Below are 72,089 nucleotides of genomic sequence, written 5' to 3' on the forward strand. Positions count from 1 at the left end.
TGAGGTTCAAAGGACAAAACATTGAAAGGAACAAGTAGACAAAAAAAAAACAAAAGTGTATAAGACTAGTCAAAATAAATACTTAAATATGTGATAAATGAAGTGAGTAAACAGAAAAATAAAAATTACATTATGAAGTTGTAGGTAAACGTAAGTAAAAGACAAACAAAGAAATAAAAATTAAACAAAAATAGAACAAAATGTAAACCTGTATTATTCTAGTGGGAAGATGAAAGTGAGGTGATGAATGAAAGGCTTACAAATGAATACTTATGAAAGGAATGAAAGAATTTGTGAAGAATAGAAGATGAATTAATAAATAACGTAGTGAAGGAAAAATATAAGAAAGGAAATAAAATGACGAAGAAAAACATCCTCCTCGCATAAATCAATTAATTATTATAATTATTTATTATTATAATTATTTATTTATTTGTTGGAAAATCTATATAAGCTAGCATATACCTTATTTTAGAAGTTGTATATGTCTCGAGTGCACATTGACTTGTAAGCTATTAAGTATATTGGATTGATGATGTCTTAATAAGTATAATTATGACAACAAAATGCGACAAACAGCGCCATATAGTGCAATACAACAAAGTGTTAGGCTTTAATTTTTTAAATCAAAAGTAAACACCGTAGTGATAGTTTATAATATTTGGCAGAAGAAGTCCAGTAAAAACACTTTCAGTTTTACTCTCGACTACTAAGATATTATAGCATGATTTACTAAACGCCATAGTAAAAGCATGTCACGTATACATCGTTTATACAAGCATGTCAGACTTTACCAAAGCCGCAAAAGTTCGCACAAGGAAAGGCCTAAGAGAATTCATTGGAAACATTACTTAGAATAAATAATGTAGTATCGTTGAAAAACATTCGATCTTGTTATTAAATATTCAAGAGAAAATCATTAATTTATACATACATATTTTTTGTATTGTTGTATATAGCATTTATATTATAGTCAAGTATAGTTAGTACCTCTGAGTTGTGATAGCCTAGCGCCAAATATTGAAACTGGCGATCGCAGGCCTCGGGTTCGATCCCCGGTAAACTGTCTTATATATTTCACACATTTGTACATTAATCATACATGGTTGCCACTGCTTACAAAAAAATTCCAGATGATGAACAGCAGCGTTCTCTGTGTACCATAACATCACACTGTGTTGGCTAACTCGTCTGCCAAGGGTGGCAATAGTGTTATATATCCCCATAGATATTTTGGAGGAAGGCCTATTTCTTCTAGTGGGCATTTAAGATTTGAAATAACACTGATATTCAGTACAACTCGTAAGTATATTAATGAAGAATGTCAGATAGTGTAAAGTATAAAAGTAATGAAAAAAATATAACAAGAAGGAGAAAGAGAAAGTGGAATAAAAATTCAAAAAGTAATTTTACCCGATTTTGTAACGCCTCACAAAAGGCGGGGGGAACGAAAGGCCCCCACAGACGGGGGTCATATTAAAAAATATTGGTGAAAGTTTTATTTATCTCAATTATTTTAATTTTATTATTTATGTAAGGTAATACAAAACACTTCCGAGCTATATTTAATAATTATAATGTAATAAAATTAAGAGATTTTATTTAACAAAAACTAAAAAAAAAACGTTAACATTTTGAAGGATTATAAGTGATAATAATGCTAAGTAATGAATTGCTCTACTACCAGTATCATGGATACTGCGTAATTGACACAAAAACACTTGGAAGCTTTAACTTGACGATTACTATTGTAGTGGAGCTTTATCTGATACTTGTTTCTATCAAAGGAAGTGCTTTTGCTATTATTCTCAAGACGTACAGAACTAGACTGTGTGAACTTTAATGGGTTTCGCGTATTTTTGGGTTGGCTATATAACGCGTAGAATAGATATATGTTGGGGTCTAAAGATTCTAAAGTGGAAACCACAGACCGGAAAACACAGCGTAGGATTCACTTATAATGTGCATAGAGGAAATTGTTAAGATAGTCGGAAGATGCTGACGCTCGGTCCTTCTGGAAACCTATGGAGGAGGCCTATGTCGAGCAATGGATGTACTATGGTTGAAAATATTACGATGAATTATGTCTATTTTACTGTAACCATTAATAATAATAAAGCTTTATTTAATTCCATACACATGACTTAAAATTAGTTATTTTAAATTTTGGATAATAGTTTTATTATTTTGTATGGACCAAAGTAAAAGCCTCCTCCAAAGCATTCTGTTGTTCCCTATCTTTGTCAACCCAGCCCATCTGGCATTAGCTCTGCCTCTCGATCTGGTACCTCGTGGTCCCGTCCATTTTATAACCCTTTGTGTCCACCTGTTATCAGCGAACCTCGCTACATGACCTGCCCAGCTCCACTGTCTTTGGAGAGAATACCTATTCCACCACTTACCTAAGTGCATTTGTTATACACCTTTTCTTGGAGCCATTATTACAAAGTAATAGTAAGAAGTTATCGATAACAATTTGGACTGTTCGAATAATGTGGCACCGATAATGTCGAAGTCATTACCGCAAGTTAGAAACCGTTGGCATAGTTTAATATTATACGGAAGTATGCCATTTGCGTAAATCTGCCTAGTAATGGTGCTCGATCATTAACAGTGAATGCTGATTATTATATCAATGATCATTTATTATCGATTTAACATCACATTACTCTCTTGCCATCGATATATAATATTTACACACAGGGTGATTGTTTATAAGTAAGAAAAGGACCAATATTTAGCCACTTCCGCACATGCAGTGGTAGTGGTAGTGCCAAACACAGAGTCACTAATCGGTGTAACATAACTCTTGAAGATGCCCCGTGGAGGGGTGAAACACGTGTTGAGTAATTTGGCGGTGGCGGTTGTGTGATTCCCATTGTTTGCTGCAGACGCATTTATCAGCGGGCTGGCGGGCGGTGCATTTTATTGCACGACCACCACTGCATGTGCGGAAGTGGCTAAATTTTGGTCCTTTTTTTACTTAGGATGGGCTTCCGCGAGGTAACGCCTGATTTCATTAAATGATTGTTTATAGATACAAAACCTTTAAGAGCTGAATAAAGCATATTACTCCCTTTCAGTGGTACAAAAAATAATGAATAAAATAATGTAATATAGTAAAAAATACGTTTTCAGAATAAGGATGATTTAAAATTTAATTATTGTTTCTTTTTGGTCTTAGTACGCTTTGTACTGCTGGAAATGATACGCCTGTCGCATTTCAATATATCAAAAATGTATCATATTTCAGAGTGATGATAAAATATATGTAAAAAGCTTCAAAGCTTTTGTGGAAAAATGAGCAATACATTCACCCATTTAAATCTTGTACACCTATAACCAATCAAAAACAAACAGGACGATTGCTGTTAGTGGTTGAGTCTCTATCAGTATTAGAAGCCGTTGTTACGTTACGCAGATGATCTCACGGCCACTTCTAGGTATCAAAGGAGTTTTATTGTGAAAAAATTCCTCAATAAACTTTCTTTCAACTAGATAGCCAAACTCATTAATATTCTACAAAATTTAAAAGGATGAATCTTTCAGAAGGCATCGTCAATGTATATAAGAGTTTTCAACCTATATACTTATCACGATGTTTCTAGAATTCTAAGGCTTAGAAAATTGACGTTTAGTAGAAATATATTTTTGCCGAGAAAAGGTCAGGTCGGTTAAAAGTCATTTTGGAATTTCACCTTCATGGTGGTTTAGGTGGAGTTCATAAAGTTCGCAAAGCGGGCTGGGTGCAGTTTGTAACTAATATTTATAATATGAAAGATTAAAAACTTTTATGTTTTTAAATTTTTTAATTAATTAGTAATGCAAAAAATATATTTTATCACTAAAAAAATTAAGTCATAAACTTGATAATTTAGTTATTTAATGCTGTATAAAGTATTTTTGAAGAAGCTACCGAAATTTCGAAATGAAATTCTTTCAGCACAGTGTATATTCAGGGCATGAAAAGAAGGCTAAAATGGTTTCTCTTTGTATCGACACTGAAAAATATTTTTCCGAAATATTTCGAAATAAAAACGCAATAACCCATTTCTAAACAACGTTGGAGTGAATCGATTAAAACACCTATCACAGTAGCATTTGTATATTTAAAGTTATTTTAACACTATTTCGACTTCAGGGTATTTTTTGAAAATGTACAAAAAAAATATATGTTCATGTACGCACACTTGTCTGATTTTGATCCTGGGGATGCATGTGGTTAGACATAGAATGTCTATGGTTACTTTTGCAATTGGTTCTGCTTCGCTCTCCACCACGCTCACGCGTAAGCTTTGAACAGCCACGTTCCTCTTTATCATGGTGGTTCTAGCCCATGTCTTAGTTTGGTGTAAGAGAAATACCCAATCGTACCAATTTGGTAGAAATTAGAAAAAAAAAATTCTCTATATTATCGTTCAACTTCAAACTACGTTTTTGTTCATCTTAAATTTATTAAAATATTTCAGGAATTATCCAGCAAATAAAAAACGAATTCTTACGTATTTATTTTTACATTTCAAATTTTTGTTATTGCATAATTTTTTTTGCAAGCGTTGTTTAAATTTGTCTTTTTAGGGATCTTCTACAGTAGTAACTCACAGCTATACTGGTTTTGTATTTTTCTATTTAATCTCAAATTTTGAATCGGGAATAGAAAATTATTTATTCATTTTTTTTTTGGCATAAGGTGTCCACAGCTGGACGTAGACCTTCGATTTCGTTCAAAAAGCCGGTTGGAAGTGGCTTGCGTCCAGTGCCTTCCGACGATCATAACATAGTCCTTAATTAGGGATTAGCTTTCAATTATTTTTTTAAAGTTTTGTGTTAATATTTTGATACATACCCTCTGTGAAAATATGAACATTTCATAGGAAGAGTAGAAGATACATAGCACTTTAAATGGATACTCAGATAGAGGAATTGCCATGCTATTGATGTTTAGTCCTATAACTTCGCAAATTCCTTAGGAAGTTTTTATTTAACAATTGATAATACCAGTAGTGTGACATATAAAAATTAAAAGCCTTTAACCACTAAACTGAGTTAAATTTATAATTTATAACAAAATTAACCTATAAACTTACGCTTGTTTTTAAAGGAAACTGTTTATAGAATGCAAAACAAGCAACGTATAGGATCGTACATGAATTCCACTGGAATATTCTATAGGTATCCGTCTTATGCTAATGGAAGTCGAGTGCAGAGTGCGCCTCAATATTTGCATGAACGCTCACTTTATGATAATGCACATTGCACAAGTGACAATAGCTGTTGGCAATCTAAGACTAGGAGTCGGAAACGGGTAATATATCTTTGTCATAGTAAAGCAAGTACTATCGTAATTAAATTATTTAAAGTTTTACACCAGTATCCCATAAACCTGTATAATTAGATTGACAAGAAGGAATACATTCAAATTATGTAACCACAATTTGGCCAAGATCATTTCGTTTTACCGAGCATACATACATATACAGATAAATAATATCCATTTTGATCGACATAATTAAAATGAAATTTATTTTATTCGCGGAAGAAAAGGTATGAAAAATAAAAGTATATTTAACTTACTTCAAGTGCTATTTCCTCGAAGAACCAAAAAGATTCGTGGTATTAAGGTTTATTAAGAAAATATTTGTCGTATCCCTGATTCAACCTCTGTGGTAAAAGTTCGAGACACATATTGTTACAGTGGCTTATCGCCACTTTGAAATACTTTTCCTGTTTTCCTCAAAATCCTCTCTACACGTTCTGTATAGTAACAAATTTAATTTTGCATTTTTGTTGAACTTTTAATTATTTCTTTTTCTGCTACAAAATGCATGGAATTCCGCGCAATATAAACTATTCGTCCGAATACATTTAAGTTTTTGAAATTCTGCAAAGCAGGATTTTTCTTTTACAATCCTTTTTATGTTTCTTTACCATGAGAATTTAAAAAAAATCTACAATAACTGTTTTTATAAAATTAAATTTAAATTCGCTGGTCTAATAGATACATTGTCGTGAAACGTACCATATTGTATTCTTATAAGTGTGTTAGACAAAAATAATGCACAAATTATGTAATAGGTTGGCCAGAATGAGGTAAAGATGCGTTCACATAATAAAATGTCAGTATGAATCTGTCTATAAAAATACAACTGGGGCTGTTACATTTTAGTAAATAATATTAATGTAATGTATTTATTAAATTATGAAACAACGTTTTGGATTGTTGAAAAATAATACAATATTTCTTACCGCAACTCTTAATGAAAGTAGTCTTGCGTATGTGGGACTAGATTATTTTGTAATTTCTGACTGAGTTTAAACTAACTCTGAAGACTACATAAAGTACAGGCAGGATAGTGTCTACCAGCACACAATATTTCGGAAGCGATTTCTTGTTTTATTTTAAGGAATCACGGGTAAAGTAAATTAAACAAATGAGATGCTTGGATTTGTAGTGCTGGTGAGAAATGTTGCGGATATCATATACCCCGTGTCTCACTGATATGTCTTCCTTGCCAAGCTTTTCCGGAATTGGAATTTCTTTGATAACATTATATAACAGAAAGGCAAAGTTATGAATGTACTTGTTGCCCAAGATGGAACAAATGGCATAAGGTATGGAGGTCGAGTCAAGTGAAACCACTCACAGAGTTACTCTTACACCCATGAAAGAAAGATGGCATTGCAATGAAAATGGCAGAATTTTGTAAAAAATGGCATGAACTAGTTCATGTACTACCAAGAGTACTAAGAAGAAGATTTGATGTTCAAAGGTGATGAGCGTATATATGGTGATAGAGTTGCCTTTTATAAAGTCTCATATTGTAAGAATAACAAAATAAATATTAATGATAATTAGTAATTATTGTTGTCTGATATTAGACATGATTTCTTAAATGAGGAGTCAATGGAACATTTGGTGGTGCAAAGCAAAGTGGAAGGCACGACGCTAAGCATCAAGCTACATAGCGATGTATAGCGAGAGCGGTCGGGTCATCAGAACCAACAGGAGCATGACCACGTCCATTCTGTTAAGAGCGCTCGACTAAGAAGAATTAGAATGAATAGACGCGCACTAATAATCGAAATTCAATATAAAATAATAAAAAAAAACTATTTGTTATATTTATTATTGTTGAATAATAACATTAACCTTATTTTTTAAGTCAACAATTTAAATGGAGTGTTTGTACTAGCGTCAGTTCGTGACACTTCACTTTCCCGTCGCTTGGCAGTTTGCCAATAAAGACTTGAGGACACACACCCATCATTCAAGTTGTCAATCCTGGAAATTGATGGGGCGGCACCTGATTGAAATGTTAAAACTGTTTCCTACAAAGGAAAGTAATTTACCGGGAGAGAAAAACGATGTTCTCTGCAGTTACTTCGTCTGAGTTTTATGAAACAAATTTTTATTTTATATATTCAGACATTAGGAATTTTTTTAGTAATTTTTGTTAATAAAAAGTCTATGTCTTTAATGTTTCGAACCCTAAACATCATGCAAAAAGATAATGCCATAAGACCCTTTCTCTGCAAAGAAACAGTACAGTGACTACAGTGATAGTATTTTTAAGCTTCCCTTACAAAAAAAAAGTACAAATTAAAATGAATTAAAGTGATATTAAATATTTTAATCCAATTCTTCAATACTAGGTTCACAGGCGTTTCTTATTTACGTATCTTTACGAGCAAATTGACGGGTAGGTAAAAATACGTAATTATTTAAAATCAATTTATTCAAACTACGTCTGTGTTAAAAATTTTAGACTTGACGTAAAAACAAAATATTAATGTCGATATTCTCTTTAAACAATATACGGGATTTTTAAATTGTTAATTCTGTTTAACTATAATTAATCAAAATGACTCTCAAAAAGCTCAATTAATAGTGATTTGCATAATTTATTTTTTCTGATTTGAAAACCGCCAAGCTCAAAGGTTTCTTAAACAGAAGCTCCAAGATGTCATTAGGTCCCAGAGCTCTTAAAAAGGTGATCAGCTTGGACTACCAATAGCATGGGTAGCCAAGCAGCAGGAATCAAATCGCGAATTTATTCTTATTAGGTTTTATATTTATTATTTATTGAAGCATCGTCTTATAAACATAGTGGAGATATGATGTAACAAAAAAGCAGAAGTACAATTGCTGGTCTTATTCTGTTCTACGATTTTTTACACATAATCGTTCAATAGTTTGAAAAGAATTCGAATTATATAGAGAAGTTCCGACTGATACGAAATAAGAAGAATTATACAGTGTATAGCAGTCATTCACAAAGTTAATATTAAATAGCCATGTATTATATATTTAATACAATAAGGAGATACATAAACAATAAAGTTAATTAAAATAAAATAAGTATAATATACATACGTATACATACATTTTTTCTCTTTTATAATATTTACTTATTTCCTGCATAATTTTTCTCTAATAACTAACTGGTAGGAACTACCTTCGGCATTTACTTCTCCATTATACTTACAAAACATAACACTTGAAGTTTAAAGGGAAAATAACTTTTTTAAATTTTAAGGAAAGTTGTATTTGATATATGCCTTATACTGTTGTATAGTTGTTTCACAAATAGCATTAAACATTTAAACACAATAAAGAAATGCGAAGTGTGCAACACTCAACTCAATGTAAAAAAAAACTAAAAGCAGACAATTGGAAAAAAACAATAAATTAAATAACACATTTATATATAAGTAGTAATCAGCCGGACATATATCAGGTTATAAAAAAGTTGATCAATTTAAAAAATTATTACTTTTCTTATTGGTGCCTTGGCTGTATAAACGTTTTGTTTTATTTCACTGTAACTGTATTGATTTTTAAGAAGAATACTCTACAATCTCATGAAAAAATGTTTACGTTAAATTATTCAAACAGATATTAAAGCCAACGTATTTCGTGTAAACATACGCTCGCTATATACGAGTCATATCTCCGAAGAGTTCAAAGTCCTTTCTTAACGACGGTCTAATGTCTTCTAAGCTAAAACGCTAAGTCGAAAATGACGACACTACGAAATACTCCGGACTGAAATATGGTTAACTTTAACAATTAATAATCGTTCAGTCAAACTTCTGTACGTAAACATTGTAATGCCATCACAGAAGTACAAGAGAACTAACAGCATTAATAAAATATTCACAATGATATAGTACTACAGTTGATAGATCAATGAGAAAATCTAAATATAAGTTACATAGCTATCCGTTTAAGCGTCAGCAAGTTTTAGTGAGCAAATAAACTGTAAATAAACATTAACAATGGCATAAACTAATACGTTGTGTTTCAATGGAGTAAAATCAGTAACTTGTCATTACATATCATAGACGCCCATTGTAAGGCATGTTCATTTCATTTTCCTTTTTACGTTTACCTTTTCTATACTATGGTTGTCTGTAAGAGATTGCCTTGTGTTATGACCGCCCATTGTACTTTTTTGTATATTGTAAAACTTATTAAATGTATCTTAACGTGTACATTAAAGAATATTAAATAAATAAAGATATTTATGACGGGTATACCATTATCACTAAGTAATATAAGTGGTCTGGCTATCGCAGTGTGGTATCATAATACGCAGAGGACATTGCTGCTTATTCTCTACAAATTTGTTTGTAAGTAATGGCAATCCCATATAATTAAAAAACAAAATGTGAATTATATAAGGTTCCATCCAGTGAATTGAACCTGGGACCTATAATTACAAGTCTCAATCTTTTACTGTTGCCCTACCACTTTTTTTATTATGTTATCAATATATAATGTATACGTAAATATACTCAGATAGCTAATAGTCTAGTCTTTGTAAAACCGCTATATCATGTTCTGGTGTTTAATTTTCTTAATTCAACCGTGACTGTCAAAATAAATTCTACTATCTGACATGGATGAACAAACTTGCTCTGTTTAGATGAAAGCTATTGATTGATAAAAGTTATTATTTAACATCTGATGAATTGCTCGTTTATTTTTATTAACAAATACCGTTTGGTTGATATGAACAGTCAAAGCAGACCTTCCATGCTTATTTGTATCTTCTTCGTTATTTCATTTTTGAAAGGTTGTTTCTGAAGGCTATAAATACCACTATCTTATATTAGTATTTTTTTTTAACTTTATCATCAGACTTTACAGCTAGTTGTCTGTTGATGTCATCTGGTTGTCCAAATGTGTCTGATTTTTCTAAGAACTCATTGTTAGCATATTATAGGTACATAGATTTATAGGTTCGTCTATGACATGAGTTTTTTTTTTGGTATTAATATATTTATCTACAGCAACCGCTTTTAAAAAAAGCATTTCTTTTTAATTTCCCAGAAAACAATGTATGTAAGCTAGATGTAATGTATAAAACATTGCATTAATATTCCAGTGCGCAAATGGCCGCAATGTGTGCTTTCGATGACAGATTAGTTATGGTCTTTTCCCTCTGGAAATCTCTTGACATTTGTGAAACGGCTAATGCATTTGCTCACAGCGCGCGGGCGTTTCATTTGTAATCATTTTGTTTCGTCGTTCCAATCATATCTGTGGGGCAAATACCATAATCGCCACGCTTGGCAGGCAGATTGGCGATCGCAGTGTGGTATATTGTGGAAACTTGTTTATGAGCAGTGGCAATCCTACAATTAATGCACAAAATGTTTATTGTGTTATATAACATTGAATCCTGGAAATCGAACCCTGTTCCTTCAATCGCAAGTCTCAGTTCTCTACAGCTACCCACTACCGCCTACAACTGACTAATGTTAGGTACACCTCCACAGTATTATACACGCCACTATTTTTCCTAAATCTATTTATATTCTTGTACACTTAGACAAGATTACATATATGAACCACTTTTTTGTCAATTAATGTATAGTACACACGAACTAAATCAATAGTTTAAGAAGTTATAAATATCGTAATCATAAATAAATTAAATGAATCGTTTAATAAAGTAGAGGTACGAATTAATCTGACTATATATCAACTGTAATCGCATGACCTACGCTAATATCCGGTCAGCTAACAGCTTCACGCTTAATTACTGAAGCCATTGATTTTGATTTCAAGTACACTTAATTTGCTAACGGAGGACAGAGAGGTATTCTAAATGCCGATAATCACCAAAATCGAAATCTGTCAACCCTAAATTCTAATTTAAAATGCGACGCTTTTACCGTCCCCGAAAAAATGCTAGTAAAGTTTCTTTATTTATCATTGTAATATACAAAACACAATAAATTATCAGTAGTATTTACCTTGTCGCGTTCCCAGCACGCGGTACAGCGGTTTCGGTACCACTACAATAAAAGTAACTGTTTATATATTAAACATGCTTCTTTTAAAAGTGTTAGTAAACAATCATGTAATATTAATTGTGTGTGTGTGTGTGTGTGTGTGCACGCTCGTGTGCGTGTGCGTGTGTGTGTGTGTGTACATGTTCAACACACAAAGAAAAATTAAAAATTACTTAACTAGAGTACCTTCGTAAGTACAAGCGAAATAAAACATTGTTTATTAATAATAGAGTGCATTATTCTAAACGACATATCTCAGCAGATTAACAAGTTAATGTGTCGGCAGGCCAGCGCACAGAACAGATGACTACTAGGGTTATGTTCTGGAGCGATAAATCGGAAGAGCAAGCACAGTGTAGAATATCTACTTACAAGGTAGACAGATGACAATATAAGGATCGTCAAATAATGCTGATTCTTACCGGTCTTAGTAGAATATATAAAGGATTCGTACGATCAACAGTGGATGTCCCACGATTGTAATGAATAATTTTTAAAACTTATTATTGTCCACCTGTTTGTGTTTTTATGCAAGGAAACTTAGCACGAATTCTTCGGCACAAATTCGATCTTATATTAATTTTGTTACAATGTAACTATAAGATGTCACAGGCATCATAAATTATTATTTAAAATTTTTTTAAAAAGTATTTAATCTCGTGTACAAAATTGTATTCATCCGTGAATATAGATAAAAAATATTTTATAGCTATCAGATGATTCTTTATTAAGTCTATTATCCGGCAACTTGAGAATTAGAAATATTGCAGATAGAATTGGCTCTCTTCCAAACTTGGCATGTAATTTGCTTGAAATTTATCGCCTTTGCTGCGACTAACTTAAAATTGATTACAGTCCAGGCATTTGTGATCGTTTCAACATGTGAGATGTAAATCTGTGCCATTATTAATAAAAACATCATCACCATTATTTTAGCCTAATGACGTTCATAGCTGGGCATAGGCCATCCCCCTTATTAAGGGTGGTCGAACACCTTGTAGATGGACGTTCTACGCTGCCTTGCCGAAGGGTGGTTTCCTTTCTAGAATGTTAATCGGCTGTCTGTTCTGTGCGCTATGTGGCCTGCTTGCGGCTACTTCATCTTGCCAATCCATAAGTTGGATAATGGATCTCGTAGATTTATTCCGCAAGTAACCCCTGCAAGAATGAGAAAGAAAAAGATGCTGAATAGGTTCGCTTACATACACATATGATCCATGCACAAACACACAAATGGGTACTTGACTGTCCCGAACAATGCACTTTATTAATAAAATACTTAAGAATGTTTGTTTGTATTCCTGCTTTATTCATATTCTGTGCAATTGTAATTAGCTCAGTATCTTTTACACGAATTTTTAAATTTTAAAACATGTTTTGTTGTTAGGATTATGTGCAATAAATATATTTATTATTAATATGAATATTATAGAGAAACAAAAATAAAAGAAAACCCGAAGGACTTTTGTTACTATAAAGGAAAGAAAATTAAAACATTATTTTTTAATCATTTTCAAGTTTTAAATTTTCGAAAAATGAATAATCGTTATCTCCGTCAAATAGAGCGTAAATTTTTTTGAACAATTGTCTTTTATTATTGAGCCTTTAAATAAGAACAAACAAAATTAATGACCCTATAATGTGAAAGTTTTTTTTCTTTTAAAGATAACATCAGAAAACATAAGTGAATGCATATATCGCTTATTAATGCTAGTGCTAATTAGTGTAGATAACATTCTCATTGCGACAAAGCATCTATCCTGCAGTTAAACTTAAAGACACTTAACTTCCGACCAGTCACAGTATCAAATATTGGGACAGTATCTTCGAAATGGGTAGGCAGTAGACGCTATACAATTTGTAATCCAAAGTTTAGAAGGAGACCACGCTTACTTCGTCACCAAGCATTCAACGTATCTGTTTAGTCATTGTACTGATCGCCATTTCAAACTTAATAAATAAATATGACATAGCTATTGATTATGTTTCATTATTTCAAGCCATTACAATAATATTTAAAAAACCTTGAAAAAACGAAGTATTTAAAATTGTTGATATTGAAATACATCGAATTAAAACTAAATAATAGCGTTGCTGCATGCACTTGTCATTATTTGACCTAGATTTAAGGAAAATTATGAAAGCGGTCACGTTCTCGGAGCGGACACGACGGTAATGTACTTACGCCCTACTCAGCCCCTACAACCTCACAAACGTGCTCTACTGTATAACAAAGGTTTCTTTAACACGTTCACTGCGGCTTGAGGCCGATTCAGCCTCATGGTAGACTTTGCACTGGTGCGGCGCGTAAAACTCGTGTTTTCTCTCTAGTGCGGCGGCTGTTTACATTCAACCGAAACATGAGGCAGAAAAGGCCTCAACCGCACTACTAGGAAGTTCAGCTTGAGGCTGATTCGACCTCAGCCGCACCAGCTGAAAGTTCTTCAAAATTGGGCCCGCAGTGAACGTGTTAATGACAAATAAATATGTAACAGACTTTATAAGTCTAATCTACACGTAGACTAAGCTTCAGTCGCTTTTAATATCGGCAGAAAAAACTAAAGTTACGCAAAAGTATATTTAAATGTGGGAACAGACCAATGAGGTATAAGATATCATTTTAGTAAACTTCGTTGATTGGTTGATCATTTGGATCAATTTCCTGGAGATGTTTGGATCCATAAATAATTGTCGAGTAGCACGGATATTAGAGTAATTACTTATTAGTGTAAAAGTCTTAAAGGTGTTTATTAATGTACGATACGCCCTATCCAAAAATTAATGTTTTAAGAAATAATAAATAACATGTTTATAATATAGTATAATGCATGGGACGAACATATCGCTCATAAAGGCGATGGCCGTTGCGTAAAACCCATGTCAATTGAAAAGAAAAATAATATAGTAAGAAATAGCGCGAAAGTAAAATAGGTTGTTCTAAATTTTCTTTGAAATTTAGAACAAACTATTTTCCAGTTTCAATTTAATGAGTGGTTTCACAGTTACCTTTCTGGAAGTTGGCAGTGTATTTGTATAAAAATTAATATTCATCTAACTGCTACAAAGCTCTGCCGCAGTTGGCATGCTTCTAGGCGGCATTCTTTCTCAGCTTCTTTTGTCAGTTTCCATCAATTCTATATCATATCAGCTCCGCACATCCTATAACCTGTAAACTGATGATCTCCAGATTTACACCCAAACACCGCTGTAGAAGCTGTCCGATGCTACGATAATAAGTTCTGATCGAAACCAATTTAAAGCAAATTTTTGTAAAACGCCAGCAATTGTTAGAACGCTGAACAAGGTATGATGATCGTAAATTCTTTTTGTGAATTATACAAATAACCCATTTAGCGATAATTTAAAAAGAAATTGGATTGTAACTAGTCAAAGGACAGTATTTTTTTTAAATATTTAATGGACTCCGTATTTGGCAATAATCGGTGTAACATAACTCCTGAAGATGCCCCGTGGAGGGGTGAAACACGTATTGAGTGATTTAACGGTGGTAGTTGTATAATTCGCATTGTTTGGCGCATGCGCATTTATCAGCGAGCTGGCGGGCGGTGCACTTTGTTGCACGACTACTACTGCATGTGCGGAAGTGGCTAAATATTGGTCCTTTTCTTACTTTGTATTTTTCTTACCTTAGCTTTAATAAGTTAGTCGTAAGGTTTTTGAGTCAGCGAAGTCCTTGCGACACAACTTCCTACTCAAGATTTCACTGTTACAATCAATTTAGCCATTATTTGTTATATTCACGCCAGCTATATCAATATTACTGAAGAAAGACTAAATAACCTTAAGCGCCTTTTTTATTAGGTTCATATTTCGTCTTCAAAAATATAACCACGATTCTGAGTTTCGTAATAAGCTGAAGCAGTTGGCGATTCAACTTTACTGGAATGCCCGCATCCTATCTCATCTCTTAAAATTGACAATAACGGTTTATTCTACTATGTTATTTACAGATAATGTTTCACTGTTGCTCCAGTCGTGTTATAGGATGAATTGTCAGAAACAATAAAATGCGCAAAATCGCTGACAGCTTTTTAAAAGATTGTAACTGGCATTTGTTAATTATTCGTATATACAAATAAACATACTTTATTCATGTGTGTATATAGTTTTTTATATATAATGTACTGTAAGATGGACAGTTTTGTTTTTCATGTCCCATCCAAAGATTGCCTGTAGAGATTGCCTCGAGTGATTGTTAGTTCTGGCTAAATTTTTTAATTTTTATTTATAACATACATTTTTTTAATTTACTTTTAGGTGTAAATATTGTTATTTTTGTGTATAATAAAGTGGGAATATATGTAAATAAAAAGTCAATTTCTTTACTGATTTTTATACCTCATACATTCTCTACAATAGGATTACATATATATAGATAATATTCGCTACAATTTCTCAACAAAGCACTCTAATACTCAAAGCTCTCGAACAAAATCCTAAAATCATTTTCTAAGAAATGGCATTATCTTGGAATATGGAATGTTCGATATTTGAAAACGTGTGCAAGCGAGACTTCCTGGCAATGTTCCAAAGGAGCTTCCAAGTCACCAAAGCTTCATTACAGGAAGGAAAATTTCGGAATTATGTCCTCTATGTATTAGACTGACCTTTGTAGAAACTAGTATTTCGATCGTAGACAAAATTACATCTCGTCTTCTTCTTGGAAAAGTTTCTACTCCAATGTTTTGAGATATACCATCTTATACTTGAGCAGACATAGGCAGGGGAATGCATGTGTATGTTTCTCTTGTTTTCTTTTGGTAAAAACACTCGTAATTTTAAGATAAATTTATATCCCACAAGATTCTGCCTATCTTTCATGTAACTTATGAATATAATGACAGAAAAACTGCCTATCGTTTGCGACAATACATTCACCGAGCTATTTCACAACTACCACGAAATAGTGTAAGTTGTGATCAGTGGGTGATGTCTCAGTGATGCGAAAAGGTGATAGTCAGATAGCCGCAGGTCTGATAAGTATGATGGGTGCAGCAAGATGCCCCACCTAAGCGATTTCAAGATAATTCATTCTTTTATTATATTTCCATCGCTTTAATTTCGCTTTCTTTGGATAGACTCTGTGCTGTCAGAATATAATGCCTTATCACATTCTAATTTGAAAAAGAAATAAACATTGATACTTATTTTAGAGTAATTATACTGTTTATTTATAAAAATGAGAAATAAATAATGAAATAAAATAACTAATATCGATAATACTGGCCGATGCTGTATTGATTGACCATATAAATTCACAGCGCGTGAATAGTTCATAAACGCGCTAAGTTTAAAACGAACTTTCGAACACGCGAAGTTCAAACCCCGTGTGGGTTTCCAGTACACGTATTCAATTGTTATTATTATTTTATTTTTCAGATTTCAGCGCATTTTTCTTTTTAGTTTAAAGCTACAACATAGTTGCGTGACAAAAAATAAGGATTCATTTTATATATCATCTTAATATAAATAAATAAAAAACAATAATAAATAACAATAACATATAATAATAAACAATAATATATAAAAAAACATCCGGTAGTTAGAAGCAACTAGCAATTAATGTTAAATTAGTTTAATAAGAATCTTATTACGAAGTTTTCTTTTGAAACTTGATTAGATTGTCGCTCAAACAACATCCCGACATTGACGTAAATTATATCCTGATAAACTATTTGAACCTTGGTTGGGTTAGATTTAGAGTGTAATCAATAAAGAGGCAATGAAGTATGCCTCATACATCAATGTACCGAATAACGAACGTTCGTGTAATAGGTGAATAGTAAATTTTCATTACAATGCGAATCAAATACGCCGCTAAGGTGGAACGGTTCAAAACACCATGCTATATTTTCCCTGTACCGAATCACGAGGATTCTATTGTAAGTCTAAATTTACATAACAATGAACGAAACTAAAAAAAACTTTATCTGTATTACAGACGATTTCTATATATTCGTGTAAAGTTGAGTTGTGGCCTATTTTATAAAATACGTTCTGATTTATAAGAGCTTTCTATTATGAAAGAAGAAGAAAGAAAGTAATTTATTCGCATTTAACCGACTGTAAAACCATGAACTAAAATTAAAAATAAAGAACTTAAAACTATGTTTTTGTTGGCAGTAACATGCTAAGAATAAAGCAATGTCTGGTCTTCCATGGGACTAGGTGATTGATCGATGTCACGGAGAACAAAAAACTTTTAATTACCATCATACGTTGCAAGCTCAGTAAAAATGACAAGTTTTGTATGAATAGTTTAACACACCAAAGGCTATATATAAAGGCTGTGACGTAAAGTATAATGAAGAAAAGGGTATAATAAAAGATTAAAAATTCAAATATTAGCTATAGTCTGCCTCAGCCAGCCCGTATTAGGACTTTGAGAAGATTGTGTAACAGCAGTGAAAATCATCATTATTATCAGCATTATACCTGCAGGACAGTTAGCTATAAGGCAATAATATATAAAAAATATATATAGGCAATATATTTCCAATAGAACCTGTTGGAAGCGGCTTTCATTCCGGGTCTTCTTTTCACCTTATGAGTGGACGTACGATCTTTAGTGTACTCCGTCTTTGTGGTCTCCACTCCAAAAGGTTAAAATCCCAGTGGCCATCAGTTCTATGCTTGAACATCATACTAACATTAGCTTAATTTCAAAGAGTACATTTGAAATTACTTATTGAAATATATTTAAAAAGCGATTAAAAATCCATTCTATTCTCACAAGTACGACGTAATAAAACTCAAAGTAAACTTAGAACGCTTTAAAGGGACCGAAGTCGACATTCAGACTACTTAACAAGACGCTGTCAAAACCAGCAAGGACCTAAATAACTTCCAGGCTCTTTTTAATCATTTCCAATACCATCTATTGTACGTATTTTACAATCGAATTTTATTTCTTGAGTTAAATTTATAAAATTCATTGCAGATATTGTTTATACCCAAAGATTATTATTAATAACTGCACTATGGAAATGTATTATGTCATAAGTAGATAAACGCAATGGCGTCTTTTCTAATAATGTATAATATTATCGTTGTTAACAACACTTTGTCTTGGCTTAAAAATAATAAAATTAATTTCTATAAATGTTTCCAGAACCTTCTTCTTGAAACGACTTAATTAAAAAAAAATGAATCACGAAGCTCTGTACTACGAATTATGCTATCTATAACACTTTTTGTATTGTCTTTTTTAAACTAGAAACTAGTAAATTGTTATTTGTATTATACGAAAGAAGTATATGACTAACTTTATTAACACTTTGCTTATGATTACTAACCTTCATCTTTTATTATAAATAAATATTTTATTGAAATCCAAGTAATTAAGAAATTTTCCGCTATGTCCTTTGTCGACCATTCGATTTTCGTACGCGTTTTTCTATTTTCTCCATTACCATGAGCCGGCAGACGCTGCATGGGTAAGCCCCCACTAGATAAACTGATGATATAGTTAAAATCACGGGAATTTGATGGACACGGGCAGCAAAGAAGAAAAAGGATTTAAAAAATTGGAATTATAAAAAATAAAAGTGTGATATTATTGCATTTCTTGCATTTTTTATTTTACAATTTACTTAAAGTTATGGATATATTTCGTAACATTTTAGATCAAATTTGATATAAGAACATCTATTTTTTTTTAATTTAAATCTATAAGACAACATTAAAACTATTATAAAATAATGCAATTACACACAAATATAAATAACAAAACATGGCCAGGAATTGTTTTTTAATGAAATCATTTTAATGAATCAAAGTGTCTTTACCAACTGCTTTATGTAAGCCAGAAATGAATAATACGGAAGGTATACTTGTACTCATCATTAATAAACTAGTAAGGAAACAGTAGTCACTTTATTATGTGCTGATATGATTATTTCACATGTTCTATATTATAGAAAAACCTACCTTCCCATCCTCTGAAAATTAATTGAGTTATTTTCTTATCTTTATTGTATTAAATAAAAACGCCCAGTAAAGTAAGCCCAGCGGTAGAGGATTGAAACTTGTGATCATAGGTTGAGAGTTCGATTCCCTGGATATAGTTTTATATAATTCACACTTTGTGCAATAATTATGTAAGATAGCAACTGCGTATAAACAAGTTTCCTGAGTGTGTTCAGCAGCGTCCTGAACGTACCGTAACATCACACTGCGATCTCCAACCCGCCTACAAAGCGTGACGATTATGGTATATCTACATATACTATATGGGAAAGGTCTACCTACATATACCTACGTAATATTAGTTAATACATAGGCTACTTGATATTTTAATTAATAAAAATCCCGTTTTATATATCTTGTCAACTGTATTATCGATGGAGATGTAATAATATATTTTAGATATGATACTTCAATTAAGTGAAGGTATCCCCAATCCCTAAGGGTTCTCGATAGTCCACTATGACCCGTTAGACGTGGCGAGGGTAAGCCCCTACTAACTTGACCAACGACTTATTCAATGTCGCGGGGATTCCCTAGATGCAAGCAGCAAAAGACCGGTTATTGTGGAGAAATTTAGAGGAGGAAATAGGCCCGCGTGCGTCGGCTGATATGAATGAATTAATCTCTCAATATTTTATTAAAGCAAATAAATATGATGACATAATCATTTTTATAAAATTTATCATTTGTTTCTGTTCCTCGAATAATAATGAATAATGTGCAAATAGTAAATAAATAGATGAAGTGAACAAGTAAAAAAAAATGAATAAAATGCGAATGCAAACACAAACTGCTTACTTATTCATACAATGATAAATTCTACCCGAGGTGTTATCCAGTTGAGATTGCTTAATCCCGTTTCGAATAGCAAGCGTTCAAACACAGGATTTGCGTTTCTACTGGAGTTGCATAACAATATTTATATTGCGTTGCAAATTGTATTATGATGTCTGTGTCGTGAACAGATTTTATTGGTCACTTGTTAGCGGATATTTTTATACGTAACACTTCTATAGAGTGCTATTGAAGTCTTAAATACACTAGTCTAGTCCACGGAGCCTCCATCCAAGACATTCAACATCTAGGTTGGTTTCGAATCTGGTTTAAATTGTAAAAGTAACCAAAAAAATTCGTCTGAATTTCTTACGAATACTTCTCAGGTTAGGGCGCGTTTATAACCTTTTCAGCTTCATGTTGAAGGATGCCATTTTAAGAAAATGCAGTCAGATTCTAGATTCTTTCAAATTAGGGTTTTCTGGCATTCTTTTAATGAAGTATATAAGTTACTGTAAATCATGGTCCTATGTTGATAGTAATAAGAAAAAATAATACAGTTGCATGTAGCGGCTTAAACCGAGACTTCTGATAGAGTTTGAAAAGAACTTAAAACTAAGCGCTGTGCCACGTCAGGCCTGCAGAATTTGTAAAAAAAATTACCTATTTATTTATTTAGGTACACCAGCAGTACATAAGTTAAAAGTACATTAAAAGATACCGTATAAATAATGGTTTAGTTAGAGGTTCCTTTATAGGTTAACAACATTAAAAATTTACCATACACAACATTGTAGAAAGAGAGACTACATTAAGGCAAAAAAATTTGAAGAGGATACTGGCATAGGACTTTAGAGGGTAAAAGAGCTCTTAATTTGAAAATGTTTCTTCTTCGAAGCTGTGTGCTTAAAAATACTCAATTAAATTTTTAAATCTGTTCATTATAGTGCCTAGTACTTATTAGTACATAATAGGACTTCTAACTCTTTTAAAAGTACCCATGGTACTTTATTATGCATTAAAAACAAAAATTCTTCCGTATAGCAATCAAAAAAAATCCAATCCGGTAATTAAAGTATTACGTAGGGGTCCGAAATAAAGCCCCTGAGGGAGCCCTCGGGCTTTGATATTAAAAACGAGGCTTAGGTCATTGCCATCAGCGCCCTTCTCAAGCACACGAAGCGAAATCTGTAACTGGCAACGAGGCCACATTGACCATCAATCATAAAAAAAAAAACAAAAAAAATCATGAACTCTTTCGTGTCAATGACGCGTTGTATATAACACTAACTAACGTAATAAAATAAACAATAAAGGAGTTAATGATATTTATTAAATAAGCACCACTTAAAACTTTGAATATAACGCGCCTAGTAATAACTGGAAATTATAATAAGTTGTACGCATTTTAGAAGGGGGCGATTAATTTAATGAGTAATAAAGCGAACAATATAGGGTAGACCTTAGCGAAACATCGACCATAAAATTAATTAAGAGGAGGACAAAGTAAACAATCTATTTGAGTGCTATCTCCTAAACAGTATGTGCTGTACCATATAATAATAGAGAAAATATTTTTCGTTATATATTATAATGAAATATTTGAGACTTTTTTAACTAAGGACAAAGACCTTATTATATCCAGGAAGCAGTTAATGATTGGACATTTACGATAAGCAGAAAAATAGTATAGAACTCCTGAAGATATTACCTTTAAGTATTCTAGAACGTACTTATTTCTATTTTCAACAATATTGAAAATGTGTTACTAATAAAACATATAATTCATTATTTATTATTATTCAAGGTAGAGGGACCTTGTCTAAGTTGGAAGAAGCTGGATATAGGCCTCGTTGAAATTTATTGAAAACATATTAGTGGAGAGTGGGCTGTGTTCAGCAGTGGACATGATGATCTTCTGAAAAAAAAAACCTTAAAGCAAGATAGCTATGAATAAATACATAGTAAATCTGTTTAGCGTTATATCTTTGAAGTCTTTAAAGAGCGAATATCAGATAATTTTTGGAATTCTATCTATGTAGCATTGGTAGGAAAATATTAATTTGGTTAGGAGTCTAGTCTGAAAAGATAAACGACAATGTCTGCCTGCTACGCGAGTCGTCTATCTCGAGCATCGTACCAGACCCCTCTTCTTACACCGCGATGGATCCGGCATACGCAGGATCATTCAATGTTTGTTATTCCGAGAAATTACTTTTCAATTTTTTTCAGAAAAATGTATGCTATTTTTGTTTGTTACTTTTGTTACTTACTTTGTTTTGTAGCAGGACAAATCATCTAACATCGATTTGATATTATCAATGATAGTATTGTCTTTCGAGAAAGCATTTTTAAAATTTTATTTATAATTTTTTTTATTAGTTTACACTTTATACAAAAATATACAAAATGTGATGAGTAGCAATACGTTTTTGTTAACATAAAGACATAAATTGTCTTTAGTTTAATTATATCGTAACCAGCCAGGTATAGCAAAGACGTTCTATAACCAATTGGCCCGATGTCGGTTTGCGTATCACAGAGGTTACCAACCACTGATTATTCTAGAAGGCCTCCGTCACTTTTTCTCCTAGCGGTAACGCTTTCCGAAGTTCTAGAAGGCTTCCGTCACTTTTTCTCCCAGCGCTAACGCTTTCCGAAGTTCTAGAAGGCCCCCGTCACTTTTTCTCCCAGCGCTAATGCTTTCCGAAGTTCTAGAAGGCTTCCGTCACTTTTTCTCCCAGCGCTAACGCCTTCCGAAGTTCTAGAAGGCCTCCGTCACTTTTTCTCCCAGCGCTAACGCTTTCCGAAGTTCTAGAAGCCCTCCGTCACTTTTTCTCCCAGCGCTAACGCTTTCCGAAGTTCTAGAAGGCCTCCGTCACTTTTTCTCCTAGCGGTAACGCTTTCCGAAGTCCTAGAAGGCTTCCGTCACTTTTTCTCCCAGCGCTAACGCTTTCCGAAGTGGTAGTAAGGTTCCCAGATAATAGTAACCGACACAGTCAAGGTTTGGCCCTCTAGAATGCCCTAGAGTCGGAATAACAAACGAGCATTTTCGACGAATAACAACCTGAGCTCAGGTCCCGTAGTTGGGGCATTTCAGCCTAGCCACTTTATGGAGCATCAGTCTAAACCAGAGACCAAACTTTTTTGTGTCGTAGACCCCTTGCCATGTTTTTCCGGGTTGGGCAGACCCTCTACTTACCTGATATTGATTTCCTGTAAAATTCTAACTGTAGTGAAGTTTAATGTTAAAAATTTAAAGTAAAAACACATGTTAATTTATACATTTATTAGGTTTTTACAAGTTCAAAATGTATTGCGACCACAAAGCGAATACCAACATCCTACAACTTTCACAATTTTATAAACATATATAACAAAATTTTTACTTTATAGGTACTTTTATAAATAATGTTAATGTTTTGATATTATAAGTTACTATGATGCAAGTAAATAGGTACTATCAGTGTATGTGTTGAGATCCGCTATCGTGGACCCCCATGTTCATGTCATGGATCCCCAAATTTTTTTTCGCGGACGTAGACTCCTTGCAGGTTGTCATAGACCCCTAGGGGTCGATATAAACTACTTTGGGAATTACTGGTCTAAACAATCTAAGAGTTAAGCGACAGCTCAATCAAATGAAATAATAGATTGTAGTGTTAAGAGTCAGGACTTCCTAGAGGCCCTCTAGGTTTTAAACTAAGCGTCCTTTGCGCCCTGCTTACACGCACCCATAGAATATGCATATACCATCTGGGGAGTAATGTAAGGCAGGACCAAAAAATCTTGATAAAATATAAGCACTAGACTTACTATGCACTAGAAGTTTTTACTTAGAAATCTGAAAAAAAAACCGCGCGGCTAAGACATTTTTTATGTCTTTCTAGCAATCATATTTAATCTTTTAATACATTACGTTATTATTTATGTAATAATTGGTTTTAAATACATTTTTAGTGAAATTTCATACAAAGACAAATTAAAAACTTATAGGTTACTTTATTTTAATTATGCTTCTAGGTTTTAATTTTATCATCATCGTTATTATTAGAATAATAATATTAATTGTTATTAATTGTAGGTCTACAATGTGGTATTTTTTAAGATATATCTTACAACATTACAAATTCGTTCACAAGCGGACCATAGTATTTATGTAAATATTCCATTATAACAATGTACATTTGAAGTATAAAATAAATACACATTACAATTAAATTTCATCATTTTATTATATAAATTAAAATATATTAAACAGAACACGGGTGATCGATTTTAATCCTTCCATCAACGTCCATGAAGACGGGACTAACTTTCTCAATGTACCGCATGAGTATGTCGTAGTCAACGCCTATGACTTCCACGTTTCTTCTATTCTCTGCGATCATCTAAAATGAGAAACAATTATAATATTTAGAAAATAACTATTAGAACCTGCAATACGACTAATGTTGGGTAAACATGGGGTTTCCATATAGATTTCCGATAGGGCCGGTTCAAAGCGGCTTACATCCAGTGTCTTTAACAAGGCCTTTCCACCTTGTGGATAAAAGAATCTTGAAGTTTCGCCGGACATTTGGTTTGTGTGCTATGTAATATCACTATCTAATATCCCCATTGCAATACCACGCTTCTCTTCGAGACAAGACAAAAATCGTTTTTTAATATTGACAATGCGAACCAAAAGTTTAACTCTTTGTAAGGAATATTCCCTTTCCATTAAGTTTAGCGTATATAAAAACAACTACATTAACACTTACAAAGAAACCATCTCCGCCATTCCCAATGAAGTCAGGTGCAACAACCTTATAGTATTTATCTAGTTGCAGTGGTTCGTATCTGGGTACAGGGCAGTCGATGCAACGAACTGTTACGTTCAGAACTCTGTCGTTCACTTGTCGCGATCCGTCGAATATCGGATGAATACCTGTTTAAATATTAGAATTATTCTTTGATGAGATATTTCTATTGAATATCGAATAAGAAATATTGATAAAGAACCAATATCAATGAAAAGAAAACAGCAAACTAATATGAAATGTAGTAAATTGTATTTCGATCATATATGAAAGTATGACAAAATATAATCTTCTTAGGAATTTGCAAGAACCTGAATTCTTTGGTAGAAATAACTATCGAACTCAATACAGGCTTGTTCGACTGAGCGGATAAATTGGAAATAGACATACTCTTAGGTTCACCGACTGTAAGTCGATTTAGAAAAGTATTGAATAGTAGATGATATAATTTTTCTATGAAATTGACCAGTACCCTTATTTCTACGACTTTTAATTTGATATGACCGAAGTCACATATTTACACACACACACACACACACACACATATATATATATATATATGTATGTATATATATGTATGTATATATATGTATATATATATATATATATATGTATATATATATATATATATATATATACACACATATATAAATCTAGTTGTTACATTAGTCAACTCAAATTTTTAATATATACCTGATATCTGCAACATCCTAGCACCCGGGAAAGGTATGTTAGCCACAGAGAATTCCAACATTTCTAATATATGATCACCCCTTAATTCAAATACTTCGATGTTGTTTTCAAATGGAGTCGATAAAAGAACTGACTCGAATGTCAATACTGAAATCATTTAAAGTATTTTAATTATTGTACCATCTGTCACTGTAGGTACAGTATTTGTACGTAAATATAGTGTGTACAAGAAAGTAAAATTTAATGACAATTGGTCAAAAAAGTGCAATACATTTACACCTATTTACAATCATTCTGTAAAAGGGATCACTCTAAAATACATTTGTTAAATTTATTTTATCCATCAGTATGTGACTAAGAAGTTATCTTCTATCAGTTCAAAGCCAGAAAGGATGAATACTATATAATTTTAAAACTCTTTTTATTTCTATATTATTATTACATCAGTGATTGTATCTGAAACCATTGATTTTTGATACATTGTTCCTGCCATTAGATAATAAATGAGCTATATATTTACCCTTTTATAGATTTTATATTTAGAAATATATTAAAGACGTAAGTTTTAATAATATACAAATTGTTCTAATAAATTTTTGACCTATTTTAAATTTAGTTCTAATTCTCCTTAAGACTGCTATAATGGTATGGTTATGATTAAATTGTTTAGAAAACGATAATAGCTACGAATGTTCTTAGTCCAAAAATATTATTGATAAATTATTCAATTCTCCTTTTAACTAAGTAGCGACCTACAATACAGGATTTTACGGAAATAATAAATATTATTTTAATCAAAAGAGAGGTTTGATTGTATGTAAATAGCTTACCTCCTTGCGGTATATCAACCCGTATACTACCTTGATTCATGGCGCAAAAATGTGCATAACTCCAATTATTTCCTTGTGCCATTGGTATCGCCTGAAAAAAATACTTATTTTATTTTTAATTAAAGTTAAGAAATAACCCTTTTCTTCTTTATCTTACTGACTATAGCTTGTATAATTTTTGTCTTAAATCATTTTTGACGATTTCAATTCGGATGACGTTAATGACATGATTGCTACCATTGCGTTAGGGTTAAAAATATAAATTATCATATGCTAATAGCATATATTGGGGACCACGCCTCAAAGAAGGAATTGATACGTGCTCGGGAGCTAATTCACCTCTACCTACTAACCGCGTATCGTGTCGACATGCGAATTCAAAGCTGTGTTCGAATTTCTATTCAAATGCGCAAAGATGGTTTAAAATAGGAAGTATTGTGGTCGTAACGGGCAAAAATACGGAGCTTGATCGCTACAAGAGTTATTAGATCCTTGCGAGTCCTTAATGAATTATTTGTAGAGAGAGAAGATATTTGTTACTAACAATATTTAAATGAAAAATATTTTTTCACTATATAAAAGTTACTTCCTAACTTACATCACGTCTAGTTATGATCACCTATTTGAAACAAGCCTTAATTTCAGTGGACATAACTGAAATGCTTTTGACACTGCAATCCGAGCAACTAATAATTGAATTAATAACGTACCGCGTATCGCTAGAATTCAAATCAAAATACTTTGTTCAAAACACGGTTGATCATTTATTCATTTTAAAGTTAAAAAATGTGGTATTTCCTTCCAGTAAACTAGAGGAAAACTGTAAAGTACATATTGACAAATATATACAGGTAAATAATAAATATACTTAGATACATACATATTTGTATAAAGATAATATGGTTTTAAAGTAGGTAGTATATGCAATGTAACCGTGTGTGCACACTTACAAGGATATGGTGATACACATTCCATTTTTAATATCAATCACGAAGACTACGTAGAAAGTGCTCACGGACCATTCTCTTAAAGGAAACGAGATCTGTGGCTGCTTATATGAGAGAGAGAGAGAGAGGGAGAGAGAGAGAGAGAGAGAGATCCAAAGGGAACAAATAGTCTTGAGAAACAACCACGGTTAAATAAATTATTTTAGGTTATAAGCGTAAAAGTGTTATTTATCACGAACATCATATATCTCTTATTAACAAGTCGAGCCTACTAATTCCTCGGATAATGAGATACCTTAGATTTGAGAAAAAACAGACGAGGACTATCTATTAACATAAAAAAGTGCAATGCAATGGCTTGGAGGTGGAGTCCTAAATCCCCAGATATGTTATTTTCTAAGAAATAATCATTCTTGTAAATAAACATTCGTTGAATTTTGTTTGAATCTAGTAATAAAAGTTTTTGAAAGTTATCTAGGATGCTATTGTAAAAGCGTATACATTTGCGAGCTCAATTAAATCGAGTCTAAGATTTATAAAGTGCGATCCAAATCAGTTAAATATTTTTATTTATTATTTTATTACATTTATAATATTTATTTTATCTTATTTAATATAAATATATGTGTCATATACATTGGTATGTATGTTTGCGAATGTTTATGTATGTTTATGTACGAATATTTGTATAATATGTATGTTTAGTATACGTTACCTACTCATTATTTATTTATTCTTCTACTTATTCCATACTATGGTTGTCTGTAAGAGATTACCCTGTGTGATAAGACCGCCCTTTATTTATCTTTAAATTTTTGGTATATTATCGTGAAACTTTTTAAATGTATCTTAAGAATATTAAAATAGATTGAATAAGCTTTGTTTTTGTACTTTGTATGAGTTCATTTCCGTTGTAAATTGGTAATAGCAGGTGGTGCAAAAATAAAGTTTTAATGTGGAAATGCCTAAGATATTTAAATATACTTCTTATTAAAAAATCTCAGTATATCTACATGATAAATGTTAAAGCACGGTGATATTGAGTGCAATTTGTAAAAATAAGGGCATATTAACATTATAACATTACTTTTGCGCCACCTGTTATATGCGGACACATATTAATCAGAAACAATAAGGCCGTCGGATATTATACATAGTAAATGATCAAGACATAAATTTAAAATAATACTACAACAATATCGTAAATAATGATAAAATAACTTACGGCATCTAAATACGCGTCGCATATAAAGTTGCCCAAATTACACTCATTACAAGCGCATCTTGACGATAAATGGACAACGGAAGTTCCAATTTTCCTCGTCGCCAATTCCGTAATTTCAGGTAGATATTCATTTATTTTTGCTATCACATCTGGAGCTATATGTTCAGAAAAATAAATTAAATATCAATCTAATTTAAAAGTAAATATGTTTCGAAACAGCAATTTTCAAAAATTACCTTGTTCAATTTCGTTTCCTATGTAATGAGGATGGCCTTCCCAATCTAGAAGATTTCCGTTGTCGTCGAAGAAGAGTTTTATTTCTCCTAAATACTGCGTGTGCGCCGCCGCTTGTACAACTAAAACCTAAAAAATTACATATACACATTTTCATTGAAATGGTTTTTGGTATAAATTTTGGTTTTATTATTTTCACTGACTTATACAGCCTGTATTACAGAGAGTTCCAACAAGACCCGTTCCTAGTGGCCTGTATCCGGCGTCTTCTGAGGTTCTTAACTAGACGACCTAGTTCCCACACCTAGTCCACCTTGCGAAAGGACTTTTTACTCTGCGTTTTCTCGTCCGTCGCCTCTATTTCAGAACTTTGAGGCTCTAGCGACCGTTTTGTAAAGAAAATTAAGTAAAAATGGTATCTAGAGCTTACCTGTCTAGACTCTTGTTGAACTACAACAGGGTATGGTCCTTGTGGTTGGAAGGTAGCGTTTGCAGGCACGTCTGAGTTGTACAATAGACTATGACTATGACCTCCCACGACAATATCTATATGTGGACCTCCGTGCAGAGCTATTTCTCTGCAATGATATATATATATATATATATATATATATATATATATATATATATATATATATATATATATATATATATATATATATATATATATATATACGATTTTGCTGCATCATTTCCACGTACTAAATTTCTAATATTAGATCCAAAATTGATAAATATGTTTTAAAATGATGGTCTATTTTCAAAATGGTTTATATTATTATTATGTTGACCTTCAATAATTCTAGCACTTTTAATCTTTTCCTATTACCCATTAGTACGTTTGCCAGTTGGTAAAACCCTTCGTATATTCTTCTTCAGTCTCGTCTATTTTTATACCCTGTGCCTCGTAATTCACCCACTTTTTCTTCCCATTTATCACCTCAATTCCAGTTCGTAGCCAGTACACACAAAAAACACTACGCTTATCGAGCGATCGTTTACTTTAATGTCTCTTTTATAATACTGACGTAATATCCACCTTCACAATGCATTTTTTTTTTTCTGGAAAGCGGTAGCCCTCTATATTAGGATTTTCAGGAATCGCGTTCAAAACGGAGGTTCGAAAGCTGTTGCTTGAGAGGAGAGATCATAAATATCAAATATATACATATATATAAATATATTTACACACACATATATGTATATGCAGAACATACATTATATGTAGAAATGTTAATATACGGATTAAATTATATTTATATTTCATTGTATTTAGTCTCAGTTATATTAGGTAATTTTTATCTTTGTTATTTTTTCTTGCTATTCCTTTTTTTACTCTTTGATTATATTTACTTATTTCTCCTACCTTGATTAATCTATCTCTGACCTGCCTAAACATTTAAATGGTAGAAAATACCTACGGCATTAAGTTAACGGCATATGCATTATGTTAAAAGTGTTTGAATAAATAAAACATTACAGACTTATCTAATATTATAGTCTCACTGTTTTCAAGGTCTTTCTCTCTTTCTTTGATTTTCTATTAAGTATCAAAAAGTATTTACTTTTTACCACTTTCACTTTCCTCTTCCTTATATAGTATGTTCATCCCGTTGAGACTTAATCTTTTGCGTTCCCTGCACTTATATTTTATAATTAAAAGTAAGCAGTTTCATCTTGTCTGATTTTCTCTAGTCTTTTTGTGCAGTTGTGTATCAATGCTCAAGTTTGAAAGCCATAGATTAAAACTGCTACAATATTAGTATTAATTGGCCTAGTTTTAGTTATTTTATGAAATGTATAATAGTAATAAAATCAATAATTAGTTGCTCACCTATCAGTGTCTAAGCCGCAATGTGATAAGACAATTATTATGTTAACGCCATCTTCATGTAATTTCTGAGCTTCCAATTTAACTGCTTCTATTTCGTCAGTAAATTTTAAATTTCCAGTAGATGCCAACTCCTAAAAAAGTATCTTTTTAAAAAAATCAGAGATACAGTTGTATTAACATATATGAAGTAAATATATTTACGTTAGTCGAAGAAAGGATGACGCCTATTATACCAATTCTTCGATTATTTCGTTTCACAATTATACTTGGATAATACAAGCCCTGTATTGAAGGCTCCAAGTCATCGATGATATTAGCTGTTACCACTTTAGATTGTAAATGTTTTAAATAAGGCACAACACCTTCGATGCCGTTGTCAAACTCATGATTTCCAAGAACCTGTTCAAAAAAAGTAAATTGATAAATGTTAAAGTATGTTTTAAAAAAATATATTTTTGTACTAATTATACTCGTATATTCACATATACAAAGACGGAGAAGGTAGACAGACAACCTTGTTAAGGTTTTCAAAATACGTTGGGTGTCGTGTTATTGTTTATTCTAAACGGTTCTATGTTCAGCAGTAGGCATCCCTTAATTGAAATTGTAATAAAGAAATTCTTTTATTATTTCTGAAATATCATAAGTATTCATTAATAGCTAGCTTAATCCTCTGTACTAAGAAATGTATAAATGATTTACAAATATAGACAGACTAGTGAAAATTACAAGGATAACATTTATTTTTGTTACATAAAAACATTTTTTATTTACGATTTAAGAGGATAGATGGTCGTTGCCGCCTTAAGATTCTGAAGTGGACACCACTGATGCATAGCGGAAATAGCTATTTATTAGTCCTTTCTTACTTAGGATGGACTTCCGCAAGGTAACGCTTGAATCTATTAGTTATGTTTAGTGAATTAACGGCAGTAGTTGTGTTTCGCATTGTTTGTCGCACGCGCATTTATCAGCGGGCTGGCGGGCGGTGCACTTTATTGCACGACTACTGCTGCATAGCGGAAGTAGCTATATATTAGTCCCTTTCTTACCACTGACCGGAAAGCATAGTGCAGGTGAACAGATAGCATTGTTACGTTCGTATAAAAATGCTGGATAAATACTGCTTTCGGTCCCATTGGTAATCTATGGGGAAGTTTATGTCTAACAAAGGACATCCTGCAGATGACGATGACGAATACGATGATGGTCTAGGCATAGCGGCTTTAGCACCTTAAATTAGGTCAGTCGTTTTAGTCCAGAGAGGGCCACTACAAGCCATATGCCTCCCCCAAAGATATCTAAGGGAGAGATTAGCAAGGTAATAAATAAAAATAAAAGCTCGTAAAATTGTAAACAAATAAGATTAACTAAGATAACACAAAATAAAGCGATAAAATTAAAAAAGGTGATATAGAATAATAACAGAATATAAGAAAATGTAAAAAGTAATGAGGAATGAATGAAAGGCGATACAGAGCGAAAGGGAAAGACAGTAGAATTATAGAAAGAATGAAACGAAAGAAAGATAATATGATGTATGAAAGAAGAAAAAAAAATAAAAATATCTGTGAAAAAATTAAATAAAAAACGAGTCCCTGTCCCACACAAGATAGGGGGTACGAGAGGCTCCCAATAGCGGGGGCCATAAAAAAGGGGGGGATATATCAGCAGGCGGGTTGGCAATCGCAGTTTTGTATTATCGTACGCACAGAACGCTGCTGCTAATCTCCTGTAAACATGTTAGTGAGCAGTGGTAATCCTGTATAATTAATGCATCGAGTGTGAATTATATATAGCACTGTATAGCTGAAATTGAATCCGCGAGATACAATCCCAAGTCAAAATATTCAAATTTCGGACCAGTAAATACTAATTCAAACAGATATTAAAAGATAAAAGAAAATTTTGATTACATGAGCATCGTGTGGCAGCATATTCATGAAATCCTGGGTCACATTCCACCGTAGCAAGTTATACCAGATTGTGCCCTGGAAGCTATCTCCGCCATTGAGCAGTAAGGAATCCGGTTCTCTTTTAATTGCCTGCCTCACGACAGTGGCAAGACGTGCAAAGCCTCCGATGCATGGCGCGACGGATGGATTACAAATGGAACCCGACGGGCTTGTCTCTACGAATCTTAAAGTAAAAATGAAACAATTTAACATACAATCCTTTGAAAGGGTAATCTCTTTTTCATAAAACCCGTGATACTCAAACACAAACAGGTGCACACACCGGCAACAAAAGCGAGCGCTTAATTTATTTCATTGTTTTTTCCACTTGACCTTTTTTCCGGAATTCTTTTTAGAATCTTTATAATACAATTTATTTTTTGGTATTATAAACCTAACAATTAATAAATCAATGGAATTTAAAATACACTAAATACTAAATCCCAAGCCTCACACATTTTTGTACGCACTTTTAAGAAAATAAATATTATCAATATTTATTCATTCATTTTCGTCTCTCTCATTTAAACTTTAGCTATTTCTTAGTTCAAAAGGGTCTGGTCTGCTGTATAGTTGTTTAAATATGTCGGTTGTACGTATTGCTTTTACGGAATCTTTTTATATCAATTTCAAAAGGTTGCGTAAAAATAATTTCACAGTATTTACTGAAATTGCATCTTTATGATGGTTTTGAACTGTAGGCATAGCATACTAGAATTCTATTTTTAACGCAGGTGTTGATCTAATGGTCTAATTTTTACCTTAATGAAATCATTACGTTGTTTTTGAATTAATAGCTTAGTATTTATTACGCTATTGCCAAAAGAAATATAGTTAATATTGCTTTATATTATATATACATACCTTGCGTGAAAGTCATTATAATGCAAAATATTTAAACTGAATTTATTTTCCGCACTCACACACAAAAATACGATCATTAAAAATATTATTTTCATTTTAAACACACTTTATATATTTTATAAGTAGGGTATGTAAATGTTAAGTGTATTTACACATAAAATAGTTTACTCAGCTGCAACGTATACATATATTTAATATTTTTTGTGAAATATTTAATTCTATTTATGTAAGATAACCGATATTTCACACTACAAATAATCAACAATTAATATGTTGTTAAAAATCTTTATCGCGCTTATCGTAAGAAGCATGACGTTACATGTTTGTGTACAGATATTAATTATCATACATATTAAAAACGGTGGCAATATCTTAATACAACTTATATATATGTATATATATATATATATGTCTATATGTATGTATACATATGCAAATATATATTTATATATATATATATATATATATATATATATATATATATATATATATATATATATAAATTGTCAGTGAGAAAACAAGAAAATCACATGTAGAAATAGACCGATGACATAATTAAGGTTATGGGAAGTCGAAAGTCGCTCATGACAGCGATCTCTGAGGCAGACCCATGCTTTGCAGTGAACGTCTATTGGCTAATATGATGATGATGATAACGGTGATGATAATGGCGATGATGACTATCTGCAAAAAAATATTCACAGTGACCAATTGAGTACGTTATGACATAAAGGCCGAGATATGCGTAGAGCACAATTTGATAGAATCTAAAATCAGATTGAACCTCCCACTCCAACTTAAATCTAACGATGATTAAGTAACCCACAATAAACATAGATGGGTGTTATTTTTGTGATCACTTTCTCTACACTTTTTACTTATTATTTAGTAGTCAAAAATCATTTCCAAGCTTTGTTTTCACTTAAAAATTCCGGCACACTAAAAATATTTTTTAAAATTTTTTGCACACTTTCGAAATATATTAGTAGGTGCTTTAGAGATATTACGTGGGTGTGTATTCTAATACTGTACATAGTCACCCATAAAAGAATAACTATTTTTTTTAAATAAAGATCTTAAGTAGTGCCAAGTTCCAGTACTCCTCTCCTTGAAGAAGATTTATCTCCGCCCAACACTGGGCTGCGTGGGCCAACGTTGCTAGCGGGGATCAATGTAGATGCAGTTTCGACATAGTCTATCCTTCTCGGCTCAAAGGCGATAATGCTAAACTTTGTTTTTAAAATTAAAATGAAAACACATTTAAATCAAAAAAATGGATGCCTAATTATATAATAATAACTGAGTACTCATCAGTTCTATTCTCATTTTAAAAAATATATAGAGACAATTAATGAAAAGAATCATTTGGCAAAATTAATTTACACAATCTTTTAAAGTTTTCATTGTAAAATTTACTTCTGAGAAATTATTTCGTACAATTTTTCTGCAGAAAATTAAACTCCTGACATAAACGTTTAAGCACTGGCTTAGTTTTAATATTATAAAATTACATCTTATATAATGGTTTATGTAATTTTGAATTTAATTACATAGAGCAGAAGGTACATTATTGAACTCACTGAAAATCTAGAGACGACGTTACAGTATAGTTTAAAGAATTCACGACTAATGTTGACAAAAGAACAACAGTATACTGATTTTATTTCATGAAGTTTTTCTATGCCAGAATTTAGTTTTTTAAGCATTTTAAAATACTTTAACTGTTATAGGAGTATTCTGGTTTTTTGTTTAAGTAATTACAGTTAACATTTCTGTAAAGCGGCATGTTAATAACACCTATTTTCCAAAGCGAATACTTCCAATAAAATAAAACCTTAATAATTTACTATTAACCAATATACTCGTATTAAAACTGTTTTCAGAATGTATTCAAAATGAAATCGTTTTTTAATTAAAGTGTCTAGTTTTATTTTAATATACATTTCATTCATGGTTTTTTATTACCATCACCTCCCTATTCCGCCCTGTCACTTTCGTAACATACACACACGTATACGCAACACACCTACTTTTACAAACAGATACACTCTTTGGCACATGATAAAATTGTTTGTTTTATGTAATATATAATGTGGATAATATGGTCTCAGCTATACATTTCCGCGAGCTTGGAGCAAAGAAAACAGATAAAAAATGAGATGAAAGTCATCTATTCAAATTTGGAACTTTTAACAGAACTCTTATTGTTTGTCAACTTATTATTAGTTTATTTTTTCCCTATCATATTTTTGACTTCACTCTGCTTTTCAGGGTGTTACAGTTACAGAGAAGAAGCAGGAAGAACCTCCACAACAAGACATTTTAATAAAGTTTTACAATACAGATTTATACATATACACTATCAGATATAGCTAAAATCAAATCAAAATAATCAGGCGACATCACTTCCAAGGATTCTTATCATTTAAATATTCGTTTATTGAATAATAAGTCTTTTTTCAACAATTAGCTCTTAATATGCGTTTTGAATTTTATACACGGTAGTCCAATAATGTTTTGCGGAAGTTTATTAAAAAATCTGCGTCCGTTTATTACAAAAGGATTAGGGATTTTTGCTGTATATTTATGCTATATGTGTACACTTTTAATTGTAACTAAATTATTTGCATTCAGAAATAGTAACTTTTCGATATCTAAATTATAATACTCGTAATGAGCATAGATTTATTTTGAATGTGTATAATGATCTTTACTAAAATATTGATATAAGCAGGTGTATATTGCGTCGTCTTATTGACTAAGGCCTTGGGCAGGATGTGCCTTTTCCTGATCTAGTGCGGTCTCCTTTGACGTCAGATGCGAGGCCTAAAGAAAGTCCTAGGTTCGAAACAGGAGTTTTGGTGAGACACATTTTACTTTCAGTTCAAGTTTTTCGTTTTACACTAGAGAAGACACTTCGGATGGAAAGTATATCCTGAAAGCCATAAATTTTCTAATTATTAAAAAAAACTAATTAAAACATTTTTTAAAATAATTGTTTTGCATTTAGAAATATGTATAGGCGCACTGCTCAGAATTTTCTATTAATATTTTTTACTCCCCTTTTATGTTGGGAGCAATATTACCAGTACTATTAGACGATTGTCCAGTTCATCTTTTAACTTTTAATCTCCGCTACTCCGCCAGCTACATCAAACATAACCCACAGCGAGCATGAAACAAATGTCACTCAACGTTCCGTTCATAAACAACAAGAGGGGACGACCAGTGTAATAAACTGCAGCTGGCAACGATGCACCATATTGCAGCCACAGTGCAAGCGAAATTTTTGTGTATTTATACAATGATTGGGCAAACTTTACTGAATGATCCATTGCTTCATTCTATAAAATAAACAGATAATTAATAATAAATAAAATTATTAATTACTAGTGCCTTACCTAGAGCTAAAAGTCACACTCGATTTCCCTGATACAATTATATGTAGTGCACACTTTGTGGGTTAATTATGTAGTACCTTTGCTGACAATCAAGTTTCTAGATGATGGCAGCAGCATATTCGTGGTAATTATGTTATAGCACGCCATAGATATCCTTCAGGGAAGCCTTTACCTTGCAACAGAAGACAAACGAATTCCCAATTGTACCATGTTGAAATCCCACCAACCCGCACTAAGCATTATGCTACTACTTTTATAGTGCAAACAATCAAGAAGTGAAACAACCTACTTACTGATGTAGTTGTTTTCAGCTAATATAATTAACTTAGGAGTGTTTAAGTGAAGAGTGAATAACTATCTACGGGGAGACATATACCTTACAGAGAGCTTCTATGTACTAAAAAGATAATGATGATGACGATACCATCATCATTATTTCAGTAGCCTCAGTTCTGCGCTGTTATCCTGGCCGCTGTCACATTCATGTATAATTAAAGAAAATTTTACCACCGTACCCAATGGTAGTTCAGTTCATTTACTTACATACACATTTGCTTGCATTCAACTATTATATTTCAATCTAACATGATTCTAAATATTTACTCAGGTTTAGCAATTGAAATGTTTTAGTTGAGTGAACCCATAAATATTCATAACGTCTTAAGATCGTCGGTTATATTTTCACTGAACCATGAAGTCATACGAATTTATGTAAAGAACTATTGAAATTTTCTTCTCGAATTGCAAAATCTAGTTCGTTGGAAATAGGGCTCATTCAAACTAATAATAAACTTTGAGAACTTCCTCGAATAGTTATCTCTCGTTTCTTTGTTAGTTGGTTTGAGTAGGTATGTATAATACGTAACATTGTACAGTAAACATTGAAGTAATTTTACTTGCATGATAATTATAAAGTCTATTTTCAACGAGAATCGAATCTGGGTTATAGATTGGTGATGCTAATATAAAATGATTGGTTGTATAGCTCATTTCTGCCAACTAATGTATGCTACACCATATCCAAAAATCACTAGTTGCAAAAATAATAAATATAGAAAGTATAATTTAGCAAGGGATAAGAATAAGTAAGAAAGTGCTCTAAATTATTTTTTTAAACACGGAAAAACTGGTAATCATTATTTATGTAATCTATAATAAACAAGTAATTTTTAATCATATTGATCTATTAGTTCAATCTCATTGCTGCAAAATAGAAATTATCATTGCATTATTTAAAGCATATTATTAATTGCACATACAAAACTTTCTTATTTAATTTCATTGTAGATAGTACCGAAATTCGATTTATTAATATGCTTTAAATAATATTTTAACTACGGAATGATTTTAAAAATTATATTGTTTCAGATTTGTTCCTTCTTGTCTCGTAATACTTTTCGCTAAGAAACGTGATTCCCTCTAAGGACCACATCTTCTTTGACGATTCTGCGCCCATCGGTTGAGTTGGTTACTTGTATGGCATCGTAAACTTCATGGTGTAGAGTGCTAAGGAGCTGATCTGTTCGCATTGAACTTCTTTCCCGTGGTTATTTACCTTCGATCTTGTCATTAACCTTTCTTTCATCTATTTATCTATAAAGAGTCCTTGGAGAACTCCGGAAAGCATATAGTTTTTGAATTTATACAAAATATAAATATTTATAATATATAATATTAAATTAAATTATTTTATAAATACATGATCGAAATGATAGTGTATAAAAATAATACTTCGTAAATAATGGGTACGAAAAACTTACATAATTATCAAATTGTTTTCTGTTTCTTTCTTTATAGATAAAAAATAGATATCAATAATCGACATACATTTTCATAGCAAACTTTACAGATAAGTTAACCCAAATAACAAGTAGCGTATATGAGCTGTCGATCAACGTCCAAATGTTCATTAGTATAATCATGTTACTAATACCTACGCATTACTTATTGTTTCAAATATTAAAAAATTGTGTAGATTCACATAAAATTAAGGCTAAAAATATAAATAATAATTCAGCTATAAATTAAAATTTACAGCTACTTTATTAATTATTCATTTTGTACACAATACACAATAAATAGAGGAAGAAAAAAGAAACAATTCATATGGTACAAGAGGCGGTGTTATCGCTCAAGGCGATCTCTACCAGACAACCTTTGTATGGAGATAAGAGACATGAAGGAGAAGGCAGTTTAGGGTATATTATACTTAAACTATATTGATGAATATTGGATCTAGCTCTGCGGCGATATAGCAATTTTAAAAAATCTACGTTTTTATTTATTTCTTTTATTCTGTTCTGTTTTAAATCTATGTTAAGTACGCGTAGACAGTGGAAAGATGCTAGAAGCTAACCTTCAGCTGACGTCTATATCTAGCAGTGGACTTTGCGTGCAGGTCATATCATAATGGCGTGTCCAGTGAAATAATTGTGTTAATAATAGGTGTAATTTTCGTTTCAAGGTCATGAGCAAAGCGATGCGGTTCAAGATTTTGTATTTTAAAACCTTGGGTAGATGTATATAACTTTCTCTGGTAAAATAAAGATGCGCAACGTGGTATATAATTCATAAATCTGCAAAATTTATTATTAGTAGCCATTTCAGAACTTTGTTATGACGCCTTGTTTATTATTCACATCCAAATGGTCATTACAAAGTTGAGAGCAGATCAGAATTTTAAGCAGGGTCCGTTATTGCAAATTTGAAAGGTTAAAAATATTCACAAAGTTATCCTAACCAACTAGTAAGTATATAATTTTTATTCTCATTAATCATGCACCGTAAAATTTTGAACGTTATCTGGTAGTACTGTTTTTTTTTAATGATCCCCGCTATTGGGGGGCTCTCTCTCTCTTCTTTCATGTTTTACTTTCTCTTTCGGTCTATTATCTATCTTTCATGCTACATTTCTACTTTCTTACCCTTTTGCTCTGTTCATCTATCATTGTGGTAGTACTGTTGAGGATGTTTTAACTGCCTTCCGATCTGGTGGTAGCTTCCTGTAGGGACAATAATGCCTACATATTATATTTTACGATTATAAAGTGCTTGTAGTAGCCTATTTGAATAAAGAATATTCTTATTTCGATTTTAGTTTAGATTTATATTTTCAGTAAAAAAAAATCCTGTAAAAGTCACACAGTCGGGTTGAAAGTTGTCTACGCCCAGATTCTATTGATCATCATAACAAAGTGTCTGCCTCTCTTGTAGGTGGACGTTCTATGTTAGATCTTCACCCTGAAATCTTAATATCCGAGTGACCATTTATTTTGCGCATTATTCAACACATTACCACTTCATCTTGCCAGTCCACTGGGCTATATCGGTTACCTTCATTCGTTTAAGGATATCATTATCTTCGATTCGTTCTGCTCCTGTTAAAGAAAGTGACTTTATTTCCTTCTAGAATGTTGATAAAATAAGTACTTGGGAATAAATGCCTCTAATTACAGTATCAATGATATTTGAAATAGAACGAAAAAAAAAACAGTGTTTTGTAGCACGAAAACGCATTAGTGTTCAAATTTGATTCTTCTCATGATGTACTTGACGTTACGATCACTATTAATATTTCAAAATGAAATTGACACGAATAAATCGTTACAAAATTTTATCAAGATTTATTTATTACATACAAAGGTACTACGATTATATAAGTGAAAAAAAGTTAAAAACACTACGCTTGAAAACTGAACTTTCTATCTATGGTTGAATCATGTTGTAAATATTAAAACAATTTTCAGTTTAAGAAGAAAGTTTTTAATTAATTTTCAGCTCACTTAAAAATTGCTGCCGTATGGGTTTCTATTTAAATACGCAGTTCGTGTAATTACATTCGTGTTTATTTCGGTTTAACTCGAAATCAGTATAAACATTACAGATTATTATTATATGTTATTATAAAAACAGGTTCTAAAAATTTACATAGATATTAAAATCAATTTCGGTTTCTCCTAACCATTCTATAACTCGAGAACGACCTACGCAATTTATTACAACTTTTTCAATATTAATTTCTTGAAATTTATCAAAAAAGAAAAGAACAATTTAAAAATTAACACGCGTTTCGCATTTGAAAATTTGAGTTGTCGATTAACCACATTGGCCTGTATTAATCGATTGTAAAATCTGTATTAATTGTTCGAAACTTTATTTATCTCAATTTTCGAAAAAAAAAATTGATCACACTGAAATATTGTATTAATTTCTTTTTTATAAAAATACGACTACTAATCAAGGATAAGAATTAAACTGATTATATCATTTGATTATATGTTTTATATTTCACCTACCTCAATGATATTTAAATACATAAAAGGTTAGCTGGAGGAAAATGCCTCAGTCATGTATTTCGCGTGAAAACTTAGTATCCTCCGCTTTAAATCGTACTTCTTGGAGATGCATATATCCAGCCATGAAACCTCCTATGGCTAAAATGATGATTAAATCCTTCTAGGTTTCGGCATTTACTTTTAAAGGTTGTGGGAGAAAGCAAAATTAATCAAGTCTTCAGGTATGCTTAAACTATGTTTATAATATTTTTATTACAAGTTGTTTCTTTTAAAAAACAGATTTTGCTCAAGAAATTAATTTATTTTGAATATTGTTTTGACAAATAGACTTAAATCAAGAATTGTATTAAAATTTTAATAAAATTCTCATTTCATTTTCTTCAGTAAATGTAAGGACAGCCCGGCGTACACCTGTTATCCGGAAATAAGCAAAGTATAATACACCGATTAACTGAATGTCTTCTTTAGTTCAGAATAAAAATCATCCAGAAACAGACTAAAATATGGAGATTTGTAAGAAAAATACACAAATTTATTTGCAATAAAGTAAGTATATGTAGTTTAATAAAATTCTGTATATACTTAGATATCAAAGTAAATAATACAAACCCATCAGTAATTTAAAGTAAACTGTAGCATGTATGTTGTTCCATGTTCGCAAGGGAAAAATCGGAGTACGAAGTGAAGTTAGAGGTAAGAATAGAAAGTGCCACAATGGCCTCCATAATGAAAAATAAAGAAAGCCTCCACAAGTTTTTAAAATAACATAGAAAGTAATAGGTAAAAATAAAAGTAAATTAAAAAATAAACAAAAAAGTGAACGTAAGGTTGAGTAACAAAAGTATTGTAAAATAGGAAACAATAATAATAAAAACAAGGACTATATTAAAAATTGTGATACTAAGCAGCGAAGGAAAAGAGGCGATGTGTGGAAGGCTTTTGAATGAAAGAAAATGCTATGTAAGAAAATTTACATTTTTTTCATTTTCAACGAAATAAGATATAGTAAAACAACTTGTGAAGGATGACAGAGAAGGACGTTAATAAAAAATGTACTGAAAATTATTTGAAACAAGAGTCCCTGTCATATATTTAAGATATTGGAACGAAAGCATATATATTATACTTAAATATTAGCTCTATGTCTAGAATAATAAAGTTTTTTACTTTTAAACAATAAATATAACAGCTCAGCTAGGTTCTGTAACATTCTGCAATCAAATTTAGTTCAATAATAGTTCGTTTATTCAGCAATGTTAACATATCTATTAACATCATAGGAACAAGTATTAATAAGACTAGTAGTGTGTTTCGTCATAATTAAAATCAAAAATGTACGGAACTCTATATATGTTATTTTACAGTTCCCATTTTGTTACTGGATTCTTAGCGGGAAATATCCATACAGTAAAAGCCGGTGGGCGCTATACCCTTAGGTTATTATATAAAAACTGAAAATTTGTCATCGTATGAAAGTTTATTTATAGTGGCTTTGGCAAATAATAAACAACCTACTCAGGGTAACTGTCAAAACTTTCGGCCTCTGACAATTTTTTTTCGAATTGTTATCTACGTAGCATACTAACTTTTTTAGTGCTTTCATGTCAGTCGAATACTACCTCACTTTCATTGAGATATTATAACCGCATGGATTCAGATTTTTTATGTGATAGCGCTTAAGCAAGAATTGATTTCACAACACTAAGAACTTTTTTAAAAAGTGGATACATTGTATAAATAACTTTTACCGCCTTTTGTTGATTGTAAAATGTTTCTAATACAAGATTTCAGTCTTTGGAAACCTAAATTGAATTATGAATAAAAGCATTTATAAATATTAAAGAACCCAAATAATATTTGAACGATTATTAGTAAGTCTTTATTTGCAGAAATTAGTATCATGTTATGCTCCGCTGTAATGACATTCTGGGGTATTTTCTTCTAGCTTCATGTAACGAAACCAGGACAGTTACTGTTGGCTTGTATAATATTATACGTAGCTTTTTGTTACATAGATCCATAATAAAATCGAAGATACCTATGTGGCGGAACGTCGCGTTCCGTTTTGAATTTGGAATCATTCAATATTGAGTCAATGAGAAAGTTGCCACAATATTCTTTTTATTAAAATAAGCCTTCGTGCGAGACAGGTCTTGATTTGAGTGTGTGTTACACAGCATTTTTCGAGGATTTAGAGATCCCTTTAAATAATGAACCCAGAATGATAGAGATATTCCTTCCCGGCCTGTATTATAACTTAAATAACCTTGTAGATGGATTCTTAAGGGTTTTAAGAACACATGCAGTTGGCTAGAGAAAATATGATTATTATACGGAGCCAAGAGTAAGGTATAACAATCTTATCTTTCTGGTAATAAATTAAGTACATCGTCATATTTGATATTTTATCACTTTTCTTACATACTTATATGACAATCTTGTCATACATATTAAACAATTATTATATATTTCTACAAAATAAACTTTACTTAACCTATATTATATACAGTTAGATTAAAGAAACAGATCATGTTTATTGTTTAAGATATATCTAAGGTAGTTCTCGCAAATCATAAAAATAATTAGTTATCAGTTGAAGACGACTTATTTTGGTCTTATATTATTTTTAGGAGAAGACGGCCTTGTGAATGACTTCTAATTTTGGCACCATTCTCTCAAAAAAGGCAACAAGAGGTCATTCTCCACTATGGTGGGGAGGTCTCGAAAGTAAAGGTCAAATGTAAACCGAATGATGATAGTGGCCCTAGTCGAATATCTCCCCTTTGTTACTGATATTATTCGATGCTTAGTATATGTAAATACTATAGATAACTTATATCTCCTTGCCGAAGTGATTTAACGTAACACGCAACATAACTCTATTAAGTTAAAAATAACACAAAAAGGTTCATGAAAATATAAACTCGAATAAAACTTTTCGGTTTCCTAAAAGCATTTTCGTTTTCACTCGTCTTCAACGAGGTCGGTTCTTTGTTTCCTCGGAGCAGTCGTTACGTATTATACAAACGTAAGAAAAACAAAATGCGCTGGATTAAATAAACTATTTCGTTTGCGAACGTGAGCCGTTTACGAATTTAAGCAAATGCTCAGTCCCAGAATGGAAGCGTCCTCATTTATCTGCGACGATATCGCAAATTGCCACGGGCCGTTCCAAATGACCATGCAGCGGCGAACACTGGCAGATAACAAAAATCGACTTAACTCTTTGTCAGATAGCTTTATCAATATGGATATTCGTTATAACATTAATAAATATTCAACCATATTTTTATTTAATACTTGCAAGTAAAGGAAGTTTTACTATAATATTATTATGTTACACAATATTTTAAATTTAAACTCCACGTCATTATACAGGCCCCTGCAGCCATCAGTTCTGACCGCCCTACCACTTAAACTTCTCAATCCTCTAGGCAATGTCGGTTACTTTATTCGTCAACGCACACAAGGAATTGGAGGACTTATTAAGAAACAATGTCTTAATTCATATGTCTTAAATAAACGGTTACGTAATAAATTATATTTTTATGTTTTAAAAAAAATAACGTAAATGAAAAGATCCGCAGAATAACCAAGGTCACAGATGTAGCTTGAAGAATTGCTCGTTGGAATGTTGGAATGGCAGTGGGCGGGGCACAACGCCCGTGCAACTGAAGGCTGTTGGGAAATTCTCTAGTGGTTCACCACGAGCCGGTACGGAGCCAGACACGGTCGGAGAAGGCTCTCCTCACAACTTTAAGTTAATTGTCAACTTAGTCTTGATTAAAGAGAGTCGCTAGATCCAGGGAGTTCAAGACCGGATATCACATCGAACTTTAGCGAAGACCTAATCCTTGAGGTAGGAGTTTATAAGCTGACATCATGTCGAATGATAATTGTAATTTTATATAACTTAAGAGTTAACAATCACTGAAGCTTTGACTGATGATTTTAAAAATCGAACGTCCTTTTGTCAGTTTTTAACCATTAATCTATAATAGCTGACTAAATCACAATTATTGTATTACAATTACTTAGTTTAGTGCTCTCATAAAAAATAAAACTAAAGGCTAGCCTGTAATTCAAGGAACTACATTGGCAGGAATTGAACCCGTGGGCAATGAAGTGTATAAATAAATCAAATTCTTTATCTATTACAATAAAACTGTTTACTCGTATACCTTTTAATGACATTATACACGTGTACACGGATTAGTAATCGTAAACATTTCGGTCGTAAAACTTCCACTGTTGGCTATAGGCCTTTTTCTACCACACTTAAGAGCTTATCGCCACTCTTGATATGCAGGTTGTGAATCGCCTTGTATTTCAAAAATGGTGCTGGTGACCATCGTCTGTGAATATTTTTTCCCTTAGCCGGCTTTGACGGCATTACTACCAGACAGTACTACCAGAGCAAAAATAAAACATGAACAAGTAAAATAAAAATATGGTTCTTCCAGTAAATAATATTATGGAACTATTAAAGCCCACTCCAGGTTATTAAACAGAGAGTATTCTATGTTTGTGGTTAAGCTGTGGATTAATTAAACGATTTAGGCGCGATTGCGGCATTTAATTTTGCAACTGACTAATATCGTTTTATTATAGTTTTACGACCTTTTGTTTTATGTTTACATATACAAATATAAGTGAAGTTATTTTCATGTATGATATTTAAACATCGGCAATATATAGTATGTTTGTGTGGGTAGTCGGCAATATAAAACGGATTGCCGTTTGGACCTTAGCGTTCTGGAGTGAGGACCAAGAATTGGCAAGCGCAGTGTAGATATTTCCTTTCATCCTTCTCAATTTCTCTCACTCGTTCTTCCTTTTTCTCTCACATTATCTTTCATTCATTTTCATTCCATTGCCAATATATAAAATACTTTAGCATGCTAAGCCCATTTAATTCTCATTTTTTTTTGGCACAAAATAGTTACTCGACTGTCTTATATCTAAGAATAGAAGATATAAATGTCTTAAATACCTAATTGAAAACTTTATAATATTTACATTGATTGTTATAACGATTAATTTTAAGGAATAACAGTTAGTTAAATATAACAAAGTTAAATACAGTTCTCATGAAGTAATTATTTAGTAGTGGTAAGTCTGATGATAAATAATCATAACACCCACAAAAAAGAATATCAACTTCAAAATATTTAATAGTAAAACAATATAAACAGATGTGTATTAATTTATTTATGACATAATAAACCAGTGAACAGAGATAGCTCTGCGGTAAAGGACTGTGACAGTGGGGTCGATTTCCGAGATAATAAATAATCCTCACTTTGTGCATTAATTATATAGGATTGCCACTGCTCATAAAACAAGTTTCCAGAGGATAGGCAGCAGCGCCGTCTGTATACCATAATACCATACAGCTATCCCCAACCCGCCTGCTAAGCGTAGCGATTACGGTATATTCCTCTATAGATATTTTTGGGGGAGGCCTGTGTTTTGCAGTGGGCGTCTATGGACTAAAACTAGTAAACTAGTAACTGCTTCCAGCTTATTGTTTATTAATGACAACAGATTAATAATCTAAAAGAACATAAACATTAAATTTCAAATTAAGAAGGCAAGTGTAATTTACTTTATCTTACTATTTTTCATTATCAGTGCTAAATAGTTAAACAGGAAATGACAACGAACACTACTAGATTCGTATACGTCTGAATGCTAGAGATAAAAAATGTATTAACTCCAGTAAAATATTTTATTAAATATATTTATAACTTATACATAATATTAAAGATATACTTGTAACAGATTTCAGATTTTTTAAAGTAATTTTATTTGATTTAATCAATTATATAAAATGATACGTATGTCACGTTTAAAGCTAAATACGTGTATATCTAGAATGGCGCCTTGAAAATTTTACACAATAGAAGACATTTTATTCCACCAGCGTACACCATACTGGGCTGCCAACAAAGTTTTTCCGTGTTCGGACTGACTAATCGTCTCCTGTTCATAGCGCAACTTGAATTGCTTTCAGGTTAAGGAATTATAAGAGAATTCTTTATTAAATAAATGCTTTTGGGTCATTTCTTACTGTACTAAATTTATATTATATGCTTAAACAAAAGTTATATGGGGGATAGCGAGATAAACCTACGTAAGATAATCTGCCCACGGAGTAGAAAACGGGATTACGAGGGACACTTACTCTCTAAGCTTCCTTTGAAGGACGACCTCTTAAATAAATTCATCGTATTTAAAATCGCTTTAACACAAACATGTGTTTACATTTTCATATCGGTTATTGAAAGGAAATCTTTAAAGGCTACCTTTTAAATAGCAGATAGATAAAATAACCGTTAGATATATACAGGATGATTAAATGTAAGTAAAAGCCTAAAAAGGAGTTATCTCGCTCATTTGCTGTCATTCAATGTATAATACATTATATCCATGGTAACATAGTGGTTCAGGATTGAGACGCGATTGAAGGTAGCATGTTCGATTCCCGGAATACTGTCTTACATATAATTCAAACTTTGTTTATTATTAAAACAAGTTTCCAAGTGATAAGCAGCAGCGTATTCTGCGTACCATAATATTATACTCCGATCGCCAACCAAGAGTGGCGATTATAATATATTCCCGTCTTTGGGAGAAGCTTATGTCTTGCTGTATGCATCTATAGGCTAAAACGAAGAAGACAAAATATTTTTAACGAATTCAAAACACTATATAAAGACCAAATTATATTTTAGAGCAGTAAAGTTTTATTGCCTTGACACCAGATTCAATATTTAATGGACAATTAGATGTACTCTGTATTTGGCACTTATTGGTGTAACATAACTCCTGAAAATGCCCCGTGGAGGGGTGGAACACGTGTTGAGTGATTTAACGATGGCAGTTGTGTAATTCGCATTGTTTGCCGCATACGCATTTTTCAGCGGGCTGGCGGGCGATGCACTTTGTTGCATGACTACCACTGCATATGCAGAAGTGGTTAAATATTGGTTTTTCTTAATTAGATTCAATGATCTATCGGATATGTGTTCTTGCCCGCAATGTTGCGCAAGACTGGTCATTCTGGCGACCTTTGGAAGAGGTCTACGCCTTGCGGTAGGCGTCTATGGACTGAAATAACAAGACATGCGGGACAGCCGATGACCAGATGCAGCACAGTCTGGTACACACCCAGTTCACAGAAGCATGAGGGATTCTTCTTGAGCTTAAACCTGAAGTAACTCCGAGAATCCACAGTGCCCCGTGAAGCCACTTTGCTAAGGTAAAGTCGCTTTAATTTTTTTAAGTATAAATATATATATATATATATGTATGTTTTTATGTAATTCTGTTCCTTCTCAATATGATTCTACTTTTTTTATATTTCGAGTATTTTATAATATTAACAAGTTTCACTACGCCTTTGTTAATTTATCTCTACACTGCTCAAACGGTTCACTGGCAGAAAATATAAGCGGTGTTAAGTTCGCCGTTATACGAAAAGGCCTAAAAAGTTTTTATATGATTAAATAAATAAATAGAGTAGCAGTGTTTACCTTAGGCGCGGTTTGATAACCTTATACAATATCATTCTTGACTTCTATATGTTAACTCTGAAGTCAGGTTCGTGATTTAACGTAATTTATGACATAAACGTAATCGATCTAGGGTTTATCTCACATAAGCCATTACAATTAATTGAATCTGTATTCACTGGCAACTGTAGATGCTAAGTTACTGCAAGTTTAGTTGAGTGAAGATAAATTATTTTCATAAATTTACTAAATATATTTTAGTGACCAAACGTAAACAACTTATAAATAACTTTCTAAATTTTATCGAGAAAAAGCCATAGTTCTGTTAAATACTCGTTAACTTGTACAACATTTTTTTACCATATAATTGTTTTCTATCTAATATTTATGGTAGTTTGTTTTTAAAAGTTGTAATTGTGAGATATGGTCTTTACTTTGAGGTTTAGATGATATCATTTAATTAACTCAACTTCAGAATTAATTTCAGAGAGCGAAAAGGCTCTGGGGGCTTTGGCGTATTAAAAAATTTAAATAATATATGTAATTTTATTATAATATTAATAATTATATAAGTATTAATGAATTATCGTCACGATATTATGGCATGGACATAATAAAAGAAAATTTTCCGAAGTTATATTGTAATTACAGGAGTCTTGAAAATAAGAGTGAATGGGTTTCTTTAGGGCAAGCATGTACCATCGTAGGCCTTAGATCAGGCGAGACAGAGGTCAAATGCTTCGCCTATGATAAAAAACGAACTGTCTTCGATGGGTCGACAACCTATGAAGGATAAAAAAATGGCTTTGATAGGTCGACAAAAACAATGACTTATAAACAATACTGAAGCTATTTATCCTTCATACACAGAATGATCAATTATGGATATTTATTCACCACTTTAAAGCTGCAAAGTTTTAGAGTAATGTATAACTTAATCCCTGTTAATACGTACAATAATGTAGGTAATGTATGTTTACCTTATACAAAAATAAATAGTTTCTAAAATTATAACATGTTTACATAATAATAAAAGTGTTTTTAAATTTAGGATTATTTACTGTCTGTCTAAGCAAACTCTGTACACCCAGAAGTTATTGGGTGGTTGCATTCTAGTTGGAAAATAAATATTGTTATATATTTCATAGTAATAAGAGAGATATTATTCCATAGTCATAAGAGAGACATTAATTTATAGTCATAAAAGAGATATTATTTCATAGTTATAAGATATTACTTATGAAGATTGAAGCTTTATGGCTTATTACTAACGAACTAGCTATATATTTAACTTTATAAAGCATATTTCATATTTCACATATTAACAATCTATATCTATAAAGTGATATACAAGTGATTGTAAATATGTGCCTCTGACATGATATATTAATTAATATTTCCTGTTGGAATGCGACAGAACAACTTTTGGTAGTACAAAGTCTGCGGGGACAAATAGTAAATAATAAATAAATTTAATATGCAGTAATCAGAATTTTGAAAACACTTTTTATTACAACGTCATATTACACGTTAGTTGTTATTTCTGGTACCATATTATACTCGATATTTATGAAGAGTGTACCATACGTTATTTAGCAATGTAGCTATACATTGACCTCTTTAAACCTTTTAAGTCTATAGCTAATCAACCAGTACTAATACAAAAACAGCAATACGTAGTTGTTTTTACTATATTATATTATTAAACGTGTACATAACGCAAGTACCCTCATTAATCAATGTAATAAAATAGCCATGTATGCCTTATTATGCTTTCAAAGTGGAAAAGTGGGTGGGAAAATAATTCATAATAAGGCATTCATCTTCCTTACAAGCCACGTTGCTTGACTTTTATTATGATTAAGAATTTCCAGGAAAATGAGAAGTTAGTGCAACGTATTGCATCCACCACCTGATGTACTTTACCGCAGTTTTCTATGAAGAATTAATTTGAGAAAAATTTAAATTAAGTGATTTTTCATTCCACACTCGACAACTTATATTTTTAAAAGTAAACTTTATTTCTTTTATGAGGGCAAGTAAACGATACGTTGATAGTACGTTGATGTTTCGAAAATATTTGCTTACTTAGTTATGTGTTGTTGAATTGCCTTTTTTATTTTTTATTTATAAACTAACTAAAACACCCAAATAAAACACTTATTGGGTTTAACATATGTAGAAACAAAGTAAGCAATCTAATATGATTACCACTTGCATTAAAGTTATTAAAAAAATGTGCCTATTATCGCCATCGTTCGTCGACATATCCAGTTCCCTACTGCAAGTATAGGCCTCTCCCAATATTATCGAATTAAGGTTATATCATAATTGCCACGCTGGTCAGGTGAGTTGGCGATCGCGGTGTAACATGGTACACAGAAGACTATTGCCTATCCTTTGGAAACTAGTGTGCAGTGGTAGTACTATATAATTAGCATACAAAGTCTTAATCACATAAGATTGAATTTCGGGAATTGAACCTGCGACTTACGATCGCAAGTATCAGTCCTCTAACGATAGTCTACCATTGCTCATTAAGATACCTGCAATATTCAAATTAGCAAAGGTACGTAAGTAATTATAGAAGCATGAAATGTGTAAAACGGTTCAGTTACTCGTTTAGATTAATTTGTCTTGTGATAATAACATTATAAGATTTAACAACGAATAAACACGTTGCATTTACTGTTATAGTCTGTCGATTAATGACTTCACACCATATTATACAATTAATATTTATATATTTCACAATGTGTTAATTGTCTAAAATTACTACTGCTAACAAACGGTGAAAGAAGAAATCAATAATATTCTAGTACAATATATTTGACATTCTATTCGCACAAGGTTTGGGTCGAGAATTTATATGAATAATGAAATTATAAAAACAAAAACATCAGAAAACCTGATCAGTGAAGGGACCATACCATTAAAATAATGAATAATTTTGAAATATAAAATTAATGCAATAAAAAAGTTATAAATCTACATTGACGCAAAAGAAAATTCGTTGTCAATTCAGCTCTGTGAAAGGTATCAACTAACTCGAGGATGGCTTCCTTAGTGGAATTTCAAATAAATGAAATGTAACTTGAAAAATTTATGAGACAACCAAATTTTCTAAAGGCTTTCGCGCTGTATCTTTTTAGGCAGATTAATACCTCCATCAAATAGGTTATTACTTCGTTGACAGTCCGCATTTAAGTCAATAAATAATTGCGCGTAAAACTGGCAAACTTACAGATAAAGAGAACAGAGATACAGAGAAACTGGAGATGCATTTGCATCGTTTTAGACGCGTTCGTATTTTATTGGTCTCAGAAGAGCTAACAACAAACTCGGATAGGATGTTGTCACTTTTAAAGCAACTTTAGTAGAGAAATTCATTCTCGTTATTTATTATCATTTCACTTCAGGATTATGTTTAAAGAAATTTATAAAATTATCGCATAATTATTGAGAGACATCAGCTTAGTCAAATTACCTGGATAAATTTGGCATACAGCAAGCGCGTTGTAAGATATCTAGGCGTAATGTGTTTACGTGACATTGTTCAAATCGTCTATCCAACTTATTAAAGTCTTCAGAAGATGCTGGAGCCCCCCTTTCATGTCTACGTGCCATGCCAGGCAATGCCTTATGATGTTATGATGACAGAATTATTTTTGGTGATTAACTTTAAAGCGGTGATGATGCAGATTAATGAAACGTTGATGGAGAATGCTCCAGCGAAGTACATATAATAAATATTTTAAAACAATATCAATTATGAAACAAAGTCTTCGTGAAATAAATTCCTGGAAAGTTTTGGTGCAAGTTCTTCTATCAGGTTGTTTAAAGAACATTGAATATAAAAGTAACAAAGTATTTTCCTCAAAGCAGTGACTTTATTCCGCATCGGACGGTATTGCATGCAAATGGACGATTGTTCTCGAATAGCACTCGGAAGGAAAAGTTTATGCAGCAATGTAAGATGGAATTTTAACACAAATTGAAACGAAGTTAGTGGATGTTGATAATAAATTAACATGTACAGTTCCTTGTTTATATTGTTTTGTATTATTTTACAAACAAGTAAAAAGATAAATAAATATATAGAATAAACAATAAAGCACGATAATAATAATTTTACCATTAATCAGAACCAAACTGCTGGTGAAAACAAACGCGATACGTATTATTTGAATTACCTTTTAAATTGAATTTGTTATATAAGATACATAAGATATATACAATTTAAATAAAAAATCATCATTGTCATATGGGCTGTAGGTCATGGGCCTTAGGCCTTCCCCTAGATTTCCACAGGACCGGTAAGAAGCGGTCAGCATCCAGCGTTTTCCGACAACGTATTCCGAGCCTCATTGTAGACCGTTTAGTAAGTATTGTTTTAGCAATCTCGAATCTAGTAGATTTAATATAATAGCCATCTTTTGTAATTGAAAAAAAAATGTGTTTGCTTTTTGTTGGTTATGCAGAAGAATTAACATAAATATAATCTCAGCCTATTGTCTGATTCGCAACTTCGAGGTAGATACGGTCTTGTAAAAGATGTGCTCGGGGCACGAGGTTCAAGATGGAAAGTCCTCCGTGCGTCTGTGACCTGTCTTTGGAGAGATGGAAATAGAATGCCAGTTTCGGTTAGCAGAAAGAATAGAGTAAGGGAAACGTCGCCTCATTACTAAGTCAAAAGAGAAGTTGCAAGACTTTTCTGGAGTACTACAGGAAGGTTATAAGAGAGATTATAAAAAAAAAAACAAATAAGTCGGATAAGCAATAAAAGTTAGTAACGCTAATTTGAAAAACTATTATAGAAAGTGATAAAAATCGTGATACAGTTTGATAAGGAAGTAAAATTAGAATTTAAGGTGAGTCAAAAGTGAGAAAATAAACAAACAGTAGAAATATTCCCCTTCTAGATTTGATTTTACTTATTTAATTTATATTTCGTGTTTTATGATATTAACTAGTTTCACCTACCTTTATTAATTTATCTCTGCACCGCCCAAAAGTTTATCTGGTGGAGAATGCTTTCGGCATTAAGTTCGCCGCTATGCAAAAATGTATAAAAAGTTTTTAAATAAATAAAAATACGGTATAAACTAAAATTGCCCGTACTAGTTTGGAGGAATAACGATGGAAACGAGGCGGTGTATGGAAGGTAAACAATATTTGGAATGCTATGTAAGATTAGAAGACATCGAGATGAAAAACAAAAGACCTGTGAAAAAATTAGTAAAAATATCTCTGTCCACAAATGATAGGGAAGTATCCAAAAATGGCGCAATAAAAATACATAAATAAGTTTGATGTAAAAATGTAAAGAAATCTTTTGAAGAACTACGCAACTATCCTTAAAAGTGTAAAAATTTTATAAAACGTGGTTCTATTTTTCTTAAATGGCAACATTATTCGACCCCGTCATTCTTTTGTAACAACTTACAGTATAAGAATTGAGAGTGGTGGGGTTGAAACAACGTTTTGATTATTGAGTCGGGAGCTCGGTCACTCGTTCAATAACCATCGAAGTGATAAGTTGTCTAGTGACACTATGCTAGTTGGCATATAAGAGTATTAAAAATGGAATGAAAGTTATTACTGTGCTTAGAATTGGAGTTTTTCTGATAAAAAGGTACTCCAAATAAATTTATTTGTTAACAAAATTCATAAAAATCGACAGTAAGCTATTTCGTTTTTTGCTTTGTATCCGTGTCAGCTTTTGCGTCGAGTATAAACAGAACGAAACATATTTATCTAGCGATATGACCGATATGGGCGTGTCGGCGCGAAGTTCCCCAACTTAACCGATTTAAAATACAAGTGGGTATCAAACCCGCGTGCCGAACATAAAGGTTTTCACCCAGTGTGACTCTTTGTTATACGAATAAAACGAAAATTCGATTCTAAAATGTTTAGGAGTAAGCAAAAATAAACTGGCTAGTTTCAAAATGCAAACGCATGGAAGAAAAAAAACTGGTATCTGGTTATGCTAATGTTATTTTTTATATATAAATGAATCTTCGCAAAGTTTTTTTTGGTAAGCAATTTTTATACAGTTTGATCAGTTATAGGTGCAAAAGCTTTAATTTGGTAAATATCTCTCGTTATCTATCGCTCATTAGTGACAAAAATCCCTTAAAAAGTTTCACATATTTTCATTTTTCCAATGACGCTATATAAAGCGATTACTCTGAAATATATAACACTAATTTAATTTTTCTATTGCATCATCATCTTTTTGCAATACAATGCCTGCGGGAACGAATAGCAAGTAATAATTTATTTAATGCAGTAATCAGAATTTTTAAACGATTTTGCTTAATATATTATCATTACATAATTTATAATTTCAGAAACAATTAATTTTTGGTAGGTGTACCATATGTTATTAATTGATAACAAACAAGCTACATCTTTATAACTTTTACACCTATAATAAAACACGCTGTATATCAAACTGCGTCATATTTTGGCTTGATACACACTCTCTAAGTATAGTATGATTTATTATAACATATATTATTGTTAAAATCTTTAATGGTACTAATCCGATAGATAGACTTTTTCCAATATCTAAGCGGTTCTGTAATTTTTTTATCCTTATACTTCCGTTCGTATCCTTATACTTCCGCTGATATCGTCGTTGAAAGAATGGAATGCCATAGTTCTTCGCCTTATACGCGACCTACACCTACTCGATCTATCTGTCTGGTACACTACCTTTACAATTCAATATTTTCAAAATTACGTAGCCTACTGTAACACTGTTGTATTTACTCTTTTTAAATACAATTTCTTATTCAAATGCTTAATAATCACCAATATGTCTGTCTATAGACGCCCAGAAGCCTCCCGTTAAGATTGCCCCGATGATAGGTCTTGTTCTGCCCGCCTCCAGAAACTTACCGCTACCTTCACTATATCATCACCTAGTGGAACATTTTTTGAAAAATACTTTTGAGAATACTGTCAGTCAGGTAAGAAATAAAAAAAATATGTAATGTTTATAGACATATCACGGTAATGAAAATAAATATCGATGCTCACAAAAGTTTTATTAATGAAATGATTAATTAAAAACAATTTATCTCCTACTGTACCGGTCCGTTCCAACCACCGCGTAACTAATATAGTGAACAGAATATCTAATTACGTCAGTGATTTATTTAACCACAGCGATCTTTTAAATTTAATATAATATTAACTAAAATTTTCACAACATTCAAAACATAACACAATGAACAGAATTGGGTTAATATATATGTATCCGGAATAAAATCCAAGACCACAGGTTCTATTGTCGGGATACAATCTTAAATGATTCACACTTTTTGTATTAATTATGCAGGATTGGCGTTACTCACTAACAAGTTTTTCTTGAGTCGCGTTCCCGTTTAATCGTAGCGATTATGATATATCGCTCGACATGATCGATAGTATTAGACAATAAACATGTTTGTATAAGAGAGTAAATTGTAACATGGATTAATAATCCCTGTATATTAAAAAGCAAGGACTAGTGCAATGACTTTAAAGAGGCAATAGAATATAGCAAAAAAGAAGAACAACAAGATATTATCATAAAAGTACTTGATAGATATAATAGATTGTATCGAGTAAGATGATCAGAGTTACAGTGTCACAGGAAAAAGAAAAATAATTGATAAAAGTACAAAAAAACTACATAATAAACAGATAACATAGTTAATATGGCGGAAAGCCACTATTTGTGAGGAGTGGTTGGTCATTGTGGCAATTTTGGGGGAGTTCTATACGTTGCAGTGGTCCTCCATCACCTGATGACGTTAAAGATGATGAGAAACTAAGGAATCAGAATGAAAAAAAAATTCACAAGAAGTCGGCCGGAATTAATTGATCAACAACTCGTATTTTAAAACGTTACTGACTGGGTCTTCCATCAGTCGTATAACACAACTACACACTTTTAAAACAAGTCACGTTTACACAAAATTAGTTTTAATTTGGTAGCGCTTTTTTCACTTAGTGTTTTTATCCGTTTTCCTCTCTTTCCAAATGCCTACTCAAAGTTTAAGTCTATTGTAATCCTGTTTATTTAATTTATATTAAGAACTATAATGATGCGGACTAAAATTATTTTGATACTAAAAATGTGTTCATAGTTATTTAAGTTATGAAAAAACAATTAAAAAAGAGTATAGTACCTTATATGTACCAAATACTGCGATCAAAAAGCAAGGATGAAATTGTCATTTAAAACCGACCAGGACTACGTCCGAAAAATCAAACATTTGGTGCTTGAAAATCGTCGATTGACAATTGGAGGTCCTGCTGAAAGTGTTAGAATATCTTTCAGCAAATACCAAATTATTAATTATATAAAGGCTGTTTAGTGTCTCGATTGTTCGAAGTCTTATTGCATTGGTTCTTCGCAAATTTTTTGCTAAAACTCGACTCATTTCATTCTGCAGCTATGGTATTTGGCTCCGTACGTTATCTGGCTATTCAACAAACTTAAAAGCTCGATGCGGGGTCGCCGTTTTGACATGATTGAGAAGGTAAAAACCGAGTCGAGGTCTTGAAGGCTATACCTGGAAAAGAACTTTCTATTTCTAGGACTGGAAAATGCGTTAGTAAAAGTTTGTTTTATCGAACGGGAATTACTATGAAGTAAATAATTTATATTTTATGAACAAATACACCATACTCTGTGCATACAGTATTACATGACAGTTAGGTAAAGTTAATACACTCCGTAAAAAATATATAATTATCACCACATCACCTCTCCACTGCTAGATGTACACTTATACCTTATCCCTATAGATTTTAAAAGAAAAAGACTTGTAGAGAGCGGGCTGTTCCCAAGGTATTACGATGACTTTAACACCATTATCTGTTAAACTCGTGAGCAGACATCCTACTCGGTGCTTGTCGGTATTATTGAAACTAAAAGAAATTAACAAGGTTAATAACTCATGAGGACGTCTTGTTCAGTAATATCTTTTATTAGCAGACAAGGTGATTGGTAAATATTGTTTAGGATGCATCGCTGCAAATTTTAAACCGTCAGATGTTATTTATAAGTCGCATTTCAATAGAAAAAAAATAGTGTAACCTATTCAGAAGCTTTTACTGATTATTTTAAATAACCTTGTTCTATATTTAAAAATATCTATTTATAAAAATATAAATCTATTTGAACTCTTCTATATAGTACTAGCTGATCCCGCAAACGTTGTTTTGCAAAAAAAATAATGTTTTTAATTTACAAATAAAAAATAAGGGATGATTATAGAGGGGTGAAAATTTAGGGTTGTATGTGTTTTTGTATGCTGTATCATAAAAAAAAAACAAAAAATTTAGTCAAGAAATTAAAAAAAAATATTTAGGGGTGGACCACCCTTATCACTAAGGGGTATGAAAAATAGATAGTAGCCGATTCTCAGACCTACTGAATACGCATATGAAATTTGGTAAAAATCGGTCAAGCCGTTTCGGAGGAGTTTTCGAACACCGTGACACGAGAATTTTATATATTAGATATATCGATATTTGAAATTATATAATGTTTTACTGTACTTTTGATCACTTTATGTAATATTACATGTAGATAGTTTAGGTTTCATTTTCATTTAAAATATTCACCATAACATGTTCAGTTCGACTTACTTTCATAAAAAAAATACATATTACTAAACGCTTCTGAATTATTCAGGAACAAAGTGAAACGTTATACATAAATGTTTACTTGATGCTCGTTCAGTATGATAACAAAATTCATAAACAGAAAGATAATGTGAATCGATAATCGCCAGTCGATGATTATGCTTCTTGCATTCGTTATATAAACATAGAAAAGGCACAAGAAATTTCCTCAGAGAAATTATATAAAAGAGGCTTCGTGGTTGAATACATTATGATTGTATTTTATATCATTGTTTTGTTTAATTATTTTATTTATTTACCTAATAATTATTTGTTTATATTTATTTATTTAGAAGAGTAGCATCCCGGTGATAGAGGACTGAAACTTGTGATCGTAGGTCGCGGGCTCGATTCTTAGTGCATGAATTACATAGGGTTAGCACTGCTGGCTGATATATTTCTAGAGGATAAGCAGCAGCATCCTCTGCGATCGCCAACTCTACTGATTAGCGTGGCTATTTTGGTATATCCCCCCTTCGATAGCTTTGGGGAAGATCTATGCCTTACAGTGGTCGTACATATTTCTTGTTGTGAACGACAGATATATGGATTCACAAAATACCTTGGGAGTCTTCAAGTCAAGTGTGGTATCTTCTAGGCATGCATGTAGCATTGTATACCTGGTTATCGCTTAACATCTAGACATAGGTCGAAAGCTTTGCCTATATTCCAATTTTGATAAGAAAAATATGACAATGTTTTATGTATTTTTACATATATTTGTATGTATAATAATTTTGTCTATATACGTAACTAAAATCATAAAAATAGCGACGTACATAAGGCTTGCACTAGAAATAAAAATGATTTTGTTATACCCCTCTCTACATTCCATAAAAATATTAACTCTTTTGGTAGCGATTATGTTCGGTTTAACCATACACTCCCGAGTAATGTCAGAGATATTATTGAGTAATAAATTTAAAAAGTTAGTGATATAAAAACTCGTAAAAAATTCTTCAACACTATATAACATTTTTAGTAATGTAATAAAGATAGAATAAATTGCTCTACTACTGTATAAAGGATATCAGTAAAAGTGATCACAGTAAAAATAAAACCCGTCTGAGTTTATTGTGGGCACTTCTCCGATCAGGGTGCCTTTGAAATTCTTATAACTTTACGTAGAATTCCATTTTAGTGGGTTACATAGGTTGATAGATGCCTTTATTCCCTGAGAGCTATATTTAATTCTAATTTCTACCAAATTGAACTCTGGCATTCTTCTCTTGTCATACATCATACATCTATAAGATCACGTTTAGGCTGAAGTTTGCGAATACATCTCACTCATGGGGCATTCGCCCAAACTATCTTATGGCTTGTTATCGTTTGGGCCGCGGCTTACTGATCTGTTGGTATATCTTTTAAGCCGATAGATGCCCACTGCAAGGCCAACTTTTGACCCCAACGGCCGCACGAGGAATATGCCCGCACACTTCCTCAGTTCACCTACCACTATTCCGTAAAAACTTGAAATACCACTAATGTGATGTTATATCACGAAAGTTAGGAAAGGAGACCTCGAAAAAGACTTTTTGAGAGAAAACTCCCGACGAAGTAAACGACAAATTGTTATAAGGCTAAATTAGACTCAGCAAACGGTAATAAAGTCAGAACGTCATTAACGTTATATTATCTCCCAGCAATTAAGTTTGTGACTTCGGCTCTAGATTGATGATAACGGACGTTATATGTGGACATTGAAGATGTGATGATGCCTATTGCCCGCTGTATCTATAAACATCGTGTTCATTACGCAATAAACTTTTACGACTAGTTTAATGCTGGAGGGATCTGGTCGGTCGATGGACTTACTGGAATTGTATACGATCACGAATAATGACTTAGTTAATTGTGTCATAACTTCGTCATAGATACTTTGTAAATATACAATTTTTCGCTTATATTAGTTTTTAGTAATTTTTTTTTAAATTAAAAAATGTTATTTTATTTTATCGATGTGTTTGAATTTCAATATAAAGATTCGTTTAACAAAAAAAAATCTTGAAATAGCGATTCAAGTGAATTTGTGTGTGAAACAAGTGGCTCCTCCAGCAAGGAGATTTTACTTAAATTTTAATTTATTCAAAATTTGTGAAAAATTTTTAGTCTATTTAAAAACCTTGAGATATAGGCAGTGAAAAATCTGTTATTTAAAATTCGCTCAGTCATTGCATAAGATTTACTTATTGCTGAAACCTACTCACTGGATCAGTCCAGTAACTTAACATCTGATTAAGTAAGTGTAAATTTAAGTTAGGGTAAATTTATTTCTCACTACTTTCAATATATCCTTTGCGAACATTTAAATACAACTCAACGAAGTACGAAGCCATACTAAGTAGCTATATTAATGTCCCTAGCTTTAATATACTTACTTTATATCTTTTTACCACATTACATAAAATTTTAGGTTTAAATATAAGCCAGTAGGAGTCTGATTACCCCTGCGATGGATCAAATCATTGTGCACGCATTGAGAACAAATCTGAAAATAGAATAGGAAGCCAAAATAGAAAATGTAGCATCGCGTCCCTGAGGAACCCAACGCAAAACACGGCCACATTTTCTTTCAATGAGTAAAAATTATATTAAAGCGGTAATAAAAATTAAAGCTGTGCAAAAATATTAACAGCTATAAAAATAACTGTCATAGTAGATATAGGCCTCTATCGCAGGTTTCTTACAAGACGAGTTGTTGCTTAACGACCTTAAAAAGGTTGTCTTTCCGTCATTTCAGCTCATAAACACACGCTGCATGTCATAGGCCTCCCCCAAAAGTATCTATGGGGAATATACCATGAACCGCGCTTAGGTTATAGGGTTGGAGATCGCAGCGTGGTGTGGTACGCAGAGAATACTGCTGCCTATCCTCTGGAATCTTGTTAGCAATGGATATTCTGTAAAATTAGTGTACAAAGTATGAATTATTTAATAGAATCAGACGTTACCTTGCAGAAGTCCACCCTAAGTAAGAAAAGGACCAATATTTAGCCGCTTTCGCACATGCAATAGTAATCGCGCAACAAAGTGCACCGCCCGCCAGCCTGCTGATAAATGCGTATGCGGCAAATAATGCGAATCACACAACTGCTACCGGGCGGTTCACTTTGTTGCACGACTACTACTGCATGTGCGGAAGTGGCTAAATATTGGTCCTTTTATTACTAAGTATGAATTACTTAAGATTGCATCATGGGAATCGAACCCGCGACCTAAGATCGCAAGTCTTAGTACTCTACCGTTGAGCCACCATTGCTTGTCTACTCATCTTAAATGAAACATAAATAGAATAAATGAGCGGATAATAATTATAAGCCAAAACATCTGTTCAAGAAAGTCATTAATAAGTAGTTACTCATTACAAAGTGTAATAGATTTTTAAATAAACATGAGAAGCAAGTAATATTCAAATTTACATAGACGTTTGTGAAATGTTTGAGAATATTAATTTTCGACATAAGAATAGACATTACAATTAAATAGTATTAATTCTCAATTCATTATAAACACAGTGTATTTGTTGATATATTAGTCTAATAAATGTTAAATTCTTATTTATCTATAATAGCATACATGCGCACATTTTTATTATAGATAAACAAGGCACAGGTCTTCTCCAAAGATATCTACATAAGTATATACCATAATTGCTACGCTTGGAAGGCCGGTTAATGATCACAGTGTGGTTTTTTGGTATACGGACGACGCTGCTGTCTATCCTCTGGATATTTCTTTGTGAGCAGTAGAAATTCTATATATTTATTGCACAAAGTGTGATTTATATAAGAGTGTATCCCAGGAAACGAAGCCGCGACCTACGATCGCAAATATTAGTACTCTACCGTTGGGCTACTAAAATATTTTTACACAAGTTTATAATTTTAATAATTAATAGGTTACATAATCTGATAATCTAATTTACGATGCATATAATGTATGATGGATGGATGCATCTTAATTGCCATCAGATTTAAAAAAAAATATTAGAATTTTGATAATACATTGTTTAATTTATTCTGAAACTTAAATGAATGTCGCTTAAGAACATAAAGAAGAAAATACATTGGGATCTGAGGTCTGTAATTACAACACAAGCTTAACCTCTCACTAGCAGTATTGTAGAACAAAGCCTTCAGTTTGATGTAGAACTCACAACGCAAAGTTAATATAGGTAAATATTTAGAAAAAGTTTTCACTTTGGTTATTATTAAAAATCATATTTCATTCAATTACCAACAAAGTTCTAAATGAAACGGTTTGTGTAAGACTGTTATCTTTAATAGGCCAATGAAAATGTTTTTATTGGCAATATTCTACTTTGAAAGGCTTTAAGGGTAATAATGTCTTTCCTTAAAGAAATTACCACCGTAGAAAACAGACCACTTCTTCTATAAATATATAAATAAAGAAATTTTTGAACGACAAAAAGTTTTGACACGATGGACACAGGGTGTTCGGCAATAAGTAATAATTGGACATACATTCACCCATTTAAATCTTTTACGTTTATTTATTATCATCCTGTACAAAGCGATCACTCCGAAATATGTTACATCGATTTATTTTTTCTTAGCATACAACCTGACCTGAATAACTTCTGGTAATAAAAAATCTGCAGGGAAAGATAATAAACAATGATGAATTTTATTATATAGCAATGCGAATTTTGGAAACTCTTTTTCTTACTATATTATGTATATTACGTGTGTATTTTGTTTATTATTTCTAAAATAATTGATTTTTTAATTGAGTATACCGTATAATAATTGAGCAGATCAGCTATACATTCGCCACTTCAAAGTTTAAGTCTTAGATTTTTAATTATCGAACGAATTTAAAATATTCTTTGTTTAATATAAATAATATTAAGAAGTATATGGAAGTAGTGGCCTTTATCATCCCAATACCGAACCTTGGTAAGGCAGGATTAATATCTGGCTGTCAAAGAATGACTCCTACATATTGCTAAAGCCGGAGGCCATCGCCGTGTTAATGAGAGATTAGATTGCTTTGAAAATTACTTATATTTCTTATTTCTCTTTTCTAAGATCTCTTGGTACTGAAAATGGTGTTAATTCACCATTTTAGTACAGTAAATAGATATTAATAATGTTATAAGCTTCCAAATATCTGTGTAAAATTCGGCTCTCCTTGACACGGACGAATTATTTTATACATTATACAGTGATGTGTTGTAGATATAAAAAAGTTTTTAAGGAATTAATAAATAAATAGCTAATTTTCAACAAAAAGGTTTTACATTATATCTAATAATTCTGTAAAAGTTAATATTCTGAAACATGTTACACTACCTGTGCCCGCATCTGTCGTCCGCGTGGTTTAACGAAAAATATCCAGTTTAATTAGTTTTTCTCTCCGTTTAAGAATTCTTTTCAAATAAAAGTCGCCTAAGGTACTCATTATTACACAATTTACCTGCTAATTAAGTCCCGTCAAAACCGGTCCAGCTATTTTAAAGATTAGCCAGAACGAACAGATACAAAAATATAAAAAAATAGTTTATGTTTCGTATACATATTCATATACATAAACAATATTTTTGTTTTAAATAATTTGTTTTAATTTTTTTTATATTGGAATGCGACAGATAAATAACTTCTATCTATACAAAGTCTAAATGGACACATAATATCTGTCCTAAAGTATGATTTGTGTATCAAATGCGTCAAGTTGATGTTGATGATCGAAATGAATAAATTTTTTGGAGAAAAACAACAAAAAATCATCTTATATCGGTCCGCAATCACCGTATTCACCCGATCCTGGTTCCGTAGAATTTCTGGTTATTGAGCAAACTCAAAAGACCAACGCGGGGACGCCGTTTTGACATGATTAAGCAGATAAAAACCAAATCGAAGAAGTTCTTGAAGGCTTTACCGGAAAAGGGTATTCCGACTAATTAGAGGACTGAAAAAAGTGTTATCATAAGTGCGTTTTATCGAATGAGGATATTTTGAAGGGGATGAAATTGATTTGAAAGAATAACTAAATAGTTTAAATTTTACTAACAAATTCATCACTTTTTAATACTGTCAGTATTATATGCACATGCTTTTATAAGATTATTTTGTTACATACGAAATTAAAGGTTCAAGAGAACATTAAGGTTTAACGTTTTACATTTTTAATAACAAAAATGATCTTAATCGAAAATTCTTAATTGGAATAGATAATAAGTTACTTCATTATAATACGGAAACGGAAGCTATAAAACTAGTTAAATTTTGCGATCAACGTGTTTTGATAGGCCGTAGAGAGATAAGGAAATTACGGAAAATTAAGATTAAAATTTACCCAAACTGATTCAATTACAGATTAAAGTTTAAAATACGAGTAAACTGCTAAAAGTCTGTTAGTAAAAGCTTTTAAAATGTACAATTATTTTTAGTGACCCAAATTAAGAGTCGGTCGAACAAAAAATAAAAAATCAAAATATTTATTAAAATTGGCCATTTTCAAGAACTTTCATGTCGTCAATCAACATAAAATATCGGCATTGTTATCCCTATGAAATACATTTTTGCTGAGTAGAGCCAACTATAAACACAACAGTTGCTCTTTACAAATATTGTTATAATATATATAATGAAAAAAAAAATGTTTTTTACATATTGGGGTCATCACGAGAATTTTCATAATGCAAGCAATGCGAATACTACACATGCACAAGTAGACGGTCGCACTATCGATGGTTGTCAATTCGTGTTCGCACATGTTTGTTCATGTTTTACTCAACATACGTCAAATTTCTGTAAATATGATCGCACTGAGCGTTGCAGATCAACATAGAAAGTGAGAACCACTTTCAAAACGTCGTTACACTGTCAATACAAAAAAAAACATGAGTGAACAGCGTTAAGACACCATTAGTTTTGTCAGAATAACTAACATCACACTTTTTAAAATTACTATGAACGATTTCCGTCACACTTAATAAGAATATAGAGTTTATATCACACTGTAAATTAAAAAAAAACACGATTAATGACATTTAAATGAATGCAATGCTCTAAGGTCTCAAATAAAATGTAACATATTTAACCTTCCATATCAATTTCGATAACATTCCTGGCTAAATATGCTAGAACTTGTTTTTAAACCGCCAATATAATCTTTGAGAGTAAAACGTTCAAACATGTTTAATTGTTAGTACATAAAGAAAAAGAACGACTGTTTTGAAGATAAAACTTTAATTTTAGTCCGTGTAGTAGCCGCAGAGAAATCGAAGCAATTCAATTCTATAGAGACGTTAAGGAGTAAGCGATAAAAACATAAAGTACCCTTCCAAGACCTCGTGCAAGAACGTAGTAAGAACTCGAACGGAATATTGATAAGATATATTTATGACACGCAATAATTTCATATTCTCGTCGTAGCGCGTGATAAATATATATTTGTTACAATTTAATCACCCTATATAGAAATAGTCGCGACAATTTTGAAAATTTTTCTCAATTTTCAGACATTATCCGAGTCTCTAGAGGTAAATCCGTCTAGCTAAATTGGATACCGATGACAATAATAAGTGAATCGAATTATAAAATAGATTTTCATTAGTTCAAGCAATAAGTATAAGCATGATTAATCTCCTTCCTTAGATTACCGAGTAGTCCACGCTGTCCTCTAATTTTCACTCCACACTCAATATACAAACAGCAACATAAGCTTGACCAGGAAAGCCTCCATCAAAGTGTCTAATGTAGATTCGGAAACCTGAATGCTTTAGTTGGTATTGTTCACGGACCCTTCCGTTCCGTGAACTCATTTCCGATAAAGGTGTAAAAACCATAGGGCTAACAGCAAAAACAACTCAGAAACAATGCAATTCAATACATACATTTATAGATTCTTTTATACAATACAATATATATATATATACATATAATTACCTGTCTACCGATATATTTACCTCATTATACGACAGTATCAACTCTATTTCTTGATATACCTTTAATATATTTCCCTAGACATTACTTTCAATCAGTTTTATTTTATTTTCCTTCTTCAACGATGTGTACGATGTCTAGAGTAACAAGAAAATGCGAGTTTATTTACATAGAGAACAGGAAAAATTATACTCTTACACTAGGGAATGAACCCTGTATCGTGGACTATTTTATAAGGAAACAATGAGGATAAATTACGCCAAAACTTCGTACAAATCAATAGGGCACAAAATGGAAGTTTTTGAGGGAAAGGTCATTCACAACACTTGTTAATACATAACTTAATACGATACTGATCGTAGTGAGATATAATATTTTGAATTTAATTACGGACTTCCAGAAGAACGCTAAGCTAAGCTTATGATCCATCATATATTAAATAGAGAGCAAAAAGATTTCCAATGTAAAATCTATATCTTTCCCAGAGATTCTATTCGGCACAGAAGCGTTGTCCAAGTTAAAACATAACTACATAATCTAGAAAAAATGGAAACGTTGATGTCTTGAAAATATAATGATCGCGACAAGGATGCCAACCATGGACTAATATCTCCTTTCTTTTCGCTCCTCTGCTAACTTCTCTTCGTTCTTCTTTTTCTTGGCACTAATATATCTTTTTTCTAGAAGTTCATGATCAAGCATCGCCCCTGGATAAATATTCTATACACTTTGGACACATCATTCAAAGTATGCACCATCCATTAATCTATCGTATAGTGATTCATGGATACATTACACCGACGAACAAAGCAAGTGAAAGTACTGAATTACTCTTCAATAAATGGTGCGCATCCATCGCGTCCTATTGGAAACCTATGAAGGAGATATATGTCCAGGAATAGACGTTTTTCTGTTGAAATACTGAAGATATGAGTAGATGAAGGAATGCTTCAGTACGACGGCAATGGTCGAGAAAGTAATCCTTTGACTTTGAAAACATTTCGATAAAATAATATTATATTATTTTATCGAAATGTTTGAATTTCAATATAAAGATTCGTTTAACAAAAAAAAAACGTAAAAGAGCAATTCAAACGAATTATTTAAAGGCGATTTTGACAGCTCCACCAGCAATAATCTTTTCCAAAAATTTATCCAATTTTTGTAAGAAATGTTTATTTAGTCTAATTAAAAACCTTGAAATTTAGGTGGTGAAAAATCTTCATCAAGTTTTCGCTCTTCTAATTTACAACCGCCTTCATCTGTTATATAAAATACGCTCAGTCATTGCATAAAATTTACTTATTGCTGAAACCTACTCACTGGATCAGTCCAGTAACTTAACATCTGATTAAGTAAGTGTAAATTTAAGTTAGGGTAAATTCATTTCTCACTACTAGTAGATGAAGGAATGCTTCAGTACGACGGCAATGGTCGAGAAAGTAATCCTTTGACTTTGAAAACCTTACTAAAATTGCAAGATTAATATGATCGTAATTAAACAAAGAGTTGTTGCATTTACAACGTGAACCATAGAAGTAGGATGTCAGGAATTGGTTTGGATCCAGGATTCAATCCTTAGACACTAAATATGAGTTGCGTTTATGCTCTTTTCTCCTCGTACCGCTGTTTTAGAAGAGAGGCACCTCGCCGCTCAGAGCAGTACAGCGGTTTCGGTCGTATTATACAGGAAAACTACATGGTCGCAAGTATTTTGATTAAGGAAGAAATCGTTTCAGTCTTTTCTTTTGTAAATATAACGAGCCTCCCGAGACTAAAATATAAAAAAAAAACCGACAGCCAACCCTCGTCCGAAAGACACGTAATGAAGATATTAAAGGAGAAAACTTGATCTGGAAATTCGAATTATTTTCGAACACATTTTCATTGTGTTCTAGATATATTATGGTTAATTTAGTTTTAATATTATAATTTTAGTATTACTTTATCTTTTACATGATTACATATTTTACATAGGATACTCTTCCGTGAACGAACAATGAAAGTCGAAAGTTACCAGATGTAAAAAAATTTTAAATTCAAAATTTACAAGAGAATTTTTCTAGTTAATGTATGTTGTATCTCTTTGTAACGTAAAATCAATTAGTTTATATTCTTTAGTGTACACGTTAGAAAATATATACACAATTGCATAGTAGTAAAAAAAGTACAATGGGCAATCTTATCACACGATGCAATTTCTTAGGCAACCATAGTATGGAAACATTAGAAGTATAAATGACGAATAGTAAACGTGTACATATATATAAACATACATAATTATACCTGAATTTGTATACATACTTATAATAAATACGGTAAAATGCATAATTATAAATACAACTAACTAACTAGAATCGCAATTCCTTAGAAAGAATAGAGAAATAGAGAAAGACAAAAATAAATTAATTAAAAAATAAATAAAAACAGGTCCAGTAAATATTTATTAATTTTTTTTCTTAAAAATAGGTAGCGCCTTAGCACGTCTTATACTTAGCGGTAACTCATTTCACAATCGAAGGGCCTGTGTGGTAAAAAATAACACCGGCATTTTTAATTTCAGATACTCTGATGATCTCTAAGACATCTCATGTGTATTGTGAACAATTTGAAGGGTTGATTATTACGATAATAAAGATTTCAATGCTAATCCAAAGTTGTACAGATTTAAATATACATAGTTAATTAATGTTTTAATTATAATACATTCTAGTTTAATTATTAACGCTCTAGATATTGAAATAAGGGCTAATCAAAGCAGAACTAAATTACACATATAAAGTATAACAATATAAATGATGTGTAAAGCAAATATTGCTTACATGTTCAATTGAAACAAGAAATTTTCTCTTTTTGTTGTTAATCGACCGTTAAACGTAGAAAACTTGTCGACCGTGAAATAAACCTTCTAGTTATTGACGTTATCTTTTGCTACAAACGTGGGAAAACTAGATTTTATATTTTCTTTATATTGCAATATTCATTAGTCGATGTTGATTAAAAATACATTGGAATATACAGGACAGAATAATTAAAATGATCACAAAAACTTAACGAGTTTCTTCTGGCCTCTTCTGAGATCACACGTTTAAAATTATCGTAGCAATATTTTTATATGTTATAAATATGTTCTGACATATTTCTCATGAGATTACGATATATGTTTCAAAGTGAAACATAATTTAAACAAATTAATTAGTAAATGAGTACACGTACTACATATAAATTATATATATTTGTTATGTTTGTTTGTTTAGGTGGAATTATTAATTGCCTTTTAACAAAAAAACCTTTGTGCTTTGACGAACATAATTTTTTAATTTCAAATTTTGTTTGTTTCGGGCCTAGACTTGCAGACAATTATTAGCAGAATTTTGGATGATATTTATATATAGCCGTGAAAGTATTATGACTATTATTATTCTAATTTTAAATATTCACAATACTCGTAATTACATAAAAAAAAGCTGTTAACATTTTATTTCATTAATTCAATATATTGATGAATGTTATACCAGCGACTTCGTATACGTGGAATTTACAAAAAAAAATATTTAGCTTTTTTCCTTTTTTTTACTTTTCTGAAATATAAGAAGCATAGTCCGTTAAAAATCGGTCCAGCCGTATAAGAGATAAGCCGGAACAAACAGACAGACGAAAATTAAAGAAAATGTTATTTTGGTATATTTAACATATTTTCGTATGCATCAATTAAAAAAAAAAAACGGCTGTTTTAATATTAAAAATAAATACTCTAGTTTTATTTATTTGTATAGATTTTGTTAAGCTCTAATAATTTCAGATAACTAAACGAACATGTTTCACGTTTTAAAAGAAATAACATTACTAGAAGTTGCTTTCTAAATACAGAGAAATGTACTGTAATTGGCGCAGTTAGAAGAGAAATAGCCTCTAGGGAAAAAGGTTAGTCCATTTAAAGAATTTTTATTATTATTTCGATCTAACTACTGTCTTATTTCGACCTGTACTTTTTCATCCAAAATATTACAGATTTTACTTTTTCTAACTTGGTGCACGTACATTGTTTGTTCACACTACTGTACATTCGTTAACCCTAATAGCAGTATGTCTGTTTTTTTTACTGAAAAATTGTTAAAAAAACTCTGTCTAAAGTTTATAAATTCGTCGCAGGAAAAAAGTTTTCCGTTATTCATCTAACATAGAATATTCTTATATAAAGTACCTGTTTTTGTATATGATAGCAATACAGTTATTTCGAAATGAGTTTTATTCTTTCTTATTTATTTAATCCATATTCCACAGCCATTAGCCCTTAATTAGGCGCATGGGGTCAGGGCCACTTGAAATTCAAAAAATATTGGCTTACAGTCTTCAGAGCATACTAACGCTCTTTCTAGCTTCCTCACTCCCCTCGGGGTACGCAAATTAGTCGCATCTAGAACATTAACTCTTGCACACACATCGCTGTCCTTTAGAGAGCTGACCCCATGCGCCCAGTTACGTTCCATTTTTTGGCGAAGGTAAGTTTTTACTTTTGTGATTTTTTTTGTGTTCATATTAGTATATTGTTTACTATTTATCTTTGTATGTGTGTATTTTGATACGGTATGATTTCTTTATGTATTTTTGAGTTTTTTTCTATGCTTTTTAATTTTTTTGAATTGAAATGCCTAACGACAAACAAGTATTTCAATGGCTGGATGAAGTTCTTGATGAAGAGCAAGATATCGCTGGTTCAGATTCGCAAGACGAAACTTTAAACAATGCTGTCATTGATAGTGCTCATAATTCAGAAAGCGAAATTGAGGAGTCTGAACATATCCAAGACATCCCTCTATCAACGGAAGATAATTATTTTTTATCTCGACATACTCAGAGAAATGGCCCGAAAGTGAAATGGTGTAAAGAACCACCATCGAACGCAGTAAGGACCCGAGCACAAAATATTATTTTACATTTACCTGGAGTATAAACATATCTGGCATCAACGCATTTATCATACAAAAAGCGAATACTGGGAAGACTATGACATATACACGGATTTTCTTGAAGAAAATAGCTGCGGCACTTGTGGAAGATTACCAAAAACGTCGTATACAACTACGTGCTGTACCAGCGACAACAAAAAAACGGCTCCGTGAAGTTTATAATTTGAACAAGGCGGTTTATCAATCGACAGCTTAGCGCGGGCGCTGTTCATCATGTCCTAGAAAGGACGACAAAAAAAGTGCCAACAAAATGTTTCAAGTGTCGTAAATTTATTTGTCAGCAACACTTTACTTGGATTTACTGCGTCGGATGCAGAACAGAAGATTCCGCTGATGAGGTTGAATAAACTTTATTTCTTAAGTTGATCTCGGCTATGTCAAAAAAATTAGTTTAAAGAGAGGTTTACTGTTTGTGTTTTTTTTTAATATTTTTAATGTCATAGTAAGTATTTGTTTCTTAAAGTTAAGTATATTAAAGAACTTTATTAATTACTTTAGAAATCCATTAAGTTTTATTCCTTTTTGATACTCTTTTCCCAATGTTTTTTTGGGGTCATTTAAGACCCCATGCGCCTAATTGTGTGATATTCTTAATGCGCCTAATTAAGGGTTAGTGATCGTGCATTTGTTATAATTAAGGTTAATACTTCCGTAATTTTTTTCTCACTTTTCTGCACGTCAATGTATACTAAGTTACTTTCGTCTTTTAAGCTTTTTCGTAACTTTAACCCTAAACTATATTAAACCAAATTGAAGTAAACTAATTATTATGTATTTTTTTTTAATTATTGATTAAATGGATTTAATATACTCTATTATTTTTGCACGTAAATCTTGAACGAAGACGCAATT

General features: G+C 31.9%; 1 protein-coding gene across 1 annotated transcript; it reads right to left on the reverse strand.

Annotated features, from left to right (window-relative positions):
* Positions 1-24,320: 24,320 nt before the first annotated feature.
* On the reverse strand, positions 24,321-33,611 carry LOC137920316 (apyrase-like). The gene is made up of 11 exons (XM_068763612.1): positions 33,452-33,611; positions 32,549-32,771; positions 30,834-31,031; positions 30,633-30,763; positions 29,229-29,376; positions 28,801-28,927; positions 28,565-28,719; positions 26,393-26,483; positions 25,563-25,709; positions 24,831-24,997; positions 24,321-24,458 (listed from the first exon to the last, which is right to left on the reverse strand). The coding sequence occupies exons 1-11, from the start codon at positions 33,544-33,546 to the stop codon at positions 24,321-24,323; spliced, it is 1,620 nt and encodes a 539-aa protein (XP_068619713.1). The 5' UTR covers positions 33,547-33,611.
* Between the last annotated feature and the right edge of the window lie 38,478 nt (positions 33,612-72,089).

Source organism: Battus philenor, unplaced genomic scaffold (genome assembly GCF_028537555.1).
Source record: "Battus philenor isolate CCGP_79_NKW_IND1 unplaced genomic scaffold, ilBatPhil1.0.hap1 SCAF_18, whole genome shotgun sequence".
Taxonomy (NCBI): Eukaryota; Metazoa; Arthropoda; class Insecta; order Lepidoptera; family Papilionidae; genus Battus; species Battus philenor.

Excerpts from the sequence above, each read along its gene's own strand:
- LOC137920316 (XM_068763612.1), bottom strand. The coding sequence starts at position 33,546 with ATGAAAATAATATTTTTAATGATCGTATTTTTGTGTGTGAGTGCGGAA. Across the intron at positions 31,032-32,548 it reads TGCTGCCACACGATGCTCAT|GTTCTTGGAAATCATGAGTT; the intron begins GTAATCAAAATT and ends TTTTTTGAACAG. Across the intron at positions 24,998-25,562 it reads TAGGATGTTGCAGATATCAG|GTATTCATCCGATATTCGAC; the intron begins GTATATATTAAA and ends ATATTTAAACAG.